The following is a 72,089-nucleotide window of genomic DNA, read 5'->3' as shown; positions in this document are numbered from 1 at the left end:
AGGGTACATTACTTATTATTGACTCACTCAATTTCACCCCCAGCTGAACCCAGGTGTCCAGCTGGCCTCTGGACACCTGCCACTAGTGTTGATAGGACTAAACACACCTTAGAGATCAAAGCGCACCCTCAGCCCAGGATCTCATACATACCTCACTGCAGCCCTGTGAGTAAAGTGGCAGCATCAGTGTCTGTAATTCATCATGTCCAGGGATCCAAGGTCCAGAGAAGAACAGCAAGTTTCACAATGATCTACAACTCTTGCAAAAGCAGCCTGACCCTGCAGAGTCCAAGAAACAGCACCTGCTGTGCCCACTTCTCTTCCACCTTCATCTCAACATTACTGCTCAGACACTAGGAAAGAGCTAGGAGCTGCTTGGCCAATCTGAGCAGAAGTGGGGCAGGTGAAGGGCTGCTGAGGCAACACCTGTGGGAGACCGTGTCTGCGGGAGCTGCCATCTGGCAGGGATCACTCTTTTGCTTTCAGCTGTAGCTCTAGGGCAACTCTCCACTTGCCTCAAGATGGCTTTCTATGCTCTCTGTTCATCCCCTGCCCAACCCACCTTCACTCACATGACTATCCAATTCTCTTCATTACAGGGCTTACTGGTAACTGCCTACATACTTGCTGCCCCAGACACTGGTTTCCCTGGTAACTGATGAGCAAAGTGACATCACCTTCCTGTTAGACTGGTGGGTTCCTCCCTCAAATAGTAAAAATTGTGTCCATGTCCTTCCTCTTCTCTGCTGAACATGGTTGCGCTAATACCCTTCTTTTGGACATGTAAGATTCCTTATCTAATATGCCATGGGCATCTTTGTCCCTGTCTCCTAGCTCTTGCTTTGGTCTCAAGGCTGGGCTGCAACAAGCATGCACACCTGCAGGGTGCAGCCCAACAACTGGTGAGTCAGCCAGAAGGCTTCAGGTGATCCCTGAGTGCCGAGATGTTGGAGAATGAGGACAGGGAAGGGAAAGTTGTGGGGATCATCCCGGGGTGTCATTCCCCTAGCATGTGGGTTCCTGTGAGAGATAGTTTTCTCTTCCATTAAACTGATGACATCCTATTAACCTCAGTTTCTTTCCAGTTTAAAAGTAGCAGGCTGGGCTTGTGCTTCACCTGACTGCCTGGGAGGTCTTGTGATACTGGCAAAACATAAGAGCCTTTCTGGTTTTATTGTTTTCTACAAAATACAAACGTACCCCTGACCCACCAGCCCTAAACAATTACAGGCTTTAGGGACACTAACTGGGACAGGCTTGTGAATTGCCCATGGTTGGTTACCCTGAAGGGTTTGGTTGGAACCTGTGGCAGTGGCGAAATAAAAAGAGTACCCTCTAGGCTTCTGGTCCCAGATGTGGGAGGGGGCAGAGCAGGGATATAGTGTCAAGGAACAATGCTCTATGCAGCCTACATGCTTTACAACAGTAAAGCTGTTTACAAAGTGGAAGCTGTTACAGTGGGCCTACTCAAGTTGCTGAGCAATGCAAAGAAAAACCCCACTTTATTGGCCATGAAGTTCAGGAATGTGCTGATAAAAATGCCTTACCCTGGCATTTCCATCTGTCTTACAGCCCTACTGCTGCCACGTAATAGAAGGATGAGAGGACTAAGGAAGCAACAACTGACAGAGGAAACCCACTGTCTCAACCTGTGAACCAAGAGGCTAGCTTAAGTCTCGGAACTTGTCATTAAATATTCCAGGAGCAGTCAGCACAGGGCATATCTACATCGTGTTAACCCAGAGGCAAACTAGTCAATATCATTGGCATTCAACTGTTGACCACCCAAGTATCATTGCCAGCTAAGGATCAGGAGAATAACTCACTTTTGCCCTTGCCACATGATCTACCCCCAGGGGTTTATACTGTAAGTGGCCCTGGGACTAAAACTGGCAGGAAAGTCCCAGGTGTTTGGGGTTTGCTGCCCTGTGGGGATTAAGACTAGAAAGGAGCTTACAGATTTCATCTAGACCCAGCTAAGAAGACTAACAAATTAATCAAGGTCCCCTACTAGAGAAAGGCACCATTATATTAACCTTGTGTTCTGTTACACCCCCTCCAGTGTCTGACACTGGCTCAAGAGGACAGAGGTTGGACAGCATAATGGTACTGCTGCTGCTGCTGCTGCTGCTGCTAAGTCGCTTCAGTCGTGTCCAACTCTGTGCGACCCCATAGACGGCAGCCCACCAGGCTCCCCCTGTCCCTGGGATTCTCCAGGCAAGAACACTGGAGTGGGTTGCCATTTCCTTCTCCAATGCGGAAAAGTGAAAAGTGAAAATGAAGATGCTCAGTCATGTCCCACTCTTAGAGACCCCATGGACTGCAGCCTACCAGGCTCCTCTGTCCATGGGATTTTCCAGGCAAGAGTATTGGAGTGGGGTGCCATTGCCTTCTCCATAATGGTACTGCAGCCCAGGACAAAAATCGTAGTCAAAAGTGTTAATATGTCACAGTGCTGTTACTGCACATATTTTGCTTAATGGTCATGATCTTCCCTGCATTGAGCCTGTTAGACACCTTATATTTCATGTCTAGTCTGAGCGGAGGGATCTGTCTGCAGATAGAGCAACAATGATGACCTCAGTCCAAAATGAACCTGATGACTGGGTCTATAGCGATATGCTATTGTTGTCTTCAGGAATTCCATGAAAAATTGACCTGATAAATGCCTGTCTCCAAAGGTTGCCTACCTTTTGGGCTCAGTTCACTAGTTGTGGTTGTCTGTGTTGCATTTGTGGTATCTGTTTGTGGTACACCTCTATATACCTGAGGGCAGGAATATTGTGGAAGAGGGGTGGACCAAAATATTAAGGGGTATGCAGGTTGTGTAAGGATGGACTGTATGGTCAGCCCATTCAAGATGTCTGTTCTCTTGCTCTTTCTACACTTCCCTGCTTGACCAGTCCCTGCTCCACTCACAGGACTATCCAGTCCTCTTAAATATAGGGCTTAATTAGTAACCACCTACATGCTGGCTGCTGCCCTAGCTGCAGGTTTCCCTGGTAACAGATATGCCAACTGACATCAATTCCCCCAGTAAATCATAGGGAGACACTTTGACACTTCTCCCCAGTGTCAAAAATTGCTGCCATTTCCTATCTGCTATAAACGGTGGCATGTCACTCTAAGAGTTTCTGTTTCAAACATGTAAGATGCCCTGTCCAATAACCATTGATGTCGTTGTTGCTGTCTTTCCCTCTTACTTCAGTCTCAAAGCAGGGCATCTGCAAAGCACAAAGGCCTGTGAGGTCCATCCCAACAGCAGTGGGCAGGTAGCTTTGGTTTTGGTCTCTGGGAACTGTCAGGGGAGGTCTGGCATTGAGGCCTTCTGCCAGAGCATTCACAGACCCACTTCTGCTGAGCTCTTTGATTCTAAAACCATAACAAGGGAAGGAAAAAGGAGACATGGACATCAGAAGTAAGATTCCGCTGTTTCCCCCTTGACCTGTCAAGCAGAGGGCAATGTCTCTGAGGCCAATCTTGGGGGTTCAATTTATACCTTTCATCTCATCCTTGCAAACTACATGCAAATTCAGAGCAACTGTTCACACCAGGCTAGGAGTAGCTTCTCCATTGGTTGGCTAGAATGGAGGGCTCCTTATATAGTATTGCTTATCTTGTCCTTTCGTTTCCTTAGAGCTGACATCTTAGTATTTCCCATTTTTTTTATTCTTAGGGGAAATAGTAATCTGCCTTCGTTTCACTACCCAGAGTACTCAAGTCCTCAGGTATACAGACATTCCTTAAAACCTTTCCCCCTCTGCTAAGAGCTGGGATCCAAATGAAAAATCACTTTCTCTGGCTCAGATGCCTTTCCTGGTTTAGGCATGGATTGAAATTCATGTCTTCAGTGAATTCATGCCTTCCATGGGCACATGCCCACTTGATATGACTATAAGCTCATCTCTTATGTACAGATGTTCAGAAATAAGCAGTCATGATGTCCCGAAGAAATGCACCTCAGTTAGAATCACCACTCTTTCTTCAGGCTGTATTGGGAGAGGCACTTTTCTGTTGAGGCTGAATTTCCATTCCTTCCATGCAGAACAGAAAAACACAGGGTCTTGCAAGCCAGTTGAAGCAGAATCATAGGTTTTGGATACAAATGACTCTTTCAGAGACTCAAGTATACCCCCAAACCACTGTCTTCCTACCTTTTGGAGAACAATGCTTCTCAACCAAAGATAATTGTGTCTCAACCCCAACTAAGGATGAGCCCAATGAACTGAGATGATTAGCTTATTCCAAGGGGTAGGGGAGGGTGGATTTGGGGCAGAGTTTGTATGGGCTCCTAGGACTCTCAAACCCAAGATCCTCATAACCAATGTATCTCTGTTTCATAATCACTTACTTCAGAACTTACCAGAGAAGTGATCTGTTCTTGTACCTTGGAGATAAGAAATAAAGGAATAAACCACATGCCCAACCAGCTTGATTCCTCATTACTTTATGCATATTCCTTCTTGACCATACATTCAAATGAGTCTGTACCGCTCAGCCACTTAAGACCACATGTATTCCCAAGGGATGAATATTAACAACTAGGATTTGAGTAAATGCTGTCTCAAACACCCCAAAGAGAAGCAAGAGAATCATGTCTTCTTGAGAGTTCAAGAACAGGGAGGCGGGTTGGTACAAAAGTGCAAAAGTGCAAAGAACCCCCAACAAGTGGTGGCCCAGTGGTTAGGATTCCTGGGTTTCACAGCTGTGGTCTGGGTTCAATTCCTAGCCAGGGAACTGAGATCCCATAAGCCACGTGGCGCAGCCAAAAAAAGAAAAGCAAGTCTTCTCCACAGTGTACCCTCTTTGAAGTCCCTGTAACCCATAGCTTATTGATTTGTTTCTTTTGTTTTTGGCCATGCAGCAAAGTATGGGGGATCCTAGTTCCTGACCAACAATGGAGCCCATATCTCCTGCATTGCAAGCAGGAAGTCTTAACTACTGGACCACCAGGGAAGCTCCCCCAAAGCTAATTGGGTACTATAACATTTGTAAAAAAACCTGATCTCTAATAGGTTGTTTTACTTTATTTGTTGGTAGTCTGAATATGGCTTCCTCTAGATTAACTACTTTCTTTCTAGCTGTCTCTTTGATCACTAAATACATTTTTTCCCCTTTTTTATATGAACTATTCCATTCAAAATTATTCTACCAGTCCATAAGCTGTCCTGTGTCAAAGCCATCTGAAACAGTAGTGCAAAAAAGGAACCCTGGTCTGAAACTGGCAATATAGGTATTATTTTATCCAGAGTCCACATTGTATATAGTGTTCATTATTCTCTAGTGGTGACTATAGTCATCAAGGACAACATCCCATAATCAAATTGACCCTGTTGCTTACATTCTCTACAATGTCCTCATGTGACTTCATTTTCTCCTGTGAGATGAATAGGTAGTACAGGTCCCTTCCCCACCAGTGAATGCACCAAACCAAGCTTTCCTCCACTGATAGAAGATATAGACAAATTTATTTTTATTTAATCCTTCACATTGTATAATATAACTTATAAAAATTATTCAGCAAAACACTTGATATAAAATATTGATTCAAAATTGCTAGCCCAGATCATCTCTTTACCTTGATCCTGAGAGATAATGAAAGAGAAATTCAAGCATACTTGGATTCTAGATTCTGAAAGGCAAAAATTTCTTTTTTTTCAAACTGAAATATATTTGACAGACAACACTGTGTATATTTCAGATGTACAGTATATTAATTTCATGTATTTATATATTGTAATATGATTGCCATTGTAGTGATAATAAGCACCTCTATCATAAAACAGTTATAATTTCTTTTTAGTAGATGAAATATTAGGTTCTCGTCTCTTAGTTTCATTGTAATAGGATATTGTCTATATTCACTAGGTATTTGATCTCTAGGACATATTTACTGCTTGTTACAAGTTTGTACACTAAAAAAAATATTCTAACCCTTCTCCCTGTCATCCCCTAGTAACCATTTACTCTGATTTTGAATTTGTTCTTTTCTAGATTCCATGTATATGTGATATCTTAGAGTATTTTTCTTTCTCGGTCTGACTTATTTCAGTTAGCCTAATATTCTCTAGATCCATCCACGTTATCGCAAATGACAGGAAATACTTCTTTCTCATGGCTGAATAATATTCCTTTGCACATATGTTTATCAGTTCAGTTCAGCTGATCAGTGATTTCTGACTCTTTGAACCCCATGGACTGCAGCACACCAGGCCTCCCTCTCCATCACCAACTCCCAGAGTTTACCCAAATTCATGTCCATTGAGTCAGTGATACCATCCAACCACCTTATCCTCTGCCGTCCCCTTCTCCTCCCACTTTCAATCTTTCCCAGCATCAGGGTCTTTTCAAATGAGCCGATTCTTCCCATCAGGAGGCCAAAGTATTGGAGTTTAACCTTCAACATCAGTCCTTCGAATGAATATTCAGGACCGATCTCCTTCAGGATGGACTGCTCGGATCTCCTTGCGGTCCAAGGGACTCTCAAGAGTCTTCTCCAACACCACAGTTCAAAAGCATCAACGCTTTGGCACTCAGCTTTCTTCACAGTCCCACTCTCACATCCATACATGACCACTGGAAAACCATAGCCTTGACTAGACCGACCTTTACTGGCAACGTAATGTCTCTGTTTTTTAATATGCTATCTAGGTTGGTCATTACTTTCCTTCCAAGGAGTAAGCGTCTTTTAATTCCATGGCTGCAATCACCATCTGCAGTGATTTTGGAGCCCAAAAAATAAAGTCTGGCACTGTTTCCACTGTTTCCCCATCTATTTGCCATGAAGTGATGGGACCAGATGCCATGATCTTAGTTTTCTGAATGTTGAGCTTTAAGCCAACTTTTTCACTCTCCTCTTTCACTTTCGTCAAGAGGCTTTTTAGTTCCTCTTCACTCTCTGCCATAAGGGTGGTGTCATCTGCATATCTGAGGTTATTGATATTTCTCCTGGCAATCTTGATTCCAGCTTGGGCTTCATCCAGCTCAGTATTTCTCATGATGTACTCTGCATATAAGTTAAATAAGCAGGGTGACAATATACAGCCTTGACATACTTCTTTTCCTATTTGGAACCAGTCTTTTATTCCATGTCCAGTAGTAACTGTTGCTTCCTGACCTGCATATAGCTTTTTCAAGAGGCAGGCCAGGTGGTCTGGTATTCCCATCTCTTTCAGAATTTTCCACAGTTTATTGTGATCTACACAGTCGAAGGCTTTGGTGTAGTCAATAAAGCAGAAATAGATGTTTCTCTGGGACTCTCTTGCTTTTTGATGATCCAATGGATGTTGACAATTTAATCTCTGGTTACTCTGCCTTTTCTAAAACCAGTTGGAACATCTGGAAGTTCTTGGTTCACATATTCCTGAAGCCGGGCTTGGAGAACTTTGAGCATTACTTTATTAGCATGTGAGATGAGTGCAATTGTGCGGTAGTTTGAGCATTCTTTGTGATTGCCTTTCTTAGGGATTGGAATGAAAACTGACCTTTTCCAGTCCTTTGGCCACTGCTGAGTTTTCCAAATTTGCTGGCATACTGAATACAGCACTTTCACAGCATCATCTTTTAGGATTTGAAATAGCTCAACTGGAATTTCATCACATCCACTAGCTTTGTTCGTAGTGATGCTTTCTAAGGCCCACTTGACTTCACATTCCAGGATGTCTGGCTCTAGGTCAGTGATCACACCACTATGATTATCTGGGTCGTGAAGATCTTTTTTGTACAGTTCTTCTGTGTATTCTTGCCACCTCTTCTTAATATCTTCTGCTTCTCTTAGGTCCATACTATTTCTGTCCTTTATCGAACCCATCTTTGTATGGAATGTTCCCTTAGTAACTCTAATTTTCTTGAAGAGATCTCTAGTCTTTCCCATTCTGTTGTTTCCCTCTATTTCTTTGCATTGATCACTGAGGAAGGCTTTCTTATCTCTCCTTGCTATTCTTTGGAACTCTGCATTCAAATGGGAATATCTTTCCTTTTCTCCTTTGCTTTTTGCTTCTCTTCTTTTCACAGCTATTTCTAACGTCTCCTCAGACAACCATTTTGCCTTTTTGCATTTCTTTTCCATGGGGATGGTCTTGATCCTTGTCTCCTGTACAATGTCACGAACCTCCATCCATAGTTCATCAGGCTCTCTGTCTCTCAGATCTAGTCCCATAAATCCATTTCTCACTTCCACTGTATAGTCATAAGGGATTTTATCTAGGTTATACCTGAATGGTTTAGTGGTTTTCCCTACTTTCTTCAGTTTAAGTCTGAATTTGGCAATAAGGTGTTCATGATCTGAGCCACAGTTTGCTCATGGTCTTAGTTTTGCTGACTGTATAGAGGTTCTCCATCTTTGGCTGCAAAGAATATAATGAATCTGATTTTGGTGTTGACCATCTGATGATGTCCATGTGTAGAGTCTTCACTTGTGTTGTTGGAAGAGGGTGTTTGCTATGACCAGTGCATTCTCTTGGCAAACCTCTATTAGGCTTTGCCCTGCTTCATTCTGTACTCCAAGGCCAAATTTGCCTATTACTCCAGCTGTTTCTTGACTTCCTACTTTTTCATTCCAGTCCCCTGTAATGAAAAGGACATCTTTTTGGGGTGTTAGTTCTAACGGTGTGAGGTAATAGCTTATTTTGGTTTTGATGTATATTTTTCTGGTTAAGAACCTGAACACCTCTTCACATACCTGTTAACCATTTGCATGTTTCCTTGGCAAAATGTCTTTCTTCCCTTTATCTATTTTAAAATCAGATTGGTATTGAGTTGTATGAGTTCTTCATATTTTTTGTATATTAACTGCTATAATTGGTTTGCAAAATTTTTCTCCCATTCTATGGATTGCTTTTCATTTAATTGCTTTCTTTGCTGTGCAGAGACTTTTAAATTTGTTACAGTCATATCAGTTTTTGTTTGTTTGTTTGTTTGTTTGTTTTTGCCTTTGTTGTTTGTGCTTTTGGTGTCATATTTAAAATATCATTACCAAGACTAATGTTGAGGACCTTCTACCCTGTGTTTTCTTCTAGGAGTTATGGTATCAGGTCTAATATCTATGATTGGTGTCAAGTTAACATTTTTTGTGTGTGTTATAAGATAGTGGTCCACTTTCAGTGTCCTGCATGTGTTGATCTGGTTTTCTCAACACCATTGATTAAAGAGACCATCCTTTTTCCACTGGGTGTTCTTGGCTTCCTTTCAAATATTTTGACCATATTTGGATGATGTCCTTCTTGGTTCTGAGAGGGTAACATGCAGAAAGGCCAGGGTCTCCAAAGGGAGGAAATAGATAGCACGTGTCAGACATTTTTTCTCTCTCTCTTAGGTAGCAGGAGGAAACAGTGTTAAATTTTTTTGTTCTCTATACAAATTTAAAAAGAGGCTTCTCTTAAAATTCTGTGTTGCCATGACCACACCTGGTTTCCCCTGAACTTAACTTTTCTCAAACCTTGAGCTAACCAATGTGGTTTTTTTATGGAAATGTTTGTCTTAAGCTATGTTAATGAGTTATGTATTTACCCTAGACTCTGTCTTTCTTCAAGCTGGTTCCTCTTAAGACTCAGAACTGATAAGGGCTCAACAATCCTGTATGTTTTACACATATATTGTTCTCCTAATCTATGTTAATGAAACTGTATATTTACTTGGAAACATGCCTTTCTTCAAGATTCATGTCAATCATTTTATGGCCAGGGATGACTCACCTGGTGCCAGTGTTATCTCAAAATGTATGTTGTGGGTGAGGGGCCTGGTGCCACTCTGAGTTTTGAGACATTTCCTTTCTCTAATTAACAGCTCACTGATAGGTATATAACATACTTTGAAAGGCTAGCAAGGAGGCACTCTTTCTGCCCCCTTCTGATGTCTATGTCAGAAGCTTTCTATATCTCTTTTATACTTTAATAAAACTTTATTACATAAGAGCTCTGAGTGATCAAGCCTCGTCACTGGCCCCGGCTTGAATTCCTCTCCTCCAGAGGCCAAGAATCTTGGAGTCTTTCATGGCTCAATGACAACCTTTCAGTTCCCCGTTCTGCTCTACTTGTCTGTATGTCTATTTTTATTCTAGAACCATACTGTTATTATTACTATAGTTTCGTGTAGAGTATTTTGTAATGAGGTATGTGATACCTCCAACTTTGTTCTTCTTTTTCAAGATTGCTCTTGATATGGGAAGCACAGTGACTGAAACCACCCGCCCTGGCCAGACTCTCTAGCAACCATTTGTATGAGTTGTTTTATGACAGGAGTTCTTGGTAAGGGATACGGAACTAATAAGCCACCACCAACTGGGAGAGTTTGGGAAAGGTCAGAAGGAGACGTCCCGTGTCTGTCCACCTCCCATAATCCCTCTCACTAGCATCCATCTTGGCTGAATGATGCATGCACCACCAGGAAGGACTCTGAGTCAGAATGATTGGCCACAGACAACCCAGACACTAATCCCATCACCAGAAAACCTGAGACTGTGAGCCATGTGGCAGAGCAGGTCTCCTAGGTTGCCTACCCTGCTGCTCTCTGCCCAAGTGTCCTCTTCCAATAAAGTCTCTAGCTTTGTCCCCACATGTCTCCTCAGAAAATTCTTTTCTGAGTGTTAGACAACAGCCCACTCTTGGGACCCTGGAGAAGGACTCCCCCTTCCTACAACACTTTGACTATTCAGAGTCCTTTGCGATTCCATACAAATTTTTGGATTTTTTTTTCTATTTCTGTGAAGCATGCCATTAGAATTTTGATAGGGATAGAACTGAATCTATAGATGGTGATCTATATCTATAAATTTATTGTCTATCTCTAAATCTATGACCATTTTAGCAATATTAGTTCTTTCAATCCATGAACATCAAATATCTTTCCTGTTGTTTTTGCCTTGGATTTCTTTCAACAAAGTTGTGTACTTTCATTGTACAGATATTTTACTTAAGTGTTTAAAAATTTTTTTCTAGGCATTTTATTGTTTTAAGCTATTAAAATGGGCTAGTTTCCTTTATTTCTTTTCAGATATTTCTTTATTATAGAAATGATTTCTGTATATTGATTTCTTAAATCTTTTAGCTGTACTGACTTTGTTATTTCCAACAGTTTTGGGTTGTCTTTGGTAATTTCTGTATGTAATATTATATCATCTGCAAATGGTGGCAATTTACTTCTTTTTTATTTGGATGCTTTTCATTTCTTTGTCTTGCCTGATGACTCTAGCTAAGACTTCCAGTGTTATATGGAATAAGAATGATAAGAGTGGGTATCCTGGTCTTGACAATGATCTTAGAGAAAAATCTTGTACTTTTTTACCATTGAGTGGAATATGAGATGTAGTTTGTTATATGTGGCCGCTATTATTTTGAGATGTGTTTTTTCCTATGCACAATAAGTTGAGGATTTTTATCATGAAAGGGTGTTGTACTCTGGCAAATACTTTACCTGCATCTTTTGAGGAGATCAAGCTTAACCTGGTGGCTTAAACAGTTAGGAATCTGCCTGCAGTGCAGAAGACCCAGGTTCAATCCCTGGGTTGGGAAGATCCACTGGAGAAGGAAACTGCAACCCTCTCGCGTATTCTTGCCTGGACAGTTCCATGGACAGAAGAACCTGGTGTGCTACAGTTCATGGGATTACAAAGAACAGGACCCGACTGAAGTACTAAGTTGCCCATTGAGGTGATCATGTAACTTTTATCTTTCATTGTATTAATGTAAAGTATCACATCCATGGATTTGCATATGTTGAACCATCCTCACATCCCAGGGATAAATCCATTGGTCATTATGTATAACCCTTTTAATGTGTTCTTAAACTTGGCTTCCTATTATTCTTTGCATCTATATTCATTGGGGATATTGGTCTATAATTTTCTTTCCTTGCACTGTCTTTGTACTCTGGCTTTAGTATCTGGGTAAGGCTGGCCTTGTATAATGAGCTTTGATGTATTCAGTGTTTGAAAATGTTTAAAAAGAATTGGCATTAATTCTTTCAATATTTGGTAGAATTCACCAGTGAAGTCATTCAGTTCTGGGGTTTTCTGTGTTGGGCTTTTAAAAATTATTATTTAAATTTTTTTTTTTACTTGTTCCTGGTCTGTTTAAGTTTTCTGTTTCTTCCTGATTCAGTGTTGGTATGTTGTTGTGTTTCTAGGGACTTACTCATTTCTTCTAGGTTATCTAACTTGTTGGTATATAATTGTTCATATCCTCTTATGATCCTAAGTATTTCTAGAGTATAAAGTTGTGATGTCTTCTTTTTCATTTATAATTTCATTTATTTGTGTTTTTATCTTAGCTAAAAGTTGTCAATTATTTAAAATACTTTGAAACACCAGTCCTTTGTTCCACTGACCTTTTGCATTATTGTCCTGGCCTTTATTTCATTTACGTCTTCTTTGATCTTTACTATTTCCTTCCTTCTGCTAACTTTGAGCTTCATTTGTTCTTTTTCTAGTTCCTTGAATTGTAAAGTTAAGTTGTTTATTTGAGATCTTCTAATTTCTTAATTTTTTCAGTTTTCTTTAAAACTTTCCTTTTAGAACTGATTTTGCAACACTCCCTAGGATTCAATATGTCTGTTTCCCTTTTCATTTGTTTGAAGTTAATTTTTTATTTCCTTTTTTATTTCTTCTCTGTTTAGTTTCTACAGATTTGTAGGTTTCCAGGTTTCCTCTTATTGTTGATTTCTAATTTCAAACCACTGTGGTCAGAAAAGATAGTAGGGATCATTTCAACCTTCTTAAGTTTGCTAAGATATGATTTGTGTCCTATCATATCCTCTACCCGGGAGAATGTTCCGTGTAAAATACAAAGAATTAATTTTGGTACTGTTGGATGGAATGTTCTGTATATATCATGTGCACTTAGGCTAAAGTGAGGTTCCATTCCAATGCTTTCTTGGTGATTTTCTGTCTGTGTGATCTATCCCTTCCTGACTGTGGAGGACAGAAGCACCCTACTATTGTGTTTTCTTGTTTTGTTTTGGCCATGCCACACAGTTTGTCATTCCTTTTTACCCCACCAGGGACTAAACCCATGCTCCCTGCAACAGAAGCACAAATCCTTACCAGTAGACTGCCAAGGGATTCCCCCTCCTACTTTTGCTATATTGTTGTCTAGTTCTTCCTTCTTTTTCATTCAGCCAGCTAATTCATCGCCTTTTGGTTGATAGATTGAATTCATTGATATTTAGTGATTTTTGGCATATAAAGATGATTTCCATCTTATTGTTTATATTCTGATTCATTAATATCTCTTGTTTCTTTTCCCTTCTGTTTCTGCCTACACTTACACACTGTTGGTTTCCCATGGAAATATTCTCTGCTCCCTATGTTTTGTGTTTTATGCATCTACTCTAAATTTTTGCTTTTAGTTTACATGAGTGTTATTTAAAACATCTAGATAAAATAGTACATCTTATGCTGATAGCAATTTATCTTTACTCACTTATAAAGGCTCCATCCTTTTACTCCTCTCCATTATATATTTGATGTCAAAATTTGCCTCTGTTTATGCTGTTTGCCTGTTAACAAATCATAGAAACTATAGTTGCTAATAATTTTTTTAACCTTTATACCATATAGTTCAGATACCATTCTAATATAGAATGACAATTTTCTGATTCTGTCTATATTTTACCTTTACCAGAGTGCTATGTACTTTCATATGTTTTCATGTCATTAATTAGTATCTTTTTATTTAAGCTCAAAGAATTTTTGGCATTTCTTGCATGTAGATCTAAGGTGAACTCCTTTAGCTTTTGTTTAGGAAAGTTTTTATTTTTCAATACTTCAAGGATAACATTGCCAGATAAAGTATTGAAAGGTTGTTGCCGAGTCATGAAAGACACTGGGATTCTTGATCTCCAGAGGAGAGGGATTCAATCCGGGGCCAGTGACAAGGCTTGATCTCTCAGAGCTTTTGTGTGATAAAGTTTAATTAAAGTATAAAAGAGATAGAGAAAGTTTTTGACATAGACATAAGAAGGGGGCAGAAAGAGTGCCCTTTCTGCTAGTCATTAGCAGAAAGTTACATAGCTACTAGCTGGCTGCTAATTAGACAAAGAAATGTCTCAAAACTCAGAGTGACACCAAGGCCCCTCACCCACAACATGCATTTTGAGACAACATTGGCACAAGGTGAGTCATCTCAGGCCATAAAATGATTGACATGAATCTTGAAGAAAGGCAGATTTCCAAGCAAATATATAGTTTCATTAACATAGATTAGTAGAACAGCTGTATGAGTAAAACATACTGGTTTGTTGAGCCGTTATCTGCTCTGAGAGGCTTCCATGGTGGCTCGGTGGTAAAGAATCTGCCTGCCTACAATGCAGGAGACCCCAGTTCAACCCCTGAGTCAGGAAAATCCCCTGGAAAAGAGAAAGGCAAACAAGTCCAGTATTCTTGCCTGGAAAATCCATGGACAGAAGAGCCTGGTGGGCTAGAGTTCATGTGGTCGCAAAGAGTCAGACACAACTGAATGACTAACACACACACACACACACACATCTGTTCTGAGTCTTAGGTGCAACCAACTTGAAGATAGACAGAGTTTAAGGTAAATACATAGTTCATTAACATAGTTTAAGAAAAATATTTCCATAAGAAACATGCATTGATTAGCTCAAGGCTTGAAAGAAGTTAAGTTTAGGTGGAACCAGATGTTGTCATGGCAACACAGAATTTTAGAAGAAACCTCCTTTTAGTTTTGTATAGAGAAGGGGAAAAAAATCTGACAGTTATAGTTTGTTGCCTTCTGCCACTTAAGAGAGAGGTAAAAAATGTCTGACACTTTCAGCCTATTTCCTCAGTTTGGAGACCCCCTAGCCTTCCTGCCTCTTACCCAATCAGTATTCTTGTCTTAAATGTTAATTTTCAGCACTCTGAATATGTCATTACACTCTCCCTTCAGTTCAGTTCAGTTCAGTTCAGTCACTCAGTCATGTCCAACTCTTCGTGACCCCATGGACTACAGCATGCAAGGCTTCCCTGTCCATCACAAACTTCTAGAGCTTACTCACATTCATGCCCATCGGGTCAGTAATGCCATCCAACCATCTCATCCTCTGTCATCCCCGTTTCCTCCTGCCTTCAATCTTTCCCAGCATCAGGGTCTTTTCAGATGAGAGAACAAATATCTTGCCCAAGGTCATGCATTTAGCAAGTGACAGAGCTGAAATTTAACCCAGAAAGCCTGACTTAGAAACTGCTCTTCTAACACTGTGCTATGACAAATCAAGGAAAAGAGAATGGAATAAAATCAGAGAAAAAAATATTTTTTTTAATAGAAACATGTGTGCAAGAAAAGGAAGCATGTAAAAGACTAAGAAAAGGTGTGCAATATGGTAAAATAAATACATAAAACAATGCTGGAAAAAATGAAAGAAAACAGAACAATGATAACTGATGAAAAAGGACAACATATATAGAAAAGACTGAGAAAACTGTGACAATGAGCATCAAAGGAGAAAAAATAAAACTTTCTGAAGTCTGCCTTCATTATTCCCTGTAGGAGCTGAAGCAGAAGTGAGTCATATGAAAGGGATTCCTCTTCCCCAGAGCAGGTGGGAAGTGAATAAGAGGCTACAGCTGTGAGGGGTGCTTCCCAGGTGGCTCAGCAGTAAAAGATTCTCTTGCTAATGCAGGAGACCTGAGGTTCAATCCCTGGGTCAGGAAGATCCCCTGGAGAAGGAAATGGCAACCCACTCCAGGATGCTTTCCTGGAAAACCCTGTAGACAGAGGGGAGGCCTAGCAGGCTACAGCCCATGAGATTGCAAAGTCAGACCCAACTTAGGGACTAAACAGCAGCAGCAGCTAGTGAGGAAGCATCAGCCCTGTACTTGTAAGGAATGGGTGGTGTAAGGAACAGGTGGTGTTTCCCATGTGATTATGATAATACCCGCACTGGTCATTAGGTGCTCTAGGGTGAATCTCTGACATGGTGTTAAGACAATGGACAAATTATATTTGCTGCAGCAAATTATTCTACTACTGATTTATTGTGACAGCTGCCAAGGGAAATAACCCTCTAGGAAGTAGCCCTCTAGGCAATAACAGACTTTTCCAGAAATAAACATGGCATTCACAGAAAACCAGGGATGAGAAACAGGAATAGAAATCAAGTTCTTCTCAGGAAACAATAAGTTAACTAGTAAGTTTCAGTATATCAAGCTGATAGAATACAATGCAATATTTTAAATTATGATTTAAGAATACAATATAAATATGAAAATGACATATTAGTGTTAAAAACAAAACATAAAATAGGTTCTAAAGTCTTGCTTAAATATTGATTGTGATTATTTCAGAATACACATCCATGTTATTAATATTTATGATTGTAGATGATCCATAATTTGTTCAATTAAAACCTTCTTTAGGGGCCATGGGGAAGGGATAGAGTTGTAGTTTGGGGTTAGCAGATGCAAACAATTATATACAGACTAGACAAATAATAAGGTCCTACTTTATCGCATAGGGAGATATATTCAATATCCTGTGATAAACCATGATGGAAAGTAGGGAAAATGAACATAGCTGAATCCCTTTGCTATACAGCAGAAGTGACTACAACACTGTAAATTCAATACACTTTAATTTTTAAAAAACCTTTAAGTGAGATTGTCTCTTAAATAAAATAAATAAATAAATAAATAAAAATATAAAATAAATATAAATAAAATATAAATGTAATATAAATAAAATATAAATATAATATAAATAAATATAAATATACAATATAAAATTTATATTTTATAAATATATAAAATAAATAAAAATAAAATAAATCAAAAAATAAATACAATAAATAAAATTTAAAAATTAAAAAAAAAAAAGAAAGGAAAAACAAACAGTATATTTGCCAAATACTTCTATAATGAAAAATATCATTTTCCTCTGATATCATTAATGGCACTGTCTAAATTACATGAGTAGAAATGCCATATTACAAACCATGAAATAAAATAGGAAATAAAACAATATCTTTAAAAAGTAAATAATTAAAATATCTTTAACCATGAAAGTACTAAGTTGACTGGCATTACATTTCCTTTCAAAACTAAAGCAATAACCATTGGTAAATAATTTATCACCTCTAATAGAAGGAAGCATATTGATTCACTTAAAAGCTCAACATTTTACTGATATTCTGTTCTGAAAAGAATTATATGAAAATTTGCACAAAGGACATGAAAAACATTCTGAATATGCCTACTTTAATGACTTTTGGTGAATAGTTTTGAATGATAACACACCACCCTATTTGCAAGCCTCATTTTTGCCAGTGATAGCAGGTAAGTTACCATCCAAATGCCAGGATTTGTTCATCTTTGTTTATGGAGTAGGATATTTGCTCACCATATACATCTATCTAGTGGTGTCCTGGCAAAGTAGCTCATTGAAGTAAAAAGAACTTCTTCATAGTGTTTTCTAATTTTTATGCATTTAATCTACAAATGGTTTAACGACCAGCTTTCAAAATTTTTCAATGTGTCCTTAAGAGCTACTATTTGCCAACTCTTCAGAACACTACTGCTTAAAAAGAAAAAAATAGATATCATGAATTTTCTGGGTTTTCTTTTCCTTTCTGAGTCCACAGAAAAGTATGGTTATACCAACTACTTTAAATTTAAAAAAATCCAAGGATGACATGATTATTGAATATTTGAGCATATTTTAAAAGAATCTTCAGCTGATCAAAAAGCATTCTCAAGGTCTTAGTCTATGCGAGCAGCGTTTCTTTTCAAGTGAGGTTTATGCTACTCACATGCATGATAACTCCAAATAAATGAACTGACTTTTACTAACTTGAGAAACATAACGTATTATGTGCTGGCTACTTCCATTCACTAGTTACTGCATGCTGTGTGACCTCACCAAAGCTGTTAAGCCAAGTACTCCTGCCAAAAAATAAACTACCTTCACAGGTTATTGATCCAACTGTCCACAGTGGGTCAAGACCTCATGCTCCTTTTAGGAAATATTGTGACCCCAAAATTGAATCGTGTCTAATTTAGCTCTATTCACATAATATGCATCTAAGTTCTGCCTTTCAGACAGAAAAGAATAGAAAATACATTCAATCAATGATATGATCTATCCCATGACATTCTCTCAATTTGTTTAATCTATTACTTTGTGTTCTGATGCTTCAGCCTCTACCTCCCCCAGCCTATAACCTACTGTTGTGTCAATGGGTGTCTGTCTTCACTTGACCTGGTATCTCCTCATAGGCAAAAGCAAACAAAACCCAAAATAGGTTTCAAAATGTGATAAGATTTCATTGAAACAAGAGGACACAATTACCAATACTTTCTACTGGGCAAATAATTATTCTAGTTTCCTCTTGTTGCATTTGGAGTCAAAACTAAACAAAGTGACTCCTGTGAATCAGTTATTTATCTTTTGCTTTTGCTTTAATTTTGCATTTTTATACAATTTTAAAGGTTACTTTCCACTCATGGGTATTATACAATATTGGCTGTATTCCCCACATTGTACAACACAACCTTGAGCCTATCTTACATCCCGTAGTTTCTACCTCCAATTCCCACACCTCTATATTTCCCTCACCCCTCTCCCATCTGATAGCCAAGAGGTGAGGATGGGCAGAGAGAGGCAGAAGCCAGGGAGGTGGCACAGTTTGCCTCTGCACCCCCCACCCCCACCGACCAGTCCTTCTCAAGTCAATTCAGAATTCTCTGCAGAAAAAAATGCCCCCCCTTGGGCTTAACTAGATCCAGTTGTTTTTCTTATTTGCAATAAAAACAGGCTGCCCTAAATTTTCTTGATAAGAATGACCAGGCATGGTCTTTGTACTGGAGAGCGGTTTGCTCACTGTTGTGTAACTGTTTATATTTCAGAAACTGCCAGGAATTGGGGATATTTTCAGTAACAGGAGAAAGATCTTAGCAGGAGCCTGAGCTGCACGCACGCTGTTGAGAGGTGTGGCTTTGTTTTCAGACATGCTGTCCCATATACTCAGTATGGCTGCAAGTGTGTTGGGAAGAGGGGTGGTACTCGGGGTCTATTCAGAAAGGGCAAGAGAGGTCAGTCCTCCTGGTTCCTGGGAACAAAGGAAAGAGTGGCCCGTTTCCTGTCTGGAGAAGTGGTATTCAGCACCCCTTTCCCTGAGCCTGTGGTTATTCAGGCCTCATTCCAATTTCTGAAGCACAGATTTCATTTAAAATTTTCTTTGCAATAGTGAGTCAATAAAATCAGCTAAGTATTCAGAGGCCTTTGGTGTAAAGATTTACAAGCCGAAAGTGCAAGTTCTGGGGTCAGATGGCCTTTTATATGAGTGAGTTTCAGCTGGAGGGAGACCAGTGAGCGCTCCTGAAGGGATATCTTAGTTCTCTGCCCAGGGATGGAACCTGGGTACCCTGGATGAAACCCCAGGAATCCTAGCCAACACACCCCCAGGGGCTAGAGGATAGAAGCAAAGTGACTCTGGCTCTTTCCCCCATTTGAAAGCAAGAATGTTTCAAGGAGGCAAAAACTGTAAATAGATAAAAAGTTTATTGTTAGAGACACAGCACATTGTATGGCAGAGCACACAGAGAAACAGGTTGTTTATTTAAGACAGAAGCAAAGCAGAAATATGTCCCCAGAGAGAAAGGGTATGGGCATCCTCTCTAATGAGGAGGAGTACAGGAAGTCAGAGCTAAGCAGAGACACACACCCCGTGGTGGAGTGTGGTCATCCTGAATGCAGGGGAGTGCAGTAAAGAAGTGACATAAATAACTTATGTAAGATAGTCCATTAGGATCTTTGCTACCTTTGGCCAAATATCTTGTTAATACCTTCATACCTGACTGGTCCATGGACCCTCAAAATGTGCATGTGAAAATGTTTTCTAAGATCCCACCCCAGAGGCCTATGGGTGCATGTCCACACTTATGGGGTGAAGCCCCCTCCCTTTTCCACCCCAAAGAAACCTTCCTGTGCATGTGTAGACAGGGAAGTCTTTGTTGAACTCAGGAGTGGGCACCTTATCTCTGGTTTAGCAGAGCTCCGCTTTTGCCACTAGCTTTGTCCTTGGAGAGTCTGGGTGTGAACAAAGCTTGAATTTTACTCGACTTGACAAACACCAGGTGTCCAGCCCAGAGGCACACTATCTCCTACTTCACTAAGTGCAGGTTCCCTTCCTCTCTGTGTCTTGGTTTCCATGTCTGTAAAATGAGAAGGGTTTGACTAGATTATCCCTGAGGTAGAGTGAAGATGAACATCCCTTGTACTTCAAGGCAGGAAGAGGTTGGGGGATGAATCTGAACATGGCTGGACACCCTCTCTGCCTGAAACTTTAGAAGGGATTAAAATTGTGCAGATGGTACATTCTCTGATGAGCCATCCACAGTCACACTGTCATGGGAAGAGAGATCCTGGGTGGTCAAGGTTAAGGGTGAGGAAATTCTACTGGGTGTAAGGCCACTCTAATATGGCCAGAGAGGCTAGTACCTCCCTTCCAGCAAAGGGCAGCCATGACCTCCAAGCCCCAAGGCTACAGATTGCATTGGTGAGAGGATTCTGGGGTTTGGAGAGAGGTCCAAACAGGGCTCTACCTGGGGGAGGCCTCAATAGAAGGAATTTGAAACTATGGGAGAGAATGAGCGCAAGCCTAGAGTGAGTGCAAGGAGAGAAGGGAGCCAGACCTGAGGCTCCTGCTCCCCTCTGTGGAGTGTTAGGAGAGGAGGAGAGGTAAGAGAAAAGGACTGAAGGATAAGAAGATTGAAGGCAGGAGATGAAAGGCAAGGAGGAGGCAGTGACCAGTGGGGTCAAATGCAGCCCATGTTTGGCAGAGGTGGAGGGCTAGACACCCGTCTTGTTGAGGAGACACTGGATTTTGCTTCAGGGGCATCTTGGAGATCTCCTTTTAGCCCTTGCCCCTAAGTCAGCAGGCTGCCCCCTGCCCATTTTTGTTGTGACAAGCCTTCCAGGTGTGAAGCCAGTTTCGAACTTTATTCTGATGTAGGAGTTCCAGAGAAGGCCTGCCTTCTGGCCTTACCTCATGGCTCAGTGGGGAAGTCATGAAGTCAAGGGTCACCTTTTTATTGGAATTCTGGCAGCACACAGCCCTGGCATTGCCCCGTTCCTCCCTGGGGGACTCAGGACTCACATATCATGAGGCGCATCTCAGCACAGGCTCTGTTGCTCCAGTTGCCATCCCAATAGATCTCTATGCAGCTCTCCGGGCCTTTGTCAGTGACCCTGTTGTTGGGCTCATGGGGGCCCAGGTAGAATAGACCAGGGGCTCCCCCATGGGGTAGATGAAAGTACGCTTCTTTCTGGTGTCAGTCATGCTCAGGAAAGCAGCCTTGTTCTGGGCTGTGGCCAGCTGAGTCAGGGCCTCGTTCTCATCTGCAGAATGTGGGGAAGGCAACTGTCCCCTGGCCTGTGTGCAGATCTGCTGGGCATCCTGAAACGTTTTTTCAGAGCTTGCTGTCTTGAAGATCTTCTCCCTGACACTCTGGCCATCAGGGAAGAGCACCGCTAGGGGAAGAGGAGAGTCAGGTTGTGGATGTGGCAGCATCTAGACCTTGTGCTTCAACTGGAGTCTGCAGCCTCCAATCCAGGTACTAGATAGGAAGAAAGTGAGGCACTTGGTTCAGAGCAGTCCTGGCTCCACGATGTGCCCTGTGAGTGGTGCCATGGTCTCCAGGTACAGGTGAGGCTCCAGAACTCAGGTGCTTACTTCAGAGGCCCAAAGTTGCCCAATTGTCAAATGTAGATGAGTATCAGACCTTGCTGGATGTGACACCAAAGCTCCCATGTGCACTTTCTGTTTTTCCCACTGTTGTATGCCAGAACTGGGTTTTTTATTAGCGTGTAAATACTTAGGGCTTTGGCAGGGAAATGACACCATATAGTCCAGGGCAGCTCCTGAGAGTGTGCAAAACACCAAGCAGGCAGCTCCCTCTCACCCGTGCATGATGACCGGGTGTGTGGAGTTGTCTTAGTGTTTCTGTGCTGTGTGAAGGCGTGAGGACAAAGGGAGGACAGAGAGAGCAGCCAAGGGCTGATCTCAGCACTGGGGGCAGTCCAGTATTGGCTTCTGTATGCTTGCAGGTGATGCTACAGCCAGTCAGCCTCCCTGGACCACTGAGCAGGGGATGACGGCATCTGAGAGCTCTATGTGGGGGTGGAAGGGCAGGGTGGGATCAGCTTTGGAGAGAGCCCTGTCTGGGCCTCAGAAAGTCATGTGTTCAGCTCCACGTTGGCAATGACAGTCCAGGTGACAAGGGAAAATCCCTTCCCTTTTCAGAGTCTCCATCCCTATTTCTAAGGTAGAGATACACTACATAACAGTATCCCCTATGTGACATGTTATGTATCTCTCTTTATTCCATCCCATCCATACCCCTCTGACTTCCAGAGTTGTGCACGGAAATCTTCAGCTATCCTAAGAGGGCTCTCACGGGACTGGTTTGGAACCCAGGTTGCACCCTGACCCACTGCCCTTTCCCTCTGAGTAGCTTCAACAAGCAGTCAGAGACCAGATTTTCCATGGAGTCAGGATGGCACCCAGACAGCCCTGGAGAAGGTCAGTGCAAGCTCAAGTGCCATAATTGGTTATATCCCACGCATCTGGGTAGGTGTGCATGTGCATGCGTGAATATATCTGTGTGTCCATCTGAAGGTACATGGTCAACTCAAGGTCCATCATGATGTGTGTGCATATGTGTGCATGTGTATTCACGTATGTAGATGCTGTCAATTGAGTTACGGTGTTTAGGTACACATGTGTGGCCCACACATATGCCTAAGATCTCCTTTGTTTGTTTCAGTCTGCATATGAAGGAGTAAATAGGTGTGCAGATATGCTTGTGCAAGGAGGAAGACAAACTGCTGGAAATTCTCATCCTGCTACTTCAGTACTTAGTTGACTTGAGTCCTTAGGGGCCAACCCTTTGTCTCACCCAATCAGGCCCCTTTATGCTCTGCTCCTTCAGAAAACTCTTCCTTTTTTGGATCAACAAGGTTTGATAAGTGATGTGCCTTCAAAACTGTCATCAGGGAGAGCAGAGAAGGGGGAGGGAGAGTTGGTGTAGAGTCCCAGGGCACAGGGCACTCAGGTGTGTGCTCCAGGAGGCCTCTGCCTGCTTAGAATCCAGGCTTAGGGAAGAATCTCTGCTTTAAATACCCAAGGAGATGCAGGAACAGTCCAGCCCTGGCCAAATATTGGAGGCAGTCTGCTCCTGCCAGACTTAAGGTCATCTTTAGGGTGAGATACTTGGTGGCCACACACCAAGGTCAGGACCCCGGCAGCCTTGAACCCCACATGAAGCATCCCACCCCCACTCTTAGGACAAGATCTGGATTCTCTGCTGTCCTGGGTTGTGTGGCTGCTTCTCTGGGCATTTGCATACCTGGCCCCACAGAGGGAAGAAATGCATCCTAGGTTGGGTGTCCCCTTCTCAGTCACAGGAACCTGCCTAGAGTAGGCTGGGGTGAAGGTCTACTGAACTAGTGACATGGACTGCATCCTCTTCCTTGTCTCATGCATCTGCTTGAGCTTCCAGAGCATGTGGGGCACGGTTCTGTCCCAGCCCTGTCCTTAGCCCCACTCCTGCCCCAGGGCCAGGGCCAGTCCCAGTCATGGTCCCAGCAAGTCCAATTTAGACCCAGCCCCGCAAACTCCAAGCCAAGCCCAGCCCCAGTCTGAGGCCCACGATCAGGGCCTGGCTCAGGGTCAGGTCTAGGAACTCACCTTTCTCACACTGAAAGGAGACATTCTGGAGGCGTTGTAGCTGTCCCTCTAAGATCACGAACTGATGCCTGAGAGCACTGATGTTTGCAGAAGAGAGAGGCTGAGTGAAAATGGGTCCAGCATTGCCTGGGGTCACTCAGAGCTCAGGCCTCAGGGCAACCCATATTGGGGGTGGGGAAGGAGTTGGGAGAGAACCATAAGAGGCCCACCTCTGCTGACATAGCCAGCCTCTGCTGCCCACGGGATTTCCTGTGGTTCTCTTGTGAATAGTGTTCCCTCATCAGATTCCTGCACCTCACTGACACTGAACCGGATGACATTTTAATTCCAAACTCTAAGAATCTGATATGACTTCCTTTTGAGAGTGTGTGTGTGTTTGGGGGGCAGGCGGCATGATTATTTGAAGTTCAAGGTTATCTGATGAATTGGGAAGGGAGCTTTGCTTGTCCCAAAGATCAGAAGGAAAAACTGCTCAGGTTATTCTCCAGTGAGTCATAGAGGCTAAGACCAGGGTCCGCTTCACTGTTCATCTGTTATTCTTTCCTGCTTCCACTCCCACCTGTAACTAAGGGGGATGCCTGAGAAGAGGGACTGAGCTGAAGAAGGTCTACTCCCTACTGCACACCCTAGTGGGGGTCTCCAGGGCTTCCTTACCTGGGACTGCAGTCTCTCCCTTTGCTCCTTTTTCTCCAAGATAACCTCTGTCCCCCTTTAGTCCTGGCGGGCCCATAGCACTTGAAGGTCTCTGTGGACTGATGGCTCCAGCAGGCCCTGGGACCAGAAAAGAATCATTGCACGTGTTCTGGGCACATTTTCCAGCATTTTTACCTCCCCCAATACATGGACTGTCATATCCCTCAACAGTACACCCTCCTACATACAAATATCCCTCTGTGCCTGGAAGCTCTCCTTGCGTCCTCTTCATACACTGTCGAATAACCCAACAACCAGCCTTCCCTGGATACAGACAGTCTATGCTACATGCACCATCCTCTCCCAAGAGACAGACAGTTCCCAGAGCCCAACACTGGCTCTCGTCCTGGAATGCCAGCTCTGACCTGGTGGCTGGTGGTGGTGGGCACAAGGAATGTGAGCCCAGACCATGACCAGTGCTCACCTTCTGTGCCAGCACTTCTAGGGGTTCCCAGCTCACCAGGGGAACCTCTCTCTCCTTTGAGACCTACAGGGCCTGGGGAGCCCAGCTTGCCTGGGGCACCCACTCCTCCTGAGGAAGGAACACATTGGAGAAGCACGGCTGAGAGTGTGCTCAGCAGGTACCATTTCCTCAGCAGTGCAGCTTGTCACGCACAGCTCCAGGTGAGAGAGCGATCTGGGAGAATGCTCCTGACCACCTGGTCTCTTCCAGGAACAGTATTGGGGAAATTCAGCCAGTGTGGGAAAGTTGAGGGTGAGGCACAGGCCAGGGCTACCAGGCACGGAGGATCCAGGCTTTTCCAGGCACTGTACACATACCTTGGTCCCCACCAGGGCTGCCCATGTCACCCCTCCCTTCTCCCTCCCTCACCCACCACATACCACCCTCCTACCTTTGGGCCCAGTCTTTACTTTGGGGCCTGGTGTGCCTGGAGGTCCCATGCTCCCCTGCCTCCCTGAAGGACCCTCTCTCCCAGCTGGACCAGGCATGCCTGGAGGCCCTGGGGAAAAGGACCAGCCCAGTCAGTGACACTGAATCTCCTTGGAATTGGGAGTGCATAAAAATTGGGGCTGTAATAGAACTCAGGCAGGCAGCCTCCTCCTAAAGATGTTGCCCCCACTCTGCCCTCCCCAGGAGCTCCAGCCTTCCCTGAAATAACCCCATGCCACCTTGAGAATGACCTTCTTCCGCTTCCTGGGGTGGAATCTGTGCACACCTACTGCCGTGTCCTAGCAGCAGCACGCCACCTGCAGACACCTGCATTCCACGCCCAGCTGCTCACCAGGTGGTCCAGTGTCTCCCTTTGGTCCAGGTTCTCCAGCAGAGCCATTGTCCCCTTTTGGCCCAATGGGGCCAGCTGGTCCAGGCATTCCTGCTCGTCCTGCTTGTCCTGGAGAAACTGTGACATAGAAGAGATGGACATAAGGCTGACCCCGGCCCTGGAGGAGCCAGATGCCCACAGATTCAGGGCCCTGGCATTCTTTCAGGGTTCTGTAGGGTGTAGACACTCCCCTCCACCTGACTGGTGCATTGGTGATTCAGGAAATGCGTGTGCACATCCCCATTTTACAGGTGAAGAAACAGGCTTGCAGAGTTGGAGGCAGATCCAAAACAAGACCCACCTGACTGCATACAATGCATCTGCCCCCACCCCAAGGTCACAGTATTTATGGCAGTTAAGTCTGTCATCTTTTACCCTTGACCATGGACTCCCTGGCCTTCACCTTCTGAGAACCAAGGTTTATGTCAGAAATGACACCTGACACTAATCACCAGAGGAATATAAATCAAAAGCACAATGAGCTGTCATTGCATAACTTTAAATGGCTATGATGGAAAAGATAGCAAATAAGAGTGTTGGAGAATGTGGAGAAAAGGGAATCTTTGTGCACTGTTAGTAGGAACATCGGCTTCCCTGTTGGCTCAGAAGGTAAAGAATTTGCCTGTAATACATGAGACCCAAGTTTAGTCCCTGGGTTTGGAAGATCCCCTGGAGAAGGGGATGGCTACCCACTCCAGCATTCTTGCTTGGAGAATCCCATGAACAGAGGAGCCTGATGGGCTATATAGTCCATGTGGTAGCAAGAAGTAGATATGACTGAGTGACTGAGCCCAGTGGGAATGTAAATTGATACAACCACTATGGAGAACAGTATGAAGTTGCTCAAAAATTAAAAATAGGTCTACTATACTATCCAGCAATTCCACCTCTGAGTATTTAAGCAAAGAACATGAAAACACTAATTCAAAAAGATATTGTAATCCCAAGTTCATTGCAGCATCGTTTACAGGAGCCGAGATGTGGAGGCAGCCTAGAGTCTAAGAATCTGTGGATCGATGAATGGATGGAGAGAATGCAGTTTGTATATACAGTGGAACATTATTCAGCTATAAAAATAATGAAATCTTGCAATCTGCAACAACATGGACAAAACCCTGAGGGCTTATAAATGGTTATAAGTGGAATAAGTCAGACAGAAAAATAACAGGTATCATAGGATCTTATATTTGGAATCTAAAAAACAAATGAACAAAAGCAACACACACATAGATGCAGAGAACAGATTGATGGTTGCTAGAGGTGGGGTTGGGAAGTGAGCAGAATGAATAAATGTAATCAAAAGGCACAAACTTCCTGGTATAAAATAAATGAGTCCGAGGAATACAATGTACAGCAAGGTTACTATAGTTAATAATACTGGGTTACATGCTTAAAAGTTGCTTAAGGAGTAGATTTTAAAAGTCCTCATCTCACACACACACAAATTGTAACTATGTGTGTTGATGCTTTTTGACATGTCTTATTGTGCAATCACTTCACAATATATACAAATATAAAATCATTATGTTGTATACTAATATACTTTAGGTCATTTATATTTTAATAAAAGGAAGAGGAACAGCTATGTAACATGATCTTGAAAGTACAGAAAATAGAAATAATAATGTACCATTAAGTGATAAAAGTATGTTATAAACACCTATTCAATATGATTCTCTTCATAAATATATCCACTCCTGTGGATGTATTATGCATGTGCACATGTAATATGTATTGGAAAAACTATAAGAACAGCATACACAAAAGTACTCACTGTTGTTCTTTCTATGTGGCACAATTCAGGTCATCTTGATTTTCTTCCTTTTATCTTTGGTGGCCATATATTATTTTTATGTTGGAAAAGTGACCAAACATTTTTAAAAAGACATATTACTTCACAAAAGGCTGCCTAAGTCTGAAATTATATGAGATTTACCCCTCTTTAAGAATTTTACACTCTATTCTGGGAATTTGGTTATTCTTGATCCATTGAGATGAAATTCACAAAATAGAAAATTAAGTTTTAAATTTTTTTGGCTGTGCCACAAGGCATGCAGAATCTTCTTTCCCTGACCAGAGATTGAACCCAGGGCCTCTCGGTGAGAATGCTCAGTCCCATCCACTGGGCCACCATGGAATTCCCTAAAATCAGCTTTTTCAAAGTATACAAATCAGTGTCATTTTGCTCATTCAGAACATTGTGCTACTACCACCTCTATTTAACTCAAAAATATGTCATCAACCCCAAAGGAAACCTCACACCTGTTCATCGCTCTGTCCCTGCCTCCTCCCAGGCCCTGGCTTCTGCTGTTCTGCTTCCTGTCTCAATGATCTACTCTGAATATTTTATATAAATACACACAAAAAATGACATTTTGTGTCTGGCTTTTTAAACAGGGAGTGACCTTCTTGGGACTCATCCCAGTACTTCATTTCTTTGTATGGTTGAGCAATGTTCTATAGTGTGAACACAAAACATTTTGTTTATCATTCACCATGGATAAATGTTGAAAGACACTTGGGTTGTTTCCATTTTTTGGCTGTTGTGAGTAAAGTGTTCACGTGCAAAAAGACAACAGAAGAAATCTGTCAGGTGCTGCTAACTTGTGCATTCACTTATTTGTTCATTTCCTCATTATTTCATTTCTCTGTTCACTGAGAAACTATCTGTGGAACATAGCTTTCTGCCTAGCACTGAGCAGGATGTAAATGTTAGCACTAGGTCCTAGTCTGCAAGGAATCTGTCACCAAGTTTTAAACTGCGATGCACAGGTAATCAGTGAGGAAACAGTTCATGAGATGTCCCTCATCCCATCAGAGCATCCTCAATCTGTGAACACACATTTGGAGCAAACAGGACTTTATTTTTTTTCCCCCCATTTATTTTTATTAGTTGGAGGCTAATTACTTTACATTATTGAAGTGGTTTTTGCCCTACATTGACATGAATCAGCCATGGATTTACATGTGTTCCCCATCCTGAATGCCCCTCCCACCTCCCTCCCCATCACATCCCTCTGGGTCATCCCAGTGCACCAGCCCTGAGCACCTTTCTCATGCATCCAACCTGGACTGGTGACCTGTTTCACACTTGATAATATATATGTTTCGATGTTATTCTCTCAGATCATCCCACCCTGGCCTTCTCCCATAGAACCAAAGTCTGTTCTACACATCTGTGTCTCTTTTTCTGTCTTGCATATAGTGTTATCATTACCATCTTTCTAAATTCCATATATATGCGTTAGTATTCTTTATTGGTGTTTATCTTTCTGGCTTACTTCACTCTGTATAATGGGCTTTATTATTTTTTTCCATTTATTTTTATTAGTTGGAGGCTAATTACTTTACAATATTGTAGTGGTTTTTGCCATACATTGACATGAATCAGCCATGGATTTACATGTGTTCCCCATCCTGAACACCCCTCCCACCTCCCTCACCATCCCATCCCTTTGGGTCATCCCAGTGCACTAGCCCTGAACACTTGTCTGATGCATCCAACGTGGACTGGCGATCTGTTTCACACTTGATAATATACATGTTTCTATGCTGTTCTCTCAGATTATCCCACCCTCGCCTTCTCCAATAGAGTCCAAAAGTCTTCTGTACATCTGTGTCTCTTTTTCTGTCTTGCATATAAGGTTATCATTACCATCTTTCTAAATTCCATATATATGCATTAGTATTCTGTATTGGTGTTTATCTTTCTGGCTTACTTGACTCTGTATAATGGGCTCCAGTTTTATCCATCACATTAGAACTGATTCACATGTATTATTTTTAATGGCCGAGTGATATTCATTGTGTATATGTACCACAGCTTCCTTATCCATTCGTCTGCTGATGGGCTTCTAGGTTGCTTCCATGTCCTGGCTATTATAAACAGTGCTGCGATGAACATTGGGGTGCACGTGTCTCTTTCAGATCTGGCTTCCTTGGTGTGTATGCCCAGGAGTGGGATTGCTGGGTCATATGGCAGTTCTATTTCCAGTTTTTTAGGGAATCTCCATACTGTTCTCCATAGCGGCTGTACTAGTTTGCATTCCCACCAACAGTATGAGGGTTCCCTATTCTCCACACCCTCTCCAGCAATTATTGCTTGTAGACTTTTGGATAGCAGCCAATCTGACTGGCGTGTAATGGTACTTCATTGAGGTTTTGATTTGCATTTCTCTGATAATGAGTGATGTTGAGCATCTTTTCATATGTTTGTATATACCATCTTCATGGATTGGAAGAATCAATATTGTGACAATGAGTATACTACCGAAAGCAATCTATAGATTCAATGCAAGCCCTATCAAGCTACCAACTGTATTCTTCACAGAACTACAACAAATAATTTCACAATTTGTATGGAAATAAAGAAAACCTTGAATAGCAAAAGCAATCTTGAGAAAGAAGAATGGAACTGGAGGAATCAACCTGCCAGACTTTAGGCTCTACTACAAAGCCACAGTCATCAAGACAGTATGGTACTGGCACAAAGACAGAAATATAGATCAATGGAACAAAACAGAAAGTCCACAGACAAATCCATGTACTTATGGACACCTTATGTTTGACAAAGGAGGCAAGAATATACAATGGAAAAAAGACAACCTCTTTAACAAGTGGTGCTGGGAAAACTGGTCAACCACTTGTAAAAGAATGAAACTAGAACACTCTCTAACACCATACACAAAAATAAACCAAAAATGGATTAAAGATCTAAATGTAAGACTAGAAACTATAAAACTCCTAGAGGAGAACTTAGGCAAAACACTCTCCAACATAAATCACAGCAGGATCTTCTATGACCCACCTCCCAGAATATTGGAAATAAAAGCAAAACTAAACAAATGGGACCTAATGAAACTTAAAAGCTTTTGCATAACAAAGGAAACTATAAGCAAGGTGAAAAGACAGCCTTCAGAATGGGAGAAAATAATAGCAAATGAAGAAACAGACAAAGGATTAAGCTCAAAAATATACAAGCAACTCCTGCAGCTCAATTCCAAAAAAATAAATGACCCAATGAAAAAATGAGCCAAAGATATAATGGGCTTTAAAGCAGAAGAGGATTTAGAGAGACTTAGAGAGGAGAGGTGACAATTCAGATTTGGAAACCATTTTCCCAGAGTAAGAGGGTCTGGCCTGCTTGGGCCAAGAATGTATAGGTGGTGGGAGACTGGTGCATTTGATGTGTGGCTGAAGGCCTCTGTGCTGGGCATTGTGTCCTGCTCTTAGTTACAATCTTCACAAGGTAAGTACGGAAGCCCAGAGGTTGAACCCTGCATCCCAGACACCATAGTGCACTGTGCTCAGGCAGAGATCCCTGGGCTCCCCCGTGGTTGCATGGCAGCAAGTACCTGGGAAGCAAGTCACTCCTTGGAAGGGAGCATCAGAGTTTGCCCACCCTTGTGCACAAGCCGTGGAGGCCATGGGTGGAAGTGGAGGAAGGAACGTCCTTCTAAGCAGCAATCACCATGCCTCCCAAGCACTCATTTTTGCCTTCTCACATCCCCTGAAGTCCTAGCCCTGTACCTTACGGGCACCTGAAGTGAAGCTTTATGGACCAGCAATTTGGCCAGGCTTAACTGTACTAAAATGCCTCATCTCCTGGCCGTTTACATTCTTTTTATTCCAACAAGTATTCACTGAGCTTCTACTAGGTACAAGGTGCTGTCCTAAATGCTGGGATTATACTACTGAAAAAAAACAGACAAAAACCACATCGTTTCCTCACAGAGCTTAAACTCGGCTACGTAGAAATAGATAATAAAAATTAAAATATACAACAGATGGTAATTCATCAGATCAGAATAAGTGCTACAGAGGTAAGTTGAAGCCTAGAGAACTGGCGAGGGTGCTTTCTAAATAGGATGGCCAGAGAGGGAGTCTATGACTGAAGCTCTGAAAGGGGTGAGGAGTGAGCCGTGGGCATGTGTATGGACAGAGCAAGGACAGGACAATGGGGAGGCAGGAGGATTGAGCATGTTTAGGGACCAACAAGGAGCCAGTGTGGTCAGTTCCCAGGAAGTGTAGGAGGAGGAGAAGGAAATGAGCTCAGAGAGATCAGCAGGGGTCGAGGTAGGGAGATGCTGTGGGACGTGAGTTTCACTCCCATGGGAGATGTGCACCCCAGGAGGGACTTTGTCACTGAATCCTTCTGGGCAGCAATCTCAGAGGCACTGGGTAAGGAAGGAATTATCCCTGGAAATACAGCTCCCCAAGCAGGGTCCAGATGTTATTGGCCCTCCACGACATGTCTGGGGCATCCCCAAGTGACCCAGCCACACCCTCTACCTCTGCTCAAGGGTCTCTCCTCTCAGGCCCATCTTGTCCTTTACATCAGGTTCTTGGGAACATATGTGTCAGAATCTGTGGGGGAGGTTGTCCCCAGTGCAGACTCTGGCCCCACCCAGCCCTACTGGTCAGCATCCGAGGATGCTTGGATCTCCAAGAAATTCCCAGACCCGTCGAAGTTGGAAGACAGCAGTGCCTGGATCTGGGGAGCCAGTGTGGAGCCTGGTCCTTGGTCCAACTGTGCACTTTTCTCTCTCCAAGCACAAACCCAGGGCCAGGCTTGGAATAAGAAAGGGAGGTCTGGGGTGCATCCATGCAGCTGAGGGGCCACTGTAGGAAACGTCTCCACCCCACCCCCTGCCCCAGGATTCGATTCGGGACCCTTTGGGAGCTAGAGGGAACTGGTACCTTGAAAAGCATCCCACTGTTGAATTAAGTTCTAGGCATCCTTATCAAGGCTCTGTTCATTAATGCTGGGAACGATTTCTGTCTGCAAAGGAGAGATACTTGTCACTTACCCTACAAAGCCTGGGGATACTGTGTATTCTTTGCAGCTTAAATGTTATTTGCTTCTTTCCTCTACAGCTAAAATGCAAACCAAAAAAGATAAAGACCTCAGTTGATCCCTCCACAGCCTTGGTTCAGTGTCATGGTGTTCCCCTCGTACTCGTTGGTTTATTGAATTCTCACTTCTCACCAGTAACATCTAGATCTTCTCCTGTGGGTCAGTGTTTCTCAGACACTTCCCTTCATAAGCTGTATTTTAGGAACCCTCAGGAAAATACACCTAATTGGTACAGCAAGAGGATGTAACTTTACCCTGAAGCCTCACTAAAAAAAAAAAAAAAAAAAAAAAAGGTGAAGGCTTGGCTCAATTACTTATCACTCTGTGGTCCATCCATAGATGAGCAAACAGACTAAGAGACACTGAATAGTTTGCCCTAGGTGCCTCTGCTGTGGAGAAAGAGCTATCAGACATGCTCAGATGTGTCTGAAAAAGAAACCTGTGTCCTTTGCACCTTCTAGGTTGGGTTTCACATAGCATCATTGTATCACAATTTTCTTCCTGATCAAATGAGATTAATGCATCACTTGTTAGACTTTCAGTGGGATTATACAAACTACTCAAGTGAACTCCTAAGCACAGGACTGGACTATGAAATATAAGGTCCCTTTCTTTCTCTCTGTAATGTATTGAGGGAAAATCCTTTTATTCAGGGTTGAGTATGGGGCCACAGTGCCTCATCCTTTCTTACTCATCGTGGAGTTCAGTTCAGTCACTCAGTCATGTCCAACTCTTTGCAACTCCATGAACTGCAACACGCCAGTCTTCCCTATACATCACGAACTCCCGGAGCTTACTCAAACTCATGGCCATCGAGTCAGTGATGCCATCCAGCCATCTCACCCTCTGTCATCCCCTTCTCCTCTGGCCTTCAATCTTTCCCACATTAGTGTCTTTTCAAATGAGCCAGTTCTTCACATCAGGTGGCCAAAGTATTGGAGTTTCAGCTTCAGCATTGCCCTTCCAATGAATATTCAGGACTGATTTCCTTTAGGATGGACTGGCTGGATCTCCTTGCTGTCTAAGGGACTCTCAAGAGTCATCTCCAACACCACAGTTCAAAAGCATCGATTCTTTGGTGCTCAGCTTCCTTCACAGTCCAACTCTCACATCCATACATGACCACTGGAAAAACCATAGCCTTGGCTAGACAGACCTTTGTTGGAAAAGTAATGTCTCTGCTTTTTAATATGCTGTCTAGATTTGTAAGAGCTTTTCTTCCAAGGGGCAAGAGTCTTTTAATTTCATGGCTGTGGTCACCACCTGCAGTGATTTTGGAACCCAGAAAAATAAAGTCTCTCACTGTTTCCATTGTTTCCCCATCTATTTGCCATGAAGTGATGGGACCAGATGCCATGGTCTTAGTTTTCTGAGTATTGAGCTTTAAAGCACCTTTTTCACTCTCCTCTTTCACTTTCATCAAGGGGCTCTTTAGTTCCTCTACACTTTCTGCCATTAGGGTGGTATATTTGAGGTTGTGGCATATCTGAGGTTGTTGATATTTCTCCCAGCAATCTTGTTTCCTGCTTGTGCTTCATCCAGCCTGCCATTTCACATGACATACTCTGCATATAAGTTAAATAAGGATGGTGTCAATCTACAGCCTTGATGTACACTTTTCCTGATTTGAAACCAGACTGTTGTTCTATATCTGGTTCTAACTGTTGCTTCTTGACCTGCATATAGATTTCTCAGGAGGCAGGTCAGGTGGTCTGGTATCCCATCTTTTTAAGAATTTTTCACAGTTTGTTGTGATCCACACAGTCAAACGCTTTGTCATAGTCAGTAAAGCTCAAGTAGATGCTTTTCTGGAACTTGTGCTTTTTCGATAATCCAATAGATGTTGGCAATTTGATCTCTGGTTCCTCTGCCTTTTCTAAATCCAACTTGAACATCTGGAAGTTCACAGTTCACGTACTGTTGAAGCCTGGCTTAGAGAATTTTTAGCATTACATTGCTAGCATTTGAGATGAGTGCAATTATGTGATAGTTTAAACATTCTTTGGCATTGCCCTTCTTTGGGATTCGAATGAAAACTGTCCTTTTCCAGTCCGGTGGCCACTGCTGAGTTTTCCAAATTTGCTGGCACATTGAGTGCAGCACTCTCACAGCATCATCTTTTAGGATTTGAAATAGCTCAACTGGAATTCCATCACGTCCATTAGCTTTGTTCATAGTGATGCTTCCTAAGGCCCACTTGACTTTACATTCCAGGATGTCTGGCTCTAGGTGAGTGATCCCACCAAGGTGATTATCTGGGTCATGCAGATATTTTTGTATAGTTCTTCTGTGTATTCTTTCCACCTCTTCTTAATACCTTTTGCTTCTGTTAGGTTCATACCATTTCTGTTGTTTATCATGCCAATCTTTGTGTGAAATATTCCCTTGGTATCTCTAATTTTCTTGACGAAATCTCTACTCTTTCCCATACTGTTTTCCTCTATTTCTTTGCACTGATCACTGAGGATGGCTTTCTTATCTCTCCCTGCTATTCTTTGGAACTCTGCATTCAAATGGGTATATCTTTCCTTTTCTCCTTTGCCTTTCACTTCTCTACTTTTCTCAGCTCTTTGTAAGGCCTCCTCAGACAAGCATTTTGCCTTTCTTTTGCTTGGAGATGGTCTTGATCACTGCCTCCTATACAAGGTCACGAACATCCATTCATAGTTCTTCAGGCACTCTGTCTATCAGATCTAATCCCTTGACTCTATTTGTCACTTCCACTGTATAATTGTAAGGGATTTGATTTAGGTCATACCTGAATGGTCTAGTGGTTTTCCCTACTTTCTTCAATTTCAGTCTGAGAGCTTAGTTAAATATTAAAAATCTTTAACAACCTGCAGAAGCACCAGTTAATCCAAACGGACAGCAATTAAGTTCTGGAGTATAGGAGTCCAAGTTCCAGTCTTTTACTCACTATTTGAGCATTTTTAGGGTGGTTGGAGTCAGAAGATTCTAGGGGAGAAATCGGGATAGCTGGTGATGGAGCTGGAGGCTCAGGGCAGCCAGTCTTTGCCAACCAATAAAGCCGTGTTTTAGGTGGGCTCAAAATCTGGGTGAAACCCACCCATTTAGGAAGAAAACCATCTATAAGGCTTCCACAGCAAAAGATTCAGAGTTTCTGGGTTTGTTACAATTCCAGTGCCCACACCTTCTGACCAGGACAAGCCCATGGTCCCACCTCTACCTGGATCTCCCTTCTCCCCCTGGGGGCCTCTTTTCCCATCTTGTCCATCACAACAACGAAGGCTACCACTGGCAGGAGACACGTAGCCTTGGTGCAGGGATCAGTCAGTACTTAGAATAGATATCCATTTCTTCGCCCTGGGAACTCTGGGACTGTGTGAGCAGGAGCAGCATGGAGAGAAGGAGGAGAAGAATATCCTAGACAGATGAACGCAAAGTGCGCTCAATCTGAGAATGTGGATTAGGGCTGGCCAGCTCCTTGAGGTCAGGAGAAGCCCTTCTCCCATCTCTTCTCCCATCCTCTAGGGAAAAGAGCAGCAGGGCTCCAAAAGCAGTTAAGGGAAAATGGGATTAAGCCTGGCCAGGAAGGACATGAGTGGACCAGCTGGACCTCTGATCTGGTCTGCCAGCAGCATGGATCTACTCTCAGATGCTCTGTGTCATCCCCTTTTGGGCTTGTCATTCCTTCCAGGTATAATGTGACCAAGATGTAGAATTCCTCTCTGAGGCCATCTGTCACATCTGGAGGGACTCCCTGAGTGCCCTTGGGAGGGATCCTTCCCTCCGTGGGCCTCCTCCCTTTTCTGTACCAGTAAGGTGGATGGCTTAGGTCTGACAATGCAGACTGGCTTCCTCTAACTTGCTGTTCTGGACAGACTAGTGTTGGAGTCTGCAGTGCTGTCTGAAAGAAGCCCTGGTCCTGAATGCTTGGTGATGGCTGTCCTGAGCACAGGATGGGTGTATGACTCTGTTTACCAGGATTTGTCATTCCTGGACTCTATGGCGAAAGTCCCTGGCATACCTAGAGTCCTGTCCAGACATCCTGTGTGGAGATGGGACAGGGGCCTCATGGAGGAAGGGACATGATAGACAGGTGAAGTTAGCAGAAGGCTGGTTTCAGGGAAGGAAAGAGCAGATGTCCAGTAGAGCTTCCAGTTACCATCAGACAGGGACTCAAGAGCTAAGTGAGATCAGGGGTGGGTATAGGACATAGGTCATTCCTATCTGGGTTTTTTTTTTTTTTTTTTTTTCTTCTCTCGGGTAGAAACTTAAAGTTTTGACCAGGGAAAGGGCTCATGGGCTTTGTAGAGGCTCTAAGAAAGCCTGATGGACCTGTGCAGGGAATTAGAGGGTCACCAGGCAGGCTGAGGCAGTGGGGTAGAAGAGGTTTCTAGGCCAGAGAAGTGCTTCCTTCCAAAAGGATGATGAATTACATTTTCCACAGGGACTTCCAGACAATAGGATCAGAGATCTGGTGGATGTCACATCCAACTCACCACCCCCGCCTCCCCCCATCCCCCAGTTCAGGAAACACATCTTCCACCAAATAAAGGGAACAGAGTGAAGAGCATCCTTTATTACCCCATTTTCTCCCACTGCTAGCATTAACCCTCCTAAACTGGAACAGCTACACAGACCCTGTCTTCCTCAACACCAGTAGGATAAAACAGCCACATAGGCAGGGAGATATTCACTGGACACTGGAAAATAAATTGAGAGGCAATGATAGAGACACTCACAGTTGCTCTCTCTAGGGATCAGAAGGTCCAGGCAAATTCGAGTTCCTGGGCCACCATTGGCTCTTTACACCTGCCCTGTAACCTGAAGTTCTAGTTCCAGTATCTAGAGAAAAGAGAGGTGATTTTTTGCCCTGTTGACTCAGTCAATTTTATCCCCACCTGGGTTCTGGGCACCTGCCACTGATGTTCATGGCACGAAACACACATTACAGCACCCTCAGCCCAAGCTCTCATCAGAACCTCACTGCAGCCCTGTGAGTAAAGTGGCAGCGTCAATGTGTGTGTTTCTCGGATGTCCAAGAATCCAAGGTCTAGAGAAGACCAGCAAGATGCACAATGACCGACAACTCTTGCAAAAGCAGAATGCCTCTTCCGAGTCCAAGAGCCAGCACCTGCTGTGCCCACTTCTCTTTCTCCTCATCTCAGCATTACTGCTAAGACACTAGGAAAGAGCTGGGAGCTGCTTGGCAGATCTACAGCGCTTTACAACAGGTGGAAGCTGATACAACAGCAGGCCTATCTAAATTGTTCAACAATGCAAAAAACCCCTCTTGAGCATCTATGAAGTTTAGGAATGGGCCAATAAAAGTGCCACAGACTGGTGTGCCACCTACCCTACAGCCCTGCTGCTGCTGGGCTAATAGAAGGATGAGTGGACTACTTAACAACTGAAACAGGAAACCCACTCTCTCAACCTGTGGACCAGGAGGATAACTTGAGTCACATGAATTTGTAACTAAATATTCCAGGAGCAATCATCTCTGGCTTTTGCCGAGTTAACCAAGAGGCAAACTAGTTGACATCATTGCAGCTCAACTGTTGACCACCCAAGATCATTGCCAACTACTGGTCAGGAGAATAATTCTCCTTTGCCCTTGTCACAGGATCTACCCCCAGGGGAATATATTGTAAATGGCTTTAGGACTGGCAGGAAAGTCCCTAGTGCTTTGGATTTGCAGCCCTACAGGGATTAGGACTAGAAAGGGACTCGCAAGTTTCATCTGGGCCCACCTAGAATGACAAAGAAATTAGTCTAGGCCTCCTACTAGAGAAAGGCACCATTATATTAACCCTGTAGTCTGTTACACGCCCTCTCCAGTGTTTGACCTGGCTTTGTGGACTGAGGTTGGACAGGCTTAATGGTAATGCGGTCCAGAACAACAATCATAGTCAGGGGTGTTATTATGTCAGAATGATGTTACTACTTGTATTTTGCTTAATGGTCATGATATTCCCTGCATTGAGCCTCTTAGACATCTTACATTTCATGTCTAGTCTAAGCAGAGGGAGCCTGTCTGCAGACAGGGCAACTATGGGCACTGTTTGCAGACAGGGCAACATGGGTCTGATGTCTGTGTCTAGAGTGATATGCTGTTGTTGTCCTCAGGAATTCCATGAAAAATTGACCTGATAAATGCCTGTCTCCAAAGAAAGCTGAGTGCCAAAATATTGATGCTTTTGAACTATGGTTTTGGAGAAGACTCTTGAGAGTCCCTTGGACTGCAAGGAGATACAACCAGGCCATCCTAAAGGAGATCAGTCCTGGATGTTCATTGGAAGGACTGATGCTGTAGCTGAAACTCCAATACTTCGGCCACCTCATGTGAAGAGTTGACTCAATGGAAAAGACCCTGATACTGGGAGGGATTGGGGGCAGGAAGAGAAGGGTATGACAGAGGATGAGATGGCTGGATGGGATCACCGATTCGATGGACATGAGTTTGAGTAAACTCCGGGAGCTGGTGATGGACAGGGAGGCCTGGCGTGCTGCGATTCATGGGGTCACAAAGAGTCAGATACGACTGAGTGACTGAACTGTACTGAACTGAAAGGTTGCCTACCTTTTAGAATATCAGTATTCACTAGCTGTGGTTGTGTTGCATTTGTGGTATCTGATTGTGGTGTACCCTTATATACTGGAGGCCAGAAATACTGTGGAAGAGGGGTGGACCAAGATACTAAAGGGTATGCAGGTTGTGTAAGGATGGACTGTATGGTCAGCCTATTCACGATGGTTGTTCTCTAGCTCTTTCTACAACTCCCTGCTTGACCAGTCCTTGCTCCACTCACAGGACTATCCAGTCCTCTTAAATATAGGGCTTAATTAGTAATTAAGCACCTACATGCCTGCTACTGCCCTAGCTGCAAGTTGCCATGGTAACAGATAAGCCAACTGACATCAGATCCCCTAAAAATGGTAGACTGACACTTTGACACTTCTCCCCCAATGTCAAAAATTGCTGCCATTTCCTACCTGCTGTAAACGGTGGCAAATTGCTCTAGGACATTCTGTTTCCAACATATGAGATGCCCTGTCCAGTAACCATTGATGTCTTTGTTGCTGCCTTTCACTTTTTCTTCAGACTTAAGGCAGGGCATCTACAAGGCATGAAGGCCTGTGAGGTCCAGCCCAACAGCAGTAGGCAGGTTCCTTTGGTTTTGGTCTCTGGGAACTCTCAGGGGAGGTCTGGCATTAGGGCCTTCAGCCAGAGCATTCAGAGACCCACTTCTGCTCTGTTCTGGGTGCTGAGCTCTTTGATTCCAAAACCATGACACAGGTAGGAAAAAGGAGAATGAACATCAAAAGAAGTAAGATTCCAGCTCTGCTTCCCCCCTGGCCTGTCAGGCACAGGGCAATGTCTCTGAGGCCAAATCTTGGGGGTTCAATTTATACCTTCTATCTGGTCCTTGAAAACTAGGTGCAAATTCAGAACAACTCTCCACACCAGGCTAGGCGTGGCTTCTCCATTGGTCGGCAAGAATGGGAGGGCATCTTGTATCCTTTTACTTTTCATGCCCATTAGTTTCCTTAAAACTGACATCCTATTATCTCCCATTTTTCTGAGCATTAGGGAAAATAGTGATCTCCCTCCCCTTCACTACCCAAAGTACTCAAGTCCTCAGGAATATAGGTATTCCTTGAAACTTTCCCCCTGTCTGCTAAGAGCTGAGATCCAAATGAAAAGTCACCTCCTCTGGCTCAGATGCCTTTCCTGGTTTAGTCATTAATACCTTCAGTGCATGTGCCACTTGGTTTAACTAAAAGCTCATCTCTTATGGACAGATATTCAGACATAAGCAGCCCCCAAGTCCAGATGAAAAGCACCTGAGTCTAGAATCAGAACTTTTCTTTCAGGCTGTATCAGGAAAGGTGGCCTTCTGATGAGGATGAATTTCCTTTCCCTTCATGCAGAAGAACATAGGGTCTTGCAAGCCAGTTGAAGCAGGATCATAGTTTTTTGGATACAAATGACTCTTCCAGAGACTCAGATGTATCCCAAACCACTATCTTCCTACCTTTTCGAAAACATCAGTTCTCTACCAGGTATAATTTTGTCTCAACCCCAACGAAGGAGAAGGTCAAAGACCAGAGATGATTAGGTTATCCCAAGGGGTAAGAGAGGGTGGATTTGGGGCAGGGTCTGTATGGACTCCTAGGCTTCTCAAGCCAAAGATCCTGGTGGCCAATATTACCTCATTACCTGCGTTTCATAATCAGAGTTCTGTTTCAGAACTCACCAAAGAGGTGGTCTTCAGCACAGGTATATCTTGGAGATATGAAATAAAAGAATAAACCACATGCCCAACCAGCCTAATCTCTCATTATTTTATGCACTTTCCTCCTTGACCATCCATTCAAATGAGCCTGTACCACTCTGCCCGCTATGGCCACATGAGTTCCCAAGGGATGAACATTAACTACAAGGATTTGAGTCAATGCTGTGTCAGACACCCTGAAGGGAAGCAAAAGAAAAACCTCTTTGGGGGAGTTCACTGGTATCCCAGTGGTTAGGATTTCTGGGTTTCACAGCCATGGCCTGGGTTCAATTCCTGGTCAGGGAACTGAGATCCCATAAGGCATGTGGTGCGCCAAAAAAAAGAAAAAGTCTTCTCCCCAGTGTATCCTCAGTTTGAAGTCCCTGTAACCTATAGGTTATTGGTTTGCTTCTTTTGTTTTTGGTCATGGAACAAGGTATGGCAGGATCCTAGCTCCTCACCAAGAATGGAACCAGTATCTGTTGCATTGCAAGTGTGGAGTCTTAACCACTGGACCACCAGGGAAGCTTCCCCATAGCTTACTGGGAACTATAACATTTGTAAAACCTGATCTTTAATAAGTTGCTTTAATTTATTTGTTGGTAGTTTAATCTTTTTCTTTAGAGCTGGCTCTTTGATCATAGATGCATTAAATATTTTTCCATTTTTTATACTGAATATCCCATTCAAAAACTATTCTAGCAGTCCATAAGCTGTCCTGTATCAAAGCGATCTGAAACAGTAGTACAAAAAAGGAATTCTGGTCTCAAAACTAGGAGCATGGGTATTATATTATCCAGATTCCCCATAGCATATATTGCTTGTTATTCTCTAGTGTTGACAGCAATCATAAAGGAAAACATCCCACTATCAAATTGACCCTGTTGCTTACATTCTCTACAATGTCCTCATGTGACTTCATTCTCTACTGTGAGATGAATATCCAGTACAGGTCCCTTCCCCATCATGAATGCACAAAACCAAGCTCTCCTCCATTGATAGAAGATACATACAAATTTATTTTTATTTAATCCTTCACATTGTATGATATAACATGCAAAAAATGTTTAGCAGAATAACTGATATAACATATTGGGTCAGAATTGCTAGCCCAGATTGTCTCTTTACCTTGATCCTGAGAGATAATGAAAGAAATTCAAGCATACTTGGACTCTAGTTCCTGGAATGCAAACATTTCTTTTTTTTTTTTTTTAATAGAAATATACTTGACATACAGGATTGTAGATATTTAAGATGTACAGCATATTGTGCTGTACTTAGTTGCTCAGTCATGAGTGACTCTTTGCAACTCCATGGACTATAACCCGCCAGGCCCTCTGTCCATGTGGATTCTCCAGGCTAGAATACTGGTGTGGGTTGCCATGCCCTCCTCCAGGGGGTTTTCCCAACCCAGGGATCGAACCCCATCTGAGTCACCAAGGAAGCCCAAGATGTGCAACATATTAACTTGATGTGCTTACGTATTGTAATATGACTTCTTGGAGAAAGAAATGGCAACCCACTCCAGTATTCTTGCCTGGAGAATCCCATGGGCAGAGGAGCCTGACAGGCTACCGACCACGGCGTCGCAAAGAGTCAGACACAACTGAAGCGACTTAGCACGCATGCAGTATGACTTCTATTGTAGTGGTAATTAACACCCCTATCATGAAACTTACTTATAATTTCTTTTCAACTGGAGAACATTTATACCAAGCAAGTTCTCACACTGTTGCCAAAGTTCTAGGCCCTACAACAGACTTCCTATCTTGGGGATCTGGCAGAGGGACTGAGTATCCCCAGGGAATCTGACTCTGATGATCAGTAGAATTTGATGACAGAACTTCTACAGGACTGCGAAACAGGTTCTTGGAGGGCACAAACAAAAGCTTGTGCACACCAAGAATCAGGAGAAGGGAGCAATGACCCCATAAGAGACTGAGCCAGACTTGCCTGTGAGTGTTTGGGAATTTCTGGCGGAGGCATGAGTTGACAGTGGCCTTTCACAAAGTCAGGGGCACTTGTCTCCAACAGTGCTGGGAGGAGCAGTGTGCTGGCATAAGTTCTTTTGGAGGAAGTCACCATTACCCCTACCATAGAATGGCCTCAGGCCAAACTACAGGGAGGGAACATAGCCACCCACAGCATCAAATTGGATTAAAGACATTAATCATGGCCTTGCCCACCAGAACAAGACTGTTTTCCCCACAGTGAGTCCCTCCCATCAAGAAGCTTGCACAAGCTTCTTATACTCATTCATCAGAGGGCAGACAGAATGAAATCCATAGTCACAGAAAACTAACCAAACTGATCATATGGACCACAACCTCGTCTAACTCAATGAAACTATAAGCCACGCCAAGTACACCAACCAAGCTGGACAGGTCATGGAGGAGAGTTTTGACTAAATGTGGTCCACTGGAGAAGGAAATGACAAACCATATTAGTATTTTTGCCTTGGTAACCCCATGAACAGTATCAAAAAGCAAAAACATATTACATTGAAAGATGAACCTCCCAGGTTGGTAGATGTCCAATATGCTACTGAGAAGAACAGACAAATAGCTTCAGAAGGAATGAAAAGGCTGAGCCAAAGCACAAACAGTGCCAGTTGCAAATGTGTCTGGCATTGAAAGTAAAATCTGATGCTGTAAAGAACAATATTGTATAGGAACCTGGAATGTTAGGTCCATGAATCAACATAAATTGAAGTGGTCAAATAGGAGATGCTAAGAGTAAACATCAACAATTTAGGAAGCAGTGAACTAAAGTGGAAGGGAGTGGTCAAATTTAATTCAGATTACCATTATATCTACTACTGTGGACAAGAATCCCTTAGAGGAAATGGAGTAGCCCTCAGAGTCAACAAGATTCCAAAATGCAGCACTTGGGTGCAGTCTCAAAAATGACAGAATGATCATGCTTTCTTTCTAAGGCAAACCTTTCAATATCACAGTAATCTATGTCTATGCCCCAACCACTAATGCCCAAAAACCTGAAGTTGAATGGTTCTATGAAGACCTACAAGACCTTGTAGAATTAACAGCAAAAAAAAAAAAAAAAAAAAAGAAAGAAAGAAAGAAAGAAAAGATGTCCTTCTCATCATAGGCACCTGGAATGCAAAAGTAGGAAGTCAAGAGATACCTGGAGTAAGAGACAAATTTGGCCTTGGAATGCAAAATGAATGAATGAACGAATGCAAAATGAATGAAGAGGAGCCAAAGAAACTCTTAGTGAAGGTGAGAGGGGAGAGTGATAAAGCTCTTTAAAACTGAACAGTCAAGACTAAGATCAAGGCATCCGGTCCCATCACCTCATGGCAAATAGATGGGGAAACAATGGAAACAGTGACAGACTTTATTTTCTTGGGCTCCAAAATCACTGTGGATGATTACTGCAGCCATGAAATTAAAATACACTTGTTCCTTGGAAGAAAAGCTATGACACCCTGGACAGTGAATTAAAAGCAGAGACATTAATTTGCCAACAAAGGTCCATGTAGTCAAAGCTGTGGTTTTCCCATGTATGGATGTGAGAGTTGGACCATTAAAAAGACTGAGCACCAAAGAACTGATGCCTTTGAACTGTGGTGCTGGAGAAGACTCTTGAGAGTTCCTTGGAAAGCAAGGAGAACAAACCAGTCAATCTTAAAGGAAATCAACCTTGAATTTTCTTTGGAAGGACTGATGCTGAAGTTGAAGCTCCAGTACTTTGGCCACCTGATGCAAACAGCTGACTCTTCGGAAAAGACCCTGATGCTGGTAAAGAGTGAAGGCTGGAGGAGAAGGGGAAGACAGAGAATGAGATGATTGCATGGTATAACTGCCTCAATGGAAATGAATTTGAGCATACTTCAGATAATAGTGGAGGACAGGGAAGCCTGGCATGCTTGCAGTTGCATGGACTCAAAAAGAGGCAGACAAGACAGAGAGACTAAATAAAAACAACAGCAGCAACCCCTTTCCCCATCATCCCCTTGTAGCCATTTACTCTGTTTTTATGAATTTGACTTTTTCTAGATTCCACAGATAAGTGATATCTTAGAGTATTTATTTTTCTCAGTCTGACATCTCAATTAGCATAGTATCCTCAAGATCCATTCACATTGTTGCAAATGGCAGGATATACTTCTTTATCATGGTTGAATAATATTCCTTTGCATATATGTGTATATCTCATCTTTTTATCCATTCATTGATGGGCTCCTAGTTTGTTTCTATATCTGAACTATTAAGAAAAATGCTGTAAAAAGACATAAGAGTGCATATATCTCTTAAAAAATCTGCTTTTGTTTCCTTTTGGTGTATACCCAGAGATGGGCTTGCTAGATAATTGGGTACATCTCTTGATTTTTTTGTGGAACTCCATCTGGATTTCCATAGTAGTTGAATCGACTTGCATTCCCACAAATAGGTTACACAACAAGTTCACTTTTCTTTTCATATCCTTGCCAAAACTTATCATACCTTGTCATCTTGGTGCTAGCCATTCTTAAAGGTGTGGGGTGATAGCTTATTGTGGTTTTGATCTATATTTCTCTGCTTAAGTGTCTTGAACATCTTTTCTTATATCTATATCCATTTCTGTGTTTTCTTTGGGAAAATGTCTGTTTCTGCCCTTTGCCTATTTTTAAATCAGATTGTTAATGACTTGTATGAGTTCTTCATATGTTTTGTATATTAACTGCTATTCATGGTTTGCAAATTTTCTCCCAGTGTGTAGGCTGTCTTTTCATGTAATTGTTTCCATCGCTGTGCAGAGACTTAAATTTGATATAGTCACCTCGGGCTTTTTTTTTTTTTTTTTTTTGCCTTTGTTGTTTGTGCTTTTAGTGTCATATCTAAAATATCACCACCAAGACTTGATGTTGAGGAAATGCTACCCCATGCTACTTTTCTTCCAGAAGTTTTATGGTGTCAGGTCTAATGTCTATGATTGATGTCAGGTAATGTGTTATGTGTGTGTTATAAGATAGTGGTCCAATTTCATTGTCCTGCTTGTGCTGATCCAGCTTTCTCAACACCACTGATTGAAGAGACCATCCTTTTCCCACTGGGTGTTCTTGGCTTCCTTGTCAAATATTTTGAGCATATTTGGACAGTTTCTTTCAAGGCTCTCTATTTGGCTCTATTGGTCTGTGTCTATTTTTATGCTAGAACTATACTGTTTTTATTACTATAGCTTTGTGTAGTGTATTTTGTAATGAGGAGGTGAGATACCTCCAATTTTGTTCTTTATCAGGATTGCTTTGGCTATTCAAGGTCCTTTGTGGTTCCATACACATTTTGGGACTTTTCTTTATATCTGTGAAGAATGCCATTAGAATTTTGATAGGAATAGAATTGAATCTATAGATGGTGACCTATATGTATAAGTTTATTTATTTTTCTCTAAATCTATGACCATTTTAGTAATATTAATTCTTTCAATCCATGAACATCACAACCTTTCATTTTGTTTGTGCTTTTGATTTCTTTCAACAAAGTTGTATGCTTTTCATTGTATAGGTATTTCACTTAAGTAGTTAATTTTTTTCTAGGCATTTTATTGTTTTAAACTATTAAATTGGGTTAATTTCCTTTATTTTTTAGATATTTCATTATTATAGACATGCTTATTTCGGTGTCTTGATGTTTTTAATGGTTCAACTTTACTGACTTTGTTATATCCAACAATTCTGGGTTGCCTTTTGGATTTTCTATATATAAAATTAGTTGCAAATGGGGGCAATTTACTTCTTTTTGATTTGGAAGCCTTTCATGTCTTTGTCTTGCCTAATTACTCTAGCTAGGACTTCCAGTGCTATGTTGAATACGAATGATGAGACTGGGTATCCATCTCTTGACAATGATCTTAGAGAAAAATCTTTAACTTTTTTCACCATTGACTGGAATGTTAGCTGTGGGTTTGTCCTATGTGGCCTTTGTTATGTTGAGATGTGTTTCTTCTATACACATAGGTTGAGGGCTTTTATTAGGAAAGGTTGTATTCTGGCAATTGCTTTTCCTGCATCTGTTGAGGTGATCATGTAACTTTTATCTTTCATTCTATTAATATGAAGTATCATACTTCCTGATTTGCGTATGTTGAACCATCTTTGCATTCTAGGGATAAATCCACTTTGTCATTATGTATAACCCTTTTAATGTGTTCTTGAATTTGGCTTACTATTATTCTTTGCATCTGTATTCATCAGGAATATTGGTCCATAGTTTTCTTTCCTTGTACTATCCCTATCTGGCTTTGGTATCAGAGTAATGCTGGCCTTGTAGAATGAGTTTGGAGGCGTTCTCTTCTCTTTAATTGTTTGGAAGTGTTTAAGAAGAATTGGCATTAATACTTTAAATGTTTGGTGGAATTCACCAGTGAAGTTATCCGCTTTTGGAGTTTTTTGTGTTGGGCTTTTGAAAATTACTGTTTCAATTTCTTTACTTGTTCTTGATCTATCTAAATTTTATATTTCTTCCTGTTTCAGGTTTTCAGATTGTTGTGTTTCTAGGGACTTATTTATTTCTTATAGGTTATTTAACTTAGTGGTATATGATTTTTCACATCCTCTTATGATCATAAATATTTCTACAGTATGAAGTTGTAATGTCTTCTCTTTCATTTATAATTTCATTTATTTGTATTTTTCTTATAGCCAAAGGTTTATCAATTTTTTTAAATACTTTGAAAAACCAGGTCTTTGTTTCACTGACCTTTTGTATTATTGTTCTTGTCTTTATTTTCTTTACTTCTGCTCTGATCTTTATTACTTAATTCCTCCTGCTAACTTTGAGCTTAATTTGTCCTTTTTTTCATTCTTTTAGGTGTAAAGTAAGGTTCTTTATTTGAGATCTTTTAATTACTTAATATTTTCAGTTATCTCCAGAACCTCCCTTTCAGAACTGATTTTGCAACAGCCCCTAGGATTCAAATGTCTGTTTCCATTTTCCTTTGTTTGGAGATAATTTTTTATTTCTTCTGTTTAGCTTCCACATTGTTGTGGTTGTTCAGTCACTAAGTTGTGTCCAGCTCTTTTCAACCCCATGGACTGCAGCATGCCAGGCTTCCCTGTCATTCACTATCTCTCAGACTGCACTCACGCTCATTTCCATTGAGTCGGTCATGCCATCCAACCATCTCATCCTCTGTCGCCCCCTTCTCCTCCTGCCCCCAATCTTTCCCAGCATCAGGGTCTTTTCTAATGAACTGGCTGTTTGCATCACGTAGCCAAGGTATTGAAGCTTCAGCTTCAGCATCAGTCCTTCCAGTGAAAATTCAGGGTTGATTTCCTTTAGGATTGACTGATTTGATCTCCTTGCTATCCAAGGGACTCTCAAGAGTCTTCTGCAGCACCACAATTTGAATGCATCAATTCTTCATTGTTCAGCCTTCTTTACGGTCCAACTCTCCCATCCATACATGGCTACTGGGAAAACCATAGCTTTGACAATATGGACCTTTGTTTGCAAAATGATGTCTCTGCAGTTTATGTGCTGCTGTCCAGGTTTGTCATAGCTTTTCTTCCAAAGAGCAAGTGGGTTTTTTTTTTTTTTTTCTTTTTTTGTTTACCATAAGTGTTATTTACAACACCATAAGGGTTAATTCAAGCATCTAGATAACACAGTACATATTATGCTGATAGCAATTTATCTTTATTCACCCACAAAGGCTCCATCCTTTTACTCCTATCTATTATGTATTTAATGTCAAATTTTGCCTCTCTTTATGTTGTATATCTGTTATTTTATAGGAGATAGATTTGTTAATACTCTTTTTAAACTTTATACTATATAGTTCAGATACCATTCTAATATGCAATTATAATTTTCCAATTCTGTCTATATTTTACCTTTATTAGAGTGTTGTGTGTTTTCATATGCTTTTGTGTCATTAACTAGCATCTTTTTATTTCAGCTCAAAGAATTTTCAGTATTTTTTCCACAGCAGATCTAAGGCTGAACTCCTGCTTCTGTTCAGTTCAGTTCAGTCACTCAGTCATGACTCTTTATGACCCCATGAACTGTAGCACACCAGGCTTCCCTGTCCATCACCAACTCCCAGAGCCTGCTCAAATTCATGTCCATTGAGTCGGTGATGCCATCCAACAATTTGTTCTCTGTTGCCCCTTTGCCTTCAATCTTTCCCATCAGGGTCTTTTCCATTGAGTCAGGTCTTTGCGTCAGATGGCCAAAATATTGGAACTTCATCTTCAGCATCAGGCCTTCCAATGAATATTCAGAGTTGATTTCTTTTAGGATTGACTGGTGTGATCTCCTTGCAGTCCAAGAGCTCTCAAGTGTCTTCTCCAACACCACAGTTCAAAAGCATCAATTCTTCGGCCTTCAGCCTTCTTAATGGCCCAACTCACATCCATACATGACTAGTGGAAGAACCATAGCTTTGACTATATGGACCTTTGTTGGCAACATAATGTCTCTGCTTTTTAACATGCTGTCTACGTTGGTCATAGCTTTTCTTCCAAGGAGCAAGTGTCTTTTAATCTCATGGCTGCAGTCACCATCTGCAGTGATTTTGGAGCCCAAGAAAAGAAAATAAAGTCTGTCACTGTGTCCATTGTTTCCCCATCTATTTGTCATGAAGTGATGGGACCAGCTGCCAAGAAAGCCTTTAGTTTTCCATATATCAAGATAAACTTTCCAGATAAAGTATTCTTAGCTGAAAATGCTCATTTTCAGCACCCTGAATATGTCATTCCACTCTCCCCTGGTCTGTAGAATTTCTGCTGAGAAATCCACTGATAGTCTAGTGGAGGTTCCTTGTAGGGTAGATTCGTGTTTTTTTTTTTTTTTTTTTTTTTTCTGGCTGCTGGTGTGCAGGGGTAAGGCAGGTTTGCCAGCTCCTTTGTGTCCACAGCCCTCTCTGAAGTCTTACTTATTTTTCAGTGCACAGGTAGAATAGAAACCCCCAGGATCCCTCGGTGTAATATGAAGAGGTGTTTTTCTTTGATATGGATGTTTATTATTATTATTTTTTTGATATTGTTAAAAAGGCAGAGAGAAAGAGGAAATCATTTATGCCACTTGATGTTGACCTTATTCCTTTGGGATGTCAATTTCTCTGGCCAGCCATTCATTGGTTGTTAGCCCAGGGTAGGGGTTCTGTGAAATAATGCTCAGAGTGCACTTTGATTACGTTTCAGAACAGTCTTTATATCAGGATCATCTCGGTGGTGAGGCTGAGTTAGACAAAAGGGTAAAAGTATTAGAAAGACTTCACTTGATCTGTGTCCAAATTCGAGGTGTGAGCCCATGCCTTCTGTTTATGCCATGCAGAAACCTTCAAACTCTAATGGAATCTATATTTATTTTATGGATACACCTAATGTCATGCTGAATTGCACACAGGGTGCATACGTATATTACAAAGGGTATCTATCAATGAACTAGATATTCATACCAACAACTAACAGACCATAATGTAACATGGGAAGAAAATCAGAAGCAAAAAGAAAGCCATCAATGAAAGGAAAATGTAACAAGTTTAAATTTTTAAGAAAATATAATATATGGCTTATTGAAATTGAACTTATATTTTTACACTCTTTAAAATGTTGATGGGCTTCCCTGACAGCTCATTTGGTAAAGAATCCGCCCGCAATGCAGGAGACTCCAGTTCAATTCCTGGGCTGGGAAGATCCACTGGAGAAAGGATAGGCAACCCACTCCAGCATTCTTGGGCTTCTCTTGTGGCTCAGCTGGTAAAGAATCCACTTGCAATGTGGGAGACCTGGGTTTGATCCCTGGGTTGGGAAGATCCCCTAGAGAAGGGAAAGGCTACCTACTCCAGTCTTCTGGCCTGGAGAATTCCAAGGACTGTATAGTCTATGGGTCGCAAAGAGTCAGACATGACTGAGAGGCTTTCACTTTAAAATGTTGATAACCATGTACTGTTCTCTGTACCTAGAATACCAACTTTATGACTTGGCATCCATGACACCCATTAGTGAGAAAGCTAAACTTCATTTTTCATCCACATGTTCAATATCAAAGCTTCCCTCAATTTTATGACCAAACATATCACTGAAAACAGCCCTATAACAGTCTGTTCTTGCAATCACAATTATCATTTAAACTTTCATAGGCCCGGGAAAAGATGATCACAGATATGTATTACACCTTCATGAGCCCAGGAAAAGAAATGACATTTGGATTCTGAAAGAAAAAGGCACAGAATTTGACAGGAAATCACCATTTGAAATGCTGATCCAATCCATATTGGGAGAGTCACCTGGATTCCAGAGACTCCTGACCTACTGGACTGCTCCCAGAAGCAAAGGACTCATCAAGGCCCAAGATGGCCCACCCATTTCTTAAGTCTTGCCTATTTAAATACTTTATTGACTATATTTAAGACTTTGAAAAAATAAAGTGACACAAGTAGAAGCAGAATTTCAAGTATCAGTAGAGTTGCCACCAGGTACTTTTGCAACTGTCGTAATTCTTTTCCTAACATGACTTTGATTCAGGGCCCCCAACAGAGGTGGACCATAAAGAAGGTGGCGCACCAAAGAATTGAAGCCTTCTAGCTGTGGTGCTGGAGAAGACTTCTGAGAGTTCCTTGGACAGCAAGGAGTCCAAACCAGTCAATCTTAAGGGAAATCAACCTTAAATACTCATTTGATGGACTGATACTCAAGCTGAAACTCCAGTATCCTGATCATCTGATGCAAACAGCTGACTTACTGGAAAATTCTCTGATGCTGGGAAAGTTTGAGTTCAGAAGGGGAAGAGAGCATCAAAAGATGAGATAGCTGAATGGTATCACTGATGCAATGGACATGAACTTGGGCAAACTTTGGGAGATGGTGAGGGACAGAGAGGCCTGGCATGCTGTAGTCCATGGGTTCACAAAGAGTCAGACACAACTGAACAAGAACAAACAGTTTTCACATACAGAAATATTGTGCTATTATGTTCCATTACTCTGGATTCATTATTATAGATGGCCATGTTATTTATAATTTCAAATACAAAAAGTCTTAAGTTGCTTGTATGCATTGCACGTGTCTCTGGCATCTCCTGGAACACACTCATTCCATCCAAAAATCAGAGTGTTTATTGTAGGATGATGACAAGACAAAAAATATATTTCTGTAGATGGATTTTTATTGGGTATCTAGCCTTAATTGACTGTGCCAAAGCCTTTGACTGTGTGGATCACAATACACGGTGAAAAATTCTGAAAGAAATGGGAATACCAGACCACCTCATCTGCCTCTTGAGAAATCTATATGCAAGTCAGGAAGCAACAGTTAGAACTGGACATGGAACAACAGACTGGTTCCAAATAGGTAAAGGAGTACGTCAACCCTGTATATTGTCACCCTGCTCTTTTAACTTGTATGCAGAATACAACATGAGAAACGCTGGGCTGGAGGAAGCACAAGCTGGAATCAAGATTGCTGGGAGAAATATCAATAACCTCAGATATGCAGATGACACCACCCTTATGGCAGAAAGTGAAGAGGAACTAAAAAGACTCTTGATGAAAGTGAAAGAGGAGAGTGAAAAAGTTGGCTTAAAGCTCAACATTCAGAAAACTGATCATGGCATCTGGTCCAATCAATTCATGGGAAATAGATGGGGAGACAGTGGAAACAGTGTCAGACTTTATTTTGGGGGGCTCCAAAATCACTGCAGATGGTGATTGCAGCCATGAAATTAAAAGACGCTTACTCCTTGGAAGGAAAGTTATGACCAACCTAGATACCATACTGAAAAGCAGAGACATTACTTTGCCAACAAAGGTCCGCCCAGTCAAGGCTGTGGTTTTTCCAGTGGTCATGTATGGATGTGAGAGTGGGACTGTGAAGAAAGCTGAGCACCTAAAAATTGATGCTTTTGAACTGTGGTGTTGGAGAAGACTCTTGAGAGTCCCTTAGACAGCTAAGAGATCCAACTAGTCCATCCTATAGGAGATCAGTCCTCGGTGTTCATTGGAAGGATTAACGCTGAAGCTGAAACTCCAATACTTGGGCCACCTCATGTGAAGAGTTGACTCATTGGAAAAAACCCTGATGCTGGGAGGGATTGGGGGCAGGAGGAGAAGGGGACGACAGAGGATGGGATGGCTGGATGGCATCACTAAGTCGATGGACATGAGTTTGAGTAAACTCCAGGAGTTGGTGATGGACAGGGAGGCCTGGAGTGCTGTGATTCATAGGGTCGCAAAAAGTCAGACACCACTGAGCGACTGAACTGAACTGAACTTAGCCACGGGTGATACCAAACTGCATGGATTCTGGGTCTGGTGTTAACCTGTAAAGCTAATAAAAACTATGGTACATCTTTGTCACCTGACAAACCCAGGAGGCAAGAAGCATATAATCCTTTTTTTTCCTTTTGAAAAGAAGAAATGGACATCTGTAGCTGGGTTCTCCTTTATTCACTTATACTAGAAATAGGAGTTAAGAACACTTGTGCTAAGAAAAAGCTTAAGCTGATTAACAAGATGGTGGAAGGGGAAGAAAATTACCTGTAGTATGTATGACGTAAGTTGCACATCATTGAAATTTTTTTTTCATATGAAGTGAAAACAGAAGCCTGAAGAGTCACTTAGATTCTTTACCATCTGAGCTACCAGGGAAGCCCCTTGTATTTTTTAAAAGGTATTCTAAAATCTGCTTAGATGGTGGATGCCAGCAGTAAATGATTTCAATTGAGAAGAGCATTCAGATAATTAGAAAAATAGCATGATGTGTAGTTTTGCTCCAGAGAGCTGAGAAACTCAGGTTGTGTGTATAAGAGGAATACAGGAAACATAACTGGAATCAATGGGGGATGGAACTAATTACACCAGGTACTAAATATAGTCAATTAGCTTAAAATAATGCTAGGGGTGTGTCTGTGTGTGTGTGTAAGTACCAGAATTAGCCTGTGCTTTATCTAAAGGAAACATTCAGTTCAGTTCTGTTCAGTCGCTCAGTCCTGTCTAACTCTTTGTGACCCCATGGAAAGGAAACATCATCAGTTTAAATAAAAACAATGTCCCTGCGCTCCAAACTTAGTTTCCAGCTGCTGCTGCTGCTGCTGCTAAGTCTCCTCAGTTGTGTCCGACTCTGTGCGACCCCATAGACGGCAGTCCACCAGGCTCCCCTGTCCCTGGGATTCTCCAGGCAAGAACAGTGGAGTGGATTGCCATTTCCTTCTCCAATGCATGAAAGTGAAAAGTGAAAGTGAAGACGCTCAGTCCTGTCCGACTCTTAGCGACCCCATGGACTGCAGCCCACCAGGCTCCTCTGTCCATGTGATTTTCCAGGCAAGAGTACTGGAGTAGGGTGCCATTGGCTTATTTAAATGATGCTTTACAGTGCAACAAGTCCCGTGCGTGGGAGGCCTCTGAGTAGGTTGTGATAAGTGAAAATCTGAGGCCCCTGTATTGTTAAGAGAGATGTTTGTGTATTGAAATATGTTGAAGAGCTGCATGATGGAAACTTCTGCCATTGTTCACTTTCTGCCAGCATTTTTTGGTTATTTGTAAGAATTTTATTGAGCTTTGTTTGACAACTAAAATATGTGTGTGTGTTTATATATTTAATGTATTCAGCACAATAAGATTGGAGATAAGTATACAGCCACAAAACTGTCACCACCAAGTACATAAACATCCATCACCTCCCAAAGTTTCCTCCCCTACACTTTTCTTTAGGGTAAGAACACTTCATAAAATCTACTTTTTAGTAAGTTTGAAGTATGCAATACAGTATTGTTAGCTTAAATACTGTTGTATAATAGATATCCAGAACTTACATTCATGAAACTTTATACCTTTTAACCATCAGGTTACCTTCTTATTTCTCACTACCGCTACCCCTGGCAACTACCATTCAAGTCTGTTTCTTATGAGTTTGACTCTTTTAGATTCCACTTACACTAAGATCATGCAGCATTTGTCTTTCTGTGTTTGGCTTATTTTCACCTAACATCATGCCCTACAGATCCATCCAACTTGTTGCTAAAGGCAGGATTCTCTTGTTTTTGAAAACTTGATAATCTATTTTATGTATATACCACTTTCTTTTATCCACTTATTGATGAGGATTTAGGTAGTTTGTAGCTTGGCTATTGTGAATAATGCTGCAATGAGCATATCTCTTCAGACCCTGACTTCTTTTAAATACACAAAAGTGATATTGATAGATCACTTTTTTTTTTTTTTAATGATTTGAATGAACTGTTTCTTCCTAAAGCTCTCAATAATTTACATTTCCACAAAGAATATACAAAGTTTCCCTGTACCCCATCATCATTATCTTTTCTAGTTTTGGTAACAGCTATTTTAACATGTGTGAGTTGTTTTTCTGTGTGGGTATTCCTGTTCAGGAAAGATGTTTGGTATCTTTTCATATATCTGTTACCTACCTGTATGTCTCCTTTGAGAAATATCTGTTCAGATCTTTTGCCCATTTTTAAACTTTGTTAAATGTTTTGTTTCTTTTTGCTGTTGAATTGTATCAGTTTGTTACATATTTTGAATGTTAACCCCTTGTCAGATATATTGTTTGCTAATATATTCTCCAATTTCATAGATTACCTTTTCCTGTTTGATTATTTCTTTTGCTATGCAGAATAGTTCTCATTTAACATAGTCTCACTTTATTTTTTCTTTCTTTGCCTAGAGTTAATAATAAAATACATAATAATTAGTAATAAAATAATTGTAAATATTAATACATATTAATCCATGTTGTGGATATCCCCAGCATGTCCACAAACTGAGACCTCTGTGGCAAAATGATTATTGAATATTATACCATTTGATACAAAAACTTGACCTCAGGGTTTTCCTCAAGAAGGTTGCTATTAGATGTATACTGGTAATCTGAATACAATGACCGTCCGAATACAACTTGGTATAATTATGGTCTTCCTAGTATCTCTTTGATAACTAACTCTTTTTATTTCTATAGTGTCATTTCATTAAAAATATTTCAATATGGGCTTTTGCACTTGTTCTCTGGTAGTAATGCCAGGTTAGGGGATCTGTTCAAATGGGCCATCCTTTTAATTCACCTTGAATAAATATTTGGCATATAAATTTCTATTTTATTTCTCCTGATATATACCTGGTTTCTTTGTACTGCTATATAAAACACAGGTAATCCAAAAAGGTCCAGCACACCATTAAACTTGAATTAAGGACATCTGGAAGGTTAGAGCGATTGCAAATGCTCTGAATGTAAGCAACTCAAATGCCCGTGTTGTATATAAGCGGAATTCAGAACAAAACTAGCTTCCTAGGTAAGGGAACTCTCTGATGAGAGTTTTCCATAGGCTGCTCTGTATAAGGTGTGGGCTGGTCTGGTGACAGGAAGGTTGAGAGCCAGGAGGCAACCAGAGAATATCCTATAATACAGGGCCTTCCTTTGTTGCCGACAAAGGTCTGTATAGTCAAAGCTGTGGTTTTTCCCGTAGTCATATATGGATGTGAGAGTTAAACCATAAAGAAGGCTGAGAGCTGGAGAATTGATGCTTTCTCTCTCTCTCTCGTTGTTTTTTTTTAATTTATTTATTTTAGTTGGAGGCTAATTACTTTACAATATTGTAGTTTTTGCCTTACATTGATATGAATCAGCCATGGGTTTGCATGTATTCCCCATCCTGAATCCCCCTCCCACCTCCCTCCCCATCCCATCCCTCTGGGTCCTCCCAGTGCACCAGCCCTGAGCACTTGTCTCATGCATCCAACCTGGATTGGTGATCTGTTTCATATATGATAATATACATGTTTCAATGCTATTCTCTCAGATCATCCCACCCTCACCTTCTCCCACAGAGTCCAAAAGACTGTTCTATACATCTGTGTTTCTTTTGCTGTCTCGCATACAGGGTTATTGTTACCATCTTTCTAAACTCCATATATATGTGTTCGTATACTATATTGGTGTTTTTCTTTCTGGCTTACTTCACTCTGTATAATAGGCTCTAGTTTCATCCACCTCATTAGAACTGCTTCAAATGAATTCTTTTTAATGGCTGAGTAATATTCCATTGTGTATATGTACCACAGCTTTCTTATCCATTCACCTGCTGATGGATATCTAGGTTGCTTCCATGTCCTGGCTATTGTAAACAGTGCTGTGATGAACATTTTGGTACATGTATCTCTTTCAATTCTGGTTTCCTTGGTATGTATGCCCAGCAGTGGGATTGCTTAGTCATATGGCAGTTCTATTTCCAGTTTTTTAAGAAATCTCCACACTAGTCACCATAGTGGCTGTACTAGTTTGCATTCCCACCAACAGTGTAAGAGGGTTCCCTTTTCTCCACACCCTCTCCAGCATTTATTGTTTGTAGATTTTTGGATAGGAGCCATTCTGACCAGCCTGAAATAGTACCCCATTGTGGTTTTGATTTGCATTTCTCTGATAATGAGTGATTTTGAGCATCTTTTCATGTGCTTGTTAGCCATCTGTATGTTTTCTTTGGAGAAGTGTCTGTTTAGTTCTTTGGCCCATTTTTTGATTGGGTCATTTATTTTTCTGGAATTGAGCTGCAGGAGTTGCTTTTATATTTTTGAGATTAATTCATTGTCAATTGCTTCATTTGCTATTAATTTCTCCCATTCTGAAGTCTGTCTTTTCACCTTGCTTATAGTTTCCTTTCTTGTGCAAAAACTTTTAAGTTTAATTAGGTCCCATTTGTTTATTTTTGCTTTTATATCCAATACACTGGGAAGTGGGTTATAGAGGATCCTGCTTTGATTTATGTCAGAGAGTGTTTCCCTCTAGGAGTTTTATAGTTTCTGGTCTTACATTTAGATCTTTAATCCATTTTGAGTTTATTTTTGTGTATGGTGTTAGAAAGTGTTCTAGTTTCATTCTTTTACAAGTGCTTGACCAATTTTCACAGCACCACTTGTTAAAGAGATTGTCTTTTCTCCAAGGTATATTCTTGTCTCCTTTGTCAAAGATCAACTGATCTTTCAATAGAAACTCTTCAGGCCAGAAGGGAATGGCAGGACATCCTTAAAGTGATGAAAGAGAAAAACCTACAACCCAGATTACTGTACCCAGAAGGATCTCATTCAGATATGAAGGAGAATTCAAAAACTTCACAGACAAGCAAAAGCTGAGAGAATTTAGCACCACCAAACCAGCTCTTCAACAAATGCTAAAGGATCTCCTCTAGACAGGAAACACAGAAAGGGTGTATAAACTCGAACCCAAAACAACAAAGTAAATGACAACATGACCATACTTATCAATAATTACCTTAAATGTAAATGGGTTGAATGTCCCAAACAAAAGACAAAGACTGGCTGAATGGATACAAAAAAAGGACCCCTATATATGCTGTCTACAAGAGACCCACCTCAAAGCAAGGGACACATACAGAATGAAAGTGAAGGGCTGGAAAAAGATATTTCACACAAATGGAGACCCAAAAAAAGCAGGAGTAGCAATACTCATATCAGATAAAATAGACTTTAAAATAAAGACTGTGAAAAGAGACAAAGAAGGGCACTACATAGTGAACAAAGGATCAACCCAAGAAGAAGATATAACAACTATAAATGTGTATGAACCCAACAAGAAGCACCTTAATATAGGAGGCAAATGCTAACAAGTATGGAAGGGGAAATTAACAATAACACAATAATACCCCACTCAAACCTATGGATAGATCAACTAAACAGAAAATTAACAAGGAAACACAAACTTTAAATGACACAATGGACTGGCTAACCTAATTGATATCTATAGGACATTTCACCCCAAAATGATGAGTTTCACCTTTTTCTCAAGTGCACATTGGAACCTTCTGCAGGATAGATCACATCCTGGGCCATAAATTGAGCCTTGGTAAATTCAAAAAAATTGAAATTATTTCAATCATCTTTTCTGACCACAAGGCAGTAAAATTAGACATATAGGAGAAAAACTTAAAAATTCCAATGTATGGAGGCTGAACAACACGCTGCTGAATAACCAAAAAAATCATAGAAGAAATCCAAAAAGAAATCAAAATATGCAATAAATGAATGAAAATGAAAATACAACAACCCAAAACCTATGGGACATTGTAAAAGTAGTGCTAAGGGGAAGGTTCATAGCAATACAGGCTTACCTCAAGAAACAAGAAAAAAGTCAAATAAATAGCCTAACTCGACACCTAAAGCAACTAGAAAAGGAAGAAATGAACCCAAGGGTTAGTAGAAGGAAAGAAATCTTAAAAATTAGGGCAGAAATAAATGCAAAAGAAACTAAAGAGACTATAGTAAAAATCAACAAAGCTAAAAGCTAGTTCTTTGCGAAGATAAATAAAATTGACACGCCATTAGCTAGACTCATCAAGAAACAAAGGGAGAAGAACCAAATCAACAAAATTAGAAATGAAAATGGAGAGATCACAACAAAAAATACAGAAATACAAAGGATCATAAGAGACTACTATTAGCAGCTCTATGCCAATAAAAAGGACACCTTGGAAGAAATGGACAAGTTCTATAAAAGTACAACTTTCCAAAAAGGAGCCAGGAAGAAATAGAAAATCTTAACAGACCCATCACAAGCAGGGAAATTGAAACTGTAATCAGAAATCTTCCAACAAACAAAAGCCCAGGATCAGATGGCTTCACAGCTGGATTCTACCAAAAATTTAGTGAAGAACTAACACCTATCATACTCAAACTCTTCCAGAAAATTGCAGAGGAAGGTAAACTTCCAAACCCATTCTATGAGGCCACCATCACCCTAATACCAAAACCTGACAAAAATGCCACAAAAAATGAAAACTACAGGCCAATATCACTGATGAACATAGACGCAAAAAATCCTTAACAAAATGCTAGCAAACAGAATCCAACAGCATATTAAAAAGATCATACAGCATGACCAAGTGAGTTTTATCCCAGGAATGCAAGGATTCTTCAGTATCCACAAATCAATCAACGCAATACACCACATTAACAAATGTAAGATAAAAACCATATGATTATCTCAGTAGATGCAGAGAAATCCTTTGAAAAAATTCAACATCCATTTATGATAAAAAAAAAAAAACCCTCCAGAAAGCAGGAATAGAAGGAACATACCTCAACATAATAAAAGATATATATGACAAGCCCACTGCAAACATTACCTTCAATGGTGAAAAATTGAAAGCATTTCCCCCCAAGTCAGGAACAAGACAATGGTGCCCACTCTCACCACTGCTATTCAACATATATTGGAAGTTTTGGCCACAGCAATCAGAGCAGAAAAAGAAATAAAAGGAATCCAGATTGGAAAAGAAGAAATAAAACTGTCTTTGTTTGCAAATGACATGATCCTCTACATAGAAAACCCTAAAGACTCCACCAGAAAATTACTACAGCTAATCAGTGAATATAGTAAAGTTGCAGGACATAAAATCAACACACAGAAATCCCTTGCATTCCTATACACTAACAATGAGAAAACAGAAAGAAATGAAGGAAACAATTCCATTCACCATTGCAATGAAAAGAATAAAATACTTAGGAATATATCTACCAAAAGAAACAAAAGACCTATATATAGAAAACTATAAAACACTGATGAAAGAAATCAAAGAGGACACAAATAGAGGGAGATATATACCATGTTCACGGGTTGGAAGAATCAATACAATGAAAATGAGTATACTGCCCAAAGCAATTTATAGATTCTATGCAATCCCTATCAAGCTACCAACGGTATTTTTCAAAGAACTAGAACAAATAATTTCACAATTTGTATGGAAATACAAAAACATTGAATCATCAAAGCAGTCTTGTGAAAGAAGAATGGAACTGGAGAAATCACCCTGCCTGGTGTCAGGCTCTACTACAAAGCTACAGTCATCAAGACAGTATGGTACTGGCACAAAGACAGAAATATAGATCAATGGAACAAAATAGAAAGTCTAGAGATAAATCCATGCACCTATGGATACCTTATCTTTTACAAAGGAGGCAAGAATTGATGCTTTCAAACTGTGGTGTTGCAGGAGACTCTTGAGAGTTCCTTGGACTCCAAGGAGATCAAACCAGTCAATTGTAAAGGAAATAAATCCTGAATTTTCATTGAAAGGACTGATGCTGAAGCTGAAGCTCCAATACTTTGGTCACCTGCTGTGAAGAACTGACTCATTGGAAAAGCCCCTGATACTGGGAAAGATTGAGGGCAGGAGAAGGGGATGACAGAGGATGGCATCACTGACTCAATGGACATGAGTTTGAGCAGGCTCCGGGAGATACTGAAGGATAGGGAAGCCTGGTGTGCTGCAGTCCATGGGGTCACAAAGAGTCAGACATGGCTGGGCAACTGAACAACAACAACATTTTCAGACATGGAAGGATGCCAGCTTGCTCCCGTGATGTCAGCTGGCATTGTGAGTGTCATAAAATCTCTTGACAAGAGGCCCACAGCTCTGGCTTCACTTGGCACCTAGGCTACTAAACTGGGGTCATGGCTACTATGGTTGGGGTGGGGCTGATGTGATTGGAGATCCATGTTGATATTTGCTCATGACTGATGGTGTAGGAGGGAGAGACCTCTGTGTTCAAGAATGGTTAAAAACCTGCATTTTCTGAAATACTTGCCTCTTTCCTCTGTTTCAATCGGACTGTGTCTGCAGAGCCCAAATGACTCTCCTTACTTTTTCTCTGTGCTGGAGAGATGCAAACCAGACTCCCAAGGCCCATGGTGCAGGTTGATCTGAAGCTTCTTCCTAGGCTTTGGGGTCTCAGTATTTGTGGACTTCAGCAACACAGGAGTAATTTTTCTTCGTAGAGAGTCACACAGCTCTGCCTTGTCAAGAAATAGGCATGGCTTACATAATGGGATGAGTAGCGATCACCCACAGAGCATCTTCCCAAACCAGAATGACCTCCCATGCATCCCATGGCCATGTTGGACTATGAAGTTCCAGAGTGAGTTGACTGAATGAGAGGTGGGCATCTGAGATAGGTAGATGCATTTCCACATAGTTTGGAATTGATGTCAAGCAAGAGAGCAACAGTTTCTGAACTCTGTGATCTTAAGACCTGGATGCAGAGGAAGGTGGTGTGTAAAGAAGGGAAAGAGGTGAGGATGGACAGAGAGAGGCAGAAGCCAGAGAGGTAGCACAAGATTGTCTGTGCCCCACACCACCACTCCCCACACCACCCAGTCCTTCTAAATTCAATTCAGAATTCTCTGTTCTCAGAAAAAAATGACTCCTTTGGGCTCAACAAGATCCAGCTGCTTGTCTTATATGTGATAAAAATAGGCTGCTCTTCAACTCCCTTGATAAGAATGACCAGGCATGACCTTGGTCTGAAGACCTGTGTATTGAAGACCTGTTTGCTCATTACTATTTATATTTCAAATGCTATCAGGAATTGAGGATATTCTCAGTAACAGGAGAAAGATCTTAGCAGAAGCCTGAGCTGCGTGCTGTTGAGAGGTGTGGCTCTGTTTTCAGACCTGCTGTCCCATATACACACTGTGGCTGCAAGTGTGTTGTGAAGAGGGGTGGGACTTGGGGGTCCTATTCAGCAAGGGCCAGAGAGGTCAGTCCTCCTGGTCCCTGGGAGCAAAGGAAAGAGTGGCTGGTTTCCTGTCTGAAAGAGGGGTATTCATCACCCCTTTCCACGAGCCTGTGGGTCCTTCAGTCCTCATTCCAATTTCTGAAGTATGGATGTCATTTAAACTTTTCTTTGCAGTGTGTTCAGTCATCCACTTGGGTTTGACTCTTTGCAACCCCATGGCCTGCAGCACACCAGGCTTCCTTGTCCCTCACCCTCTCCCCAAACTTGCCCAATTCAAATCCATTGCATTGGTGATGCTATCCAGCCATCTCATCCTCTGATGCCCTTGTCTCCATCTGCCCTCAATCTTTCCCAGCGTAAGGGACTTTTCCATAGAGTCGGCCATTTGCATCAGATGACCAAACTACTGGAGCTTCATCATCAGTCCTTCCAATGAGTATTCAGAGTTGATTTCCCTTAGGACTGACTGGTTTGATCTCATTGCTGTCCAAGCGACTTTCAGGAGTCTTTCTAGCAGCACAGTTTGAAGGCATCAATTCTTTGGCATTTTGCTTCTTTATGGTCCAGGTTTCACAACTGTTCATGACCACTGGAACAACCATAGCCTTGACTGTATGGACCTTGTTGGCAGACTAATGTCTCTGCTTTTCAGCACGCTGTCTGGGTTTGTCATAGCTTTCCTGCCAAAAGAAATCATCTTCTGATTTCATGGTTGCAGTCATCATCTGCAGTGATCTTAGAGCCCAAGAAGAGGAAAGCTGTCACTACTTCCACCTTTTCCCCTTCTATTTGCCATGAAGTAATGTGACTGGATGCCATGATTTTAGTTTTTTGTTTTTTTGAATACTTAGTTTTAAGCTGGCTCTTTCACCCTCTTCCTTCACTCTCATCAAGAGGCTGTTTAGTTTCTCTTTGATTTTTGCCCATAGAGTGGTATCATCTCCATATCTGAGGTAGCGATGTTTCTCCCACCTATCTTGATTCCAGCTAGTAACTCATCCAGCCCAGCATTTCTCATGGTGTGCTCAGTGTGTAGGTTAAATAAATAGGGGAACAGCAGTTCGCCCTGTTGTACTCCTTACTCAATCTTGAGCCAATCAGTTGTTCCACACAGGGTTCTAACTGTTGCTTCTTGACCCACATACAGGTTTCTCAGGAAACAGGTAAGATGGTCTGGTATGCTCCTCTCATTAAGAGCTTTGCACAGTTTGTTATGACCCACACAGTCAAAGGCTTTAGTGTAGATGATGCAATAGAGATAGATGTCTTTCTGGAATCCCCTTGCTTTCTCTATGACCCAGTGAAGGTTGGCAATATGATCTCTGGTTCCTCTTCCTTTTCTAAACCAACTTGGACATCTGGAAGTTCTTGGTTCACACAATGCTAAAGACTGTGCAAAATTTTAACCATGATGTTACTAGCATGGGGGATGAGCGCAATTGTCTAACTAACGGTTAGTACATTCTTTACTGCTACTTTTCTTGGGAACTGGAGTGAGGATTGACTTTGTTCAGTTCTGTGGCTATTGCTGGGTCTTCTGGATTTGCTAACATGTTGAATGCAGCACCTTGATGGCATTATCCTTTAGGGTTTTGACTAGCTCTACTGGAACTCTTTGCAGTAGTGTGTCAATAAAATCAAGTAAATACACAGAGGCCTATGGTCAAAAACTTACAAGCCAAAAGTGTGTGTTACCTGAGTGAGTTGTAGCAACAATGCTCCTGATCTCGGAGGGAGAACAGTGAGCACTCCTGGAGAGACATCTTAGTTCTCGGCCCAGGGATGGAACCTGGATAGACTGGATGAAACCTCAGGAATCCTAGTCAACACACCACCAGGAACTAGAGACTAGAAGCAAAGTGACTCTGGCTCTTTACCCCAGTTGAAAGCAAGAATGTTTCAAGGAGGCAAAAACTATCAATAGGTACAAAATTTATTATTAGAGACACAGCACACTGTATGGCAGAGCATACAGAGAAGCAGGTTGTTTATTTAAGACAGAAGCAAAGCAGAAATATGCCCCCAGAGAGAAAGGGTATGGGCATCCTCTCTAATGAGGAGAAGGCTCAGAGCTAAGCAGAGACTCACACCCGCGGTAAAGTGAGGAGTCCTGAATGAGGGAGAGAGCAGTAAAGATGTGACATAAATTAACTTACATAGTACAGTCCTTCCAGATCATTGTTTACCTTTGGCCAGTTATCTTAATGTCTTCACACCTGACTGGTCCATGGGCCCTCAAAAGGTGCATGTGAAACTGTTTTCTAAGATAGATCCCACCACAGAGGCCTATGGTGCATGTCCACATTTATCATGGGGTGGGGCCCCTCCCTTTTCGAGCCCTAAGAATCCTTCCTGTGCATCTGTAGACAGGGAAGTCTTTGTTGAACTAAGGAGTCGGCTCCTTATCTATTTGCTTTAGCAGAGCTCAGCTTTTGTCACTAGCTTTGTCCTTGGAGTGTCTGGGTGTGAACAAAGCTTGAATTTTACTCGATTTGACAAACACCAGGTGTCCAGCCCAGAGGCACACTATCTCCTATCTTACTAAGTGCAGGTTCCCTTCCTCTCTGTGTCTTGGATTCCATGAAAGTAAAATGAGAAGGGTTTGCCTAAATTACCTCTGAGGCAGGGGGGAGAAAAACATCCCTTGAACTTCAAGGCAGGAAGAAGTTGGGGGATGAATCTGAACATGACTGGACACCCTCTCTGCCTGAAACTTCAGAAGGGATTAGGACTGTGCAGATGGTACTTTCTCTGATGAGACATCCACAGTCACATTGTCATGGGAAGAAAGAGATCCTGGATGGTCAAGGGTGAGGGGAGTCTACTGGGTATAAGCCCACTCAATATGGCCAGAGAAGTTGGTGCTTCCCTGCCAGCAAGAGGCAGCCACGATGACCTCTAAGCCCCAAGGACTACAGCTTGCCTTGATGAGAGGAGTCTGGGATTTGTGGAGAGTTTTAACTGGGCTCTACCTGGGGGAGGCCTCAATAGAAGGAATTTGAAACCATGGGAGAGAATGAGCACAAGCCTAGAGTGAGTGCAAGGAGAGAAGGGAGCCAGAGCTGAGGCTCCTGTTCCTCTCTGTGGAGTGTCCAGGAGAGGAGGAGAGATGAGTGAAAGAGACTGAAGGATAAGAAGAGTGAAGGCAGGAGAGGAAAGGGAAGGAGGAGGCAGTGACCAGTGGGGTCAAATGCGGTCCATGTTTGGCAGAGGTGGAGGGCTAGACACCTGTCTTGCTGAGGAGGAGACACTGGATTTTACAACAGGGCCGTCTTGGAGATCTCCTTTTAGCCCTTGCCTGTGAGTCAGCAGGCTACCCCCCTTTTGTGTGACAAATCTTCCAGATGTGAAGCCAGTTGCAAACTTTATTCTGAGGGAGGAGTTCCATAGGAGGCCTGCCTTGTGGCCTCATCCCATGGCTCAGTGGGGAAGCCGTGAGCAGCAGAGGGTCACCTTTTTATTGGGATGTTGGCAGCTCACAGCTCTGGGCACTGCCCCCTTCCTCCCTGGGCTGGAGCTGGGGTGGAGGGAGCCTCAAAACTCGCAGATCACGAGGAGTTCCCTAGTGCAGGGTATGTCATTCCACTTGCCCTCAGGAAAGATCTCCACACAGTTCTCTGGTTTTCCTTCATCGCTGTTGTTGGGCTCCCCGCTGGCCCAGTTGGAATAGACCAGTGACTCCCCTGTGGGGTAGGTGAACCTGCCCTCCGTGGTGTTGTCATTCATGCTCAGGTAAGCGGGCTCGTTCTGGACTCTGACCAGCTGTGTCACGGCCTCGTTCTCGGCTGCAGAGCGTGGGGAGGCCAGCTGTCCCTTAGCCTCACTGCAGACCTGCCAGGCATCCGAATATGATTTTACAACACCTGATGTCTTGAAGATCTTCTCCCCGACAGCCAGGCCAGATGGGAAGAGCGCCGCTAGGGGAAATGAGGAGAGTCAGGTTGGAGATGTGGCAGCACCTAGACCTTGTGATCCAACTGGAGTCCCCAGCTCCCACCAGGGGACCAGGGCACCAGGTAGAAAAAAGCAAGGCACTTAGCTCCCGAGCACTGGTCATGTAAGAGGTGAGGACCCTGGAACTCAGGTGCTTATGCAAGAGGCCTAAAGTTGCCCAACTGTCAAATGTAGATGAGGATCAGATCTTGTTGGATGTGACACTGAAGCTCCCACATGCACTTTCTTTTCCTCCCCGTGATGTTCACCAGAGCCGGCACTTTAATTACTGTGTAAACAGTAAGGACTGTGGCAGGGAAATGACACTTAGAGCCCAGGGCAGCTCCTGAGAGTGGGGAATCTCCACACAGGCAGCTCACTCTCACCCACATGTGATGACTGGGTGTATGGAGTTGTCTGAGCTCTTCAGTGCTGTGTGAAGGGGTGAGGAGAAACAGAGGACAGGGGTGCATCTGACAGCAGCCAAGTGCTGATCTCTGCACTGGGGAAGTCCAGTGTTGGCTTCCATATGCTTGCAGGTGATGCTACAGCCAGTCAGCATCCCTGGACCACTGGGCAGGGCATGACGGCATTTGAGAACTCTGTGTAGGGCCAGGAGGGCAGGGTGGGATCAGCTTTGGAAAGAGCCCTGTCTGGGCCTCAGAAGGTCATGTGTTCAGCCCCACACTGGCAATGACAGTCCAGGTGACAAGGGAAAGTCACTTCTCTTTTCAGAGTTTAATCCAGGATTTCTAAGGAGAAAAGGTACACAGCACAACAGCATCCCCTATGTGACATGTTTAGTATCTCTTTTGATTCCATCCCATTCATACCCCTCTGACTTCCAGGGTCATGCATGGAAATCTTCAGGGCTCCTAAGAGGGCTCACTGGACTGGTTCTGAACCCAGGCTGCACCCTGATCCACAGCCATTTTCCTCTGATTAGCTTCAACAAGCAGTAGGAGTCCAGATTTTCCACGTAGTCAGGACAGCACCCAGACAGCCCTGGACAAGGTTAGTGCCAGCTTGTGTGCCATGATTGGTTTACGGCCATGCATCTGGGTGGTATGCGTGTGCATACGTGAATATATCTATGTGTCGATCTGAAGGTACATGGGCTGACTCAAGTTCCATCAGGATGGGTGTGCATATGTGTGCATGTGTGTTCATGTATATAGATGTATATGATGTCTAGGTACACACATGTGGCCAGCGCATATGCTCAAGTTCTCCTTTGTTTGTATAGTCTGCATGAAGCATTAGTTTTTAAGTTGTGCCCAACTCTTTTTGACACCATGGACTGAAGCCCACCAGGGTCCTCTGTCCATGAGATTTTCCAGGCAAGGATATTGAAGTGGTTTGCCATTTCCATTCCTGGGGATCTTCGCGACCCAGAGGTCAAACCCAGGTCTCCTGCAATGCAGGCAGATTCTTTACCAGCTGAGTTACCAGGGAATGAAAGAGTAAATAGATATGTAAATTTGATTGTGCAAGAAGGAAGATATAAACTGCTGAAAATTCTTATCCCACTACTTCAGTACTTAGTTGGCTTGAGTTCTTAGAGGCCAACCCTCTGTCTCACCCAATCAGGTCCATATATGCACTATTCCTACAGAAAACTCTTCTTTTTTTGATCAACAAGGTTTGATAAGTGATGTGCATTCAAAGCTACCATCAGGGAGAGGAGAGAAGGAGGAGGGGCAATTGGTGGAGCGTCCCAAAGGCACAGGGCACTAAGGTATGTGCTCCAAGAGGTCTCTGCCTGCTTAGGATCCAGCTTAGGGAAGAATCTCAGCTTAAACACAAGAGATGCAGGGGGAGTCCAGCACTGACCAGAGACTGGAGGCAGCCTATTCCTTCCATACCCGGGGACATCTTTAGGGTAAGATACTTGGTGGGCACACACCAATGAAAGGTCCCCAGCAGCCTTGAACTCCACAGGCAGCATCCCACCCCAACTCTCAGGATCATGTCTGGATTCTCTGCTGCCCTGGGCTGTGTGGCTTCTTCTCTGGGCATTTGCACACCTGGCCCAAAGAGGGAAGAAACGCATCCTGGGTTGGGTGTCCGATTGTCTGTCATAGGAACCCGCCAGGGTAGGCCGGGGTAAGGTCTGCTGAACGGATGACTCAGACCGCATCCTCCTCCTTGTCTTGTGCGTCTACTTGAGCCCCCGGAGCACGTGGGGCTCAGCTCTGTCCCAGCCCTGTCCTTAGCCCTGCTCCTGCCCCAGGGCTAGGTCCAGTCCCAGTCATGGTCCCAGCAAGTCCAATTTAGACCCAGCGCAATGAACTGCCAGCCAAGCCCAGACCCAGTCTGAGACCCATGATCAGGGCCTGGCTCAGGGTCAGGTCCAGGAACTCACCTTTCTTATAGTGAGAGAAGGCATTTTGGAGGCGTCGCAGGTGTCCCTCTAAGACTGCCACCTGCTGCCTGACAGCCTTGACCTCTGCAGAAGAGAGAGGCCAAGTGAAGACAGATCCAGAACAGCCTGGGGTCCACTCAGAGCCCAGGCCTCAAGAGAAGGGTGTCCAGGTGCAGAGGCAAGTTGGGTGTGGGGTAAGGAGGTGGAACAGAGGCCTAGGAAGCCCTCTTCTGTTGACCTAGCTGGCCTCTGCTTCCCATAGGATTTCCTGCGGTTCTCTTGTGAACAGTATCCCCTAAACAGGTCCCTGTGCCTCACTGACAGTGAACCAGATGTCATTTTAATTCCAAATTCTAGGAATCTGATAGCACTTCCTTTTGCTGTGCAGAGGGTAGTATGGTTGTAAGAGAGGAATAGACATAGCTTGAGTATTTCCCACCCACTGAGTTATTTGATATTCAAGGTTATCTGATGAACTGGAGAGAGAGGTTAGCTTGTCATAGAGATCAGATAGAAAATCTGCTCAGGGTGTCCTCCAGCGAGTCATAGAGGCTAAGACCAGAGTCCACCTCACCATACACCCTGTCAACTTTTCCTGCTTTGACCCCCATCTGTAACTAAACGGGTTACCTGAGAGGAGAGCTGGGCTAAATAAGACCTCCTCCCTGCCCCACACCATAATGGCGTCCCCAAGTCTTCCTTACCTGTAAGCCCACTCTCACCCTTTTCTCCTCTTTCTCCAGGAGTACCTCTGTCCCCCTTTAGTCCTGGGGGGCCCCTGGCACCTGAAGGCCCCTGTGGACCTATGGCTCCAGCAGGCCCTGGGATCAGAGAAGTAGATGTGTGTGAGCACTGAACATATATTTTTTAGCATTTTCGTGCCCCCCAACCTCCATACAGGGACTCATATCCCCCAACCATACACCCTCCTACATGCAAATGTCCCTTTTGCCTGGAACCTCTTCTTGCATCCCCTCTGTACATTGACTGTCCCATAACCCGACAACCAGCCTTCCCTGGATACAGACAGTCCCTGCTAATCACCACCCTCTCCCTGGAGACAGACAGTTCCAAGAGCCCAACGCTGGCTCTCGTCCTGGAATGCCAGCTCTGACCTGGTGGCTGATGGGGGTGGGCACAGGGGAACATGAGCCCAGCCCCACATCCATTGCTCACCTGCCACCCCAGCACGTCCAGGGGCTCCTGGCTCACCAGGGGCACCTCTCTCTCCTTTGAGACCTGCGGGGCCTGGGGAGCCCTGCTTGCCTGGGGCACCCTCTCCTCCTGCAGAAGGAACACAGGTGAGAGAGCTACAGCTCCAGGTGAGAGAGCGACCTGGGAGACTGCTCCTGACCGCTTGGTCTCTTCTAGGAACCGTATCGGGAAATTCAGTCAGTGTGGGAAAGTTGAGGGTGAAGTAGGAAAGTTGAGGGTGAACCAGGCCCGGAGGTTCCAGGCTTTTCCAGACACTGTGTACATAGCTTGGTCCCCGCCAGGGCTGCCCATGTCACCCCTCCCATCTCCCTCCCTCACCCACCACATACCAGCCTCCTACCTTTGGGCCCAGTCTCTCCTTTGGGGCCTGGTGTGCCCGGAGGTCCCATGCTCCCCTGCCTCCCTGAGGGGCCCTCTCTCCCAGCTGGACCAGGCATGCCTGGAAGCCCTGGGGAAAAGGACCAGCCTGGTTAGCGACACTGAATCTCCTTGGAGGTGGGAGTGCATATAAGATGGGGCTGAAAAATCTTTAGCCTCCTCCTAAAGATGTTGTCCCCAGAGAAGCTCCAGGCTTCCCTGAAATAACCCCATGCAAATTGAAGGCAGGAGGAGAAGGCGATGACAGAGAAGGGGGTGGTTTGATGGCATCACCACCTCAAGGGTGTTTGAGCAAACTCCAGGAAATAAGGTAGAACAGGGAATCCTGGCATGCTGCAGTCCATGGGGTTACAAAGAGTCAGACGGGGACTGAATGACTGAAATACAAAACTGTACTTAAATGCCTATCTCCTGGCCGTTTACATTCATTTATTCCACAAATATTCACTGAGCTTCACTAGATACAAGGTGCTGTCCTAAATGCTGGGATTTTTAGTTAAAAAAAAAAAAAAAAAAAAACAGATAAAACAAAATCCCTCCCTCATGGAGCTTAAACTCATCTATGTAGAAATACATAACCAAAAGGAAAATGTTTAACATATGATAATCAGATCAGAATTAGTGCCACAGAGGTAAATTAAAGCATAGAGAATTAGGGGTGTCGTCTAAATAGGATGGCCAGAGAGGGAGTCTATGAGTGAAGCTGTGAAGGGGTTGAGGAGTGAGCCATGGGGACGTGTATGCACAGAGCAAGGACAGGGCCCTGGGGAGGCAGGAGGATGTGTGTGCTCAGGGACCAACAAGAAGCCAGTGTGGTCAGTGCCCAGGGAGTGTGGGAGGAGGGGAAGGAAATGAGCTCAGAGAGATCAGCAGAGCTGGGTGGTGGGGATGTGTGGGGTGTGAGGTTTCACTCCCAGGGGAGAATTGTCCCCCTGAACGGACTCTCTCACTGACTCCTTCTGGGCAGGAATCTCAGAAGCACTAAGTAAGTAAGGAATTCTCACTTGAAATACAACCCCCCAAGCAGGGTCCAGGTGTTATTGGCCCTCCACGACATGTCTAGCGCATCACCAAGTGACCCAGCCCCACCCTCTACCTCTGCTCAAGGCCCATCTTGTCCTCTACATCAGGTTCTTGAGAACATGTGTGTCAGAATCTGTGGGGGAGGTTGTCCCCAGTGCAGACTCTGGCCCCACCCAGCCCTACTGGTGAGGATCTGAGGATGCTGGGATCTCCAGGAAATTCTCAGACCCGTCACAGTTGAAGGACAGCAGTGCCTGGATCTGGGGAGCCAGTGTGGAGCCTGGTCTTGGCCCAACTGTGCACTGTTCTCTCTCCAAGCACTGGCTCGAGGCCAGGCTTGGAGTGCACAAGAAAGGGTGGTCTGGGGAACATCCATGCAGCTGAGGGGCCACTGTAGGAAAAGTCCCCACCCCTCCCCTGCCCTGGGATTCAACTCGGGACCCTCGGGGAGCTAGAGAATGCTCGTACCTTGAATACCACCCCACTATTGAGTTCACTTCTAGGCAGCCTTATTAAGGCCCAGTTCATTCATGCTGGAAGCTACTTTCTGTTTGTAAAGGACAGACAGATACTTACAAAGACTGGTGTGTGTAGGAACCAGCAACAAGGATCCTACAAATGTTGCTCATTTCCTTCTTCCCCAACCGAAATACAAACTAGAGAAAGTTAAAAAGACCTCAGTTGATCCCTCCACAGCCCTGGTTCAGTGCCATGGCGGTGCCCTCGTCCTTGTTGCTGGTTCACTGAATTCTCACTTCTCGCCAGTAACACCCAGATCTTCTCCTGTGGGGCAGTGCTTCTCAGACACTTCCCTTAATAAGCAGTATCTTGGGAAACCTCAGGAGAATCCACCTGATTGCTGATTATAGCAAGAGGATGCAACATTAGCCTAAAGCCTCACCCAAAAAAAAAAAAAAAAAAAGCAGGGGGGAAGGCTT

At 42.8% G+C, this 72,089-nt stretch overlaps 1 protein-coding gene and 1 pseudogene across 1 annotated transcript in view; both read right to left on the bottom strand.

Annotated features, from left to right (window-relative positions):
• Positions 1–21,076: 21,076 nt before the first annotated feature.
• On the bottom strand, positions 21,077–42,839 carry LOC133069851 (pulmonary surfactant-associated protein D-like; annotated as a pseudogene).
• A 22,932-nt stretch (positions 42,840–65,771) lies between these two features.
• Positions 65,772–72,089, bottom strand: part of LOC133070643 (collectin-46-like) — a 20,056-nt gene continuing 13,738 nt past the window's right edge. The window contains exons 4-8 of the mRNA XM_061163030.1: positions 70,091–70,189; positions 69,712–69,819; positions 69,240–69,356; positions 68,536–68,619; positions 65,772–66,154 (exon numbers count right to left, since the gene is read on the bottom strand). Coding sequence (XP_061019013.1) covers positions 65,772–66,154; positions 68,536–68,619; positions 69,240–69,356; positions 69,712–69,819; positions 70,091–70,189 — 791 coding nt within the window. The remainder of the gene's footprint in view (positions 66,155–68,535; positions 68,620–69,239; positions 69,357–69,711; positions 69,820–70,090; positions 70,190–72,089) is intronic.

This window comes from Dama dama, chromosome 15 (assembly GCF_033118175.1).
Source record: "Dama dama isolate Ldn47 chromosome 15, ASM3311817v1, whole genome shotgun sequence".
In the NCBI taxonomy this organism is placed as follows: domain Eukaryota; kingdom Metazoa; phylum Chordata; class Mammalia; order Artiodactyla; family Cervidae; genus Dama; species Dama dama.
Note: the sequence above shows the minus strand (reverse complement) of the source record. Positions and strands in the feature narration are given on the sequence as shown.